The following is a 72,089-nucleotide window of genomic DNA, read 5'->3' as shown; positions in this document are numbered from 1 at the left end:
GAATCCTGGCTCCGGTGCTTGATCCTCCAATAATGATGAAACATGCAAAATAGATGAAATAACATAAGTATTTTGTCCCAATATGAAATATATCAATGAATAACAGCAAATTATGATATAAAATAGTGATGCAAATTGGACGTATCAACTCCCCCCAAGCTTAGACTTCGCTTGTCCCCAAGCGAAACTGAGCTCGATAGACAGGACCACATGTTTATGGAGTGAAGAGTCGATAAATAAAATACGGACAAGAAGCATCATATTCATTGACACAAGACATTATAGTAAACAACCTCTTATAACTCAACTTGAAGCAAGTATAAGGTAATCACAAGTAAAGGTGCATAAGAAATCATAATTGGTGATAGCAAACTTCGTTCTTGGTCAGAGAACAATTAACAGATTATATTTATCTCATTGAGCAGCGCTCTCATGTTAAAGTTTATAAGGCACAACTTGCATACTCAATCATAATGGTCTCTTCATAATCATTGATAACTTGCAAAGCTACATTCATTCAGATAAAACTTGTACTAAACAAGGAAGAATAAAAGACATGATGAAGCAAATCACAATATAATGGTTTGATCACAACTACTCAAATGCTTGCTTGAGATGGAGGGAAATAGGTTTACTGACTCAACATAAAGTAAAAGACAGGCCCTTCGCAGAGGGAAGCAGGGATTAAATCATGTGCTAGAGCTTTTTCAGTTTTTGCAATCATATAAAGAGAGTAAAAGTAACATTTTGAGAGGTGTTTGTTGTTGTCAACGACTGGTAGCGGGTACTCTAACCCCCTTGCCAGACAACCTCCAAAGAGTGGCTCCCATATTATTTTCATTTTGTGTGGCACTCCTTCCAACCTTTCTTTCACAAACCATGGCTAACCGAATCCTCGGGTGCCGGCCAACAATCTCATACCATGAAGGAGTGCCTTTTTATTTTAGCTTTATTATGATGATGACACTCCCCCCAACCTTTGCTTACACAAGCCATGGCTAACCGAATCCTTCGGGTGCCGTCCATCAATCACATACCATGGAGGAGTGTCTATTTAGTTTGATTAATTTGGGACTGGGAATCCCATTGCCAGCTCTTTTTGCAAAATTATTGGATAAGCTGATGAAGCCACTAGTCCATTGGTGGAAGTTGCCCAACAAGATTGAAAGATAAAACACCACATACTTCCTCATGAGCTATGAAACATTGACACAAATAAGAGATACTAAGTTTTGAATTGTTTAAAGGTAGCACATGAAGTATTTACTTGGAATGGCAGAAAATACCATATAGTAGGTAGGTATGGTGGACACAAATGGCATAAGTTTGGCTAAGGTTTGGATGCACGAGAAGTATTCCTTCTCAGTACAGGTCTTTGGCTAGCAAGGTTAATTAGCAAGCATAAGAGTCGAGGGAAACAAACAAATATACATATGATAGAAACAATCATGCATCTTCCTTGTAAGCACAAACAATCTTAACTTCAGAATAATAAGCTATGAGCTAACAAGAAAGACAATGAAACATCTACATGCATTTCTCTTTTCTACTTAAACCTCAAAGTGTTGTTGCTATTGACCAATGCTAAGTTTGCCAAAACCAAATAGATTTATTCAATGCTCCCAAAGTGATACCAATACTAACAACAAAGTAAATCATATGATAGAGATTGCAAACTAGAATAAGATGTGCAATATGTAAATGATAAGACTTCTCATTAATATTCCATAACGATAACTCACACCAAGGGATACATAGATAACCAACTAAAGAGAGATACTTCCAACTGCAACCCATCTTATATGATAACTTCCCTACTCATGATATGACACTACTTGACAATAAAAGTAAAAGGTAGTGATAATGTGATACCGCGGCACTCCCCCAAGCTTGGAACAAACCAAGGGGATGCCAATACCGATGATGAATTACTCCTGCGGCGATGGTGGTGATGAACTCCCGTCATCAAACTTCCAAGGAAGAGGCTCTCCATCAAGAAACGACATCTTGGTCTCGGGAATCCACGAAAGCGGCAGCACGGCTTATGTATTTAAACCTGTTTTCATACTCACGATTCGATTCTGAACGTCATAGAGTTGTGCTTGGAGCTTGTTGGTGGTGTCGTGAAGTGAGAGGATGTCGCTCCAAAGCTTTCCAGTTTCCTTCTCATGTTCAGCAATGAGTTCAGACACAATCCTGTGGAAGATATCCACCTCTCGCTCAGCCATCTTCTTGTATTTGAAAACCTCTTGTTCTAGCTTCTCCATCCTTTCTTCCAAGCTTCCTTCTCCTTTAGGACCCTGGACATCCTTGACCTGCAGTTCTCCTTCAACAAGCAGCAACTCCTTGGGGTGCATCCTCAGCTCCTCCATGTACAAGTTGCCAACATCCTTGCTGGAGCTGTCCTTCGGAGTTTCCGACGAAGACATGATGGCTCTAGATCTGAAACAAAACCTGGCAGAAACAGCTCGAAACAAAACACGTCGAGAAAGCGATATACGGACCTCCAGGGGTCCGGGGGATTATATAGCAAAATTTTTCGCGACAAACGGAAAGTACCAGATCGAACCAGAGTCGGAAAGGGGCGACGAGGCGGCCAGACCATAGGTCGGCGCGGGCCCAGGTCAGGCCGCGCCGCCCTATGGTGGCACCCCCTCGTGCGTCCTTTCCACTCCGTTTCGAACTCGTAATGTTTCATATTTTCCAAAAACAGCAAACATATTGTTCGAAAAGTAAAGTGCGTACTTTTCATTACGATCTTGTTACCTATTCAAAGTCGAGTTACGCGATTTGTCAATTTGCCCTTTGATGAAAGCCTCCGGTGTTTCCACTTGAATAATATCAACATCGACATTATAGGAATCACCTGAGATATAATGCTTGAGTCTTTGTCCATTCACCACTTGCGTAGCATTGCCTTGGAGAGAGCTAATTTTGATTGCTCCTGAACGATACACCTCCTCGACAACATATGGTCCTTCCCATTTCGAGAGTAATTTCCCTGCAAAGAATCTGAGACGAGACCGATACAATAGGACTTTATCCCCAATATTAAATTCTCTTTTGATAATCCTTCTATCATGCCATTTTTTAACTTTCTCTTTAAAGAGTTTAGCATTTTCATAAGCTTCACTTCTCCATTCATCTAGAGAACTTAATTGCAGCAACCTCTTATCACCGGCAAGTTTAGGATCTTTATTTAATTCTCTAACAGCCCAATAAGCTTTGTGCTCTAGTTCTAAAGGTAAATGACAAGCTTTCCCATAAACCATTTTATAAGGTGACATTCCCATGGGATTTTTATAAGCAGTTCTATAAGCCCATAGTGCATCCTTCAATTTACTAGCCCAATTCTTTCTAGTTTTATTAACAGTCTTTCCCAAAATAGATTTAATCTCTCTATTTGATAATTCTACTTGACCACTAGTTTGAGGATGATAAGCGGAAGCAATTCTATGATTAATACCATACTTAGCAAGAGTTTTTCTAAAACCTCCATGAATAAAATGAGAACCTCCATCAGTCATAATATATCTAGGTACTCCAAATCTAGGAAAAATAATATCTAAAAGCATTCTTAAAGGGGTCTCACCATCAGCACTTTTTGTAGGTATAGCTTCCACCCATTTAGTAACATAATCAACAGCAACAAGTATGTGAGTGTTACCTTCCGAAGACGGAAAAGGTCCCATGAAGTCAAATCCCCAACAATCAAATGGTTCAATAACGAGAGTATAATTCATAGGCATTTCATTACGTCTGGAGATATTACCAACCCTTTGGCATTCATCACAAGATAAAATAAACTTTCTCGCATCTTTGAAGAGAGTTGGCCAATAAAAACCTGATTGTAGAACCTTTTGTGCAGTTCTTTCTCCGGCGTGATGTCCTCCATAAGCACTACCATGACATTTACTCAATATCTCCTGTTGTTCATATTCGGGAACACATCTTCGCATAATACCATCCACTCCTTCTTTATATAAGTGTGGGTCATCCCAGAAATAATGCCTCAAATCATAAAAGAATTTCCTCCTTTGCTGAGCTGAAAAGGTTGGAGGCAAGTACTTGGAAACAATAAAGTTAGCATAATCAGCATACCAAGGACTGTCTCGCGAGCTCACCTTTATTACAGCCAATTGTTCATTTGGAAAACTATCATTAACAGGAACAGGATCATAAGCAATATTTTCCAATCTAGACAAATTATCAGCAACAGGATTATCAGCACCTTTCCTATCTACAATATGTAAATCAAATTCTTGCAAAAGAAGTACCCATCTAATAAGCCTCGGCTTAGCATCTTTCTTTGTCATTAGGTATCTAATTGCAGCATGATCAGTATGAATAGTAACCTTTGAATCAACAATATAAGATCTAAATTTATCACAAGCAAAGACTACAGCTAATAATTCTTTTTCAGTTGTAGCATAATTTCTTTGAGCAGCATCAAGAGTTTTACTAGCATAATGAATAACATTCAGCTTTTTATCTACTCGCTGTCCAAGAACAGCGCCTACAGCAAAATCACTAGCATCACACATAATCTCAAAGGGTAAGTTCCAATCAAGAGGTTCAACTATAGGAGCAGTTGTTAAGGCTTTCTTAAGAGTTTCAAAAGCTTCCTTACAATCATCATCAAAAACAAATGGTACATCTTTTTGAAGAAGATTAGTAAGAGGTTTTGAAATCTTGGAGAAATCTTTAATAAACCTCCTATAAAACCCAGCATGACCAAGAACACTACGAATACCTTTAACATCCCTAGGATAGGGCATCTTCTCAATTGCTTCAACTTTAGCTCTATCAACTTCAATACCTCTCTCGGAAATTTTATGTCCCAATACAATTCCTTCATTAACCATAAAGTGGCATTTCTCCCAATTAAGAACAAGGTTAGTTTCTTCACATCTCTGCAAAACTTTATCAAGGTTTCGCAAGCAACTATCAAAAGAATTCCCATAGACGGAAAAATCATCCATGAATACCTCTACAATACTCTCGCAAAAACCATGAAAAATAGCAGACATGCATCTTTGAAAAGTAGCAGGAGCATTACATAAACCAAAAGGCATACGTCTATAAGCATAAGTTCCATAGGGACAAGTGAAAGTGGTTTTCTCTTGATCTTTAGCTTTAACAGCAATTTGTGAAAATCCAGAATAACCATCAAGAAAGCAAAAATGAGTATTTTTAGACAATCTTTCTAGCATTTGATCAATAAATGGTAAAGGGTAATGATCTTTCTTAGTAACTTTATTAACTTTTCGAAAATCAATGCACATTCTATACGCTACAACTACTCTTTGAGGGATGAGCTCATCATTATCATTAGGCACAACAGTCATTCCTCCTTTCTTGGGAACGCAATGCACAGGACTAACCCATCTACTATCAGCAATAGGATATATAATACCAGCTTCAAGAAGTCTTAATACCTCATTCCTTACCACTTCCTTCATCTTCGGAATTAGACGACGCTGATGTTCAACAACAGGCTTTGCATCATCTTCCATATTAATAGCATGTTGGCAAATAGAAGGAGAAATCCCTTTCAAATCATCAAGAGTGTAGCCAATAGCGCCTCGGTGTTTCTTCAATATTTCCAATAGCCTTTCTTCTTCAAACTCTGAAAGCTTAGAACTAATAATAACAGGATATATTTTCTTATCATCAATATGAGCATATTTAAGATTATCAGGCAAAGGCTTTAAATCAAAAACAGGATCTTCCTTTGGTGGTGGTGTTGTACCCAAATCTTCCACCGGTAAATCATGCTTGAGAATGGGTTGGCGAAGAAAAATTTCCTCGAGCTCATCTCTTTCTTTCCTAAAAACTTCACTCTCGCTATCCTCCAAATGTTGCTGCAAAGGATTGTTAGGAACAAGAACAATAGATGCACACTGCTCCATTTTAAAATCATTACTAGGCAAATCAGCTTTATAAGGAGTTTTAGTAAATTTAGAGAAGTTAAACTCATAAGATTCACCAGCAAATTTAGTCAAAATTTTCTCTTTCTTGCAATCTATAATAGCTCCACAAGTATTTAGAAAAGGTCTACCAAAGATAATAGGACAATAATCGCTAGCAGCAGAACCAAGTACCAAAAAGTCAGCAGGATATTTAATCTTACCGCATAAAACTTCCACATCTAGAACAATACCAATTGGAGAAATAGTTTCTCTATTAGCCAGCTGAATAACCACATCAATATCTTCAAGTGCACAAGAATCAATTTCATGCATAATCTCCGTGTAAAGCTCATATGGAATAGCACTAACACTTGCACCAATATCACATAATCCATAATAGCAATGATCACCAATTCTAACAGATAGCATAGGAACACTAGCTTGTTTGGGTTTATTAGGATGTGAAACAATATTAGAAGCATCTTCACAGAAATAATATGACCTTCCTCCAAATTTTCAGTCACAAGATCTTTAATTATTGCAACAGCAGGTTCAACTTTTATTTGTTCTTCAGGTTCTACAGGTTTCTTTTCACTTTTATGAACCGCACTATTTATAACAGAGTACTCCTTCATTTTAGCAGGGAAAGGAGTTTTTTCAATATAAGCTTCGGGAATAATATGATCAGCAGTTTCAACTACAACGCATTTATTAATAGATGAATCAATTTTATCTTTATAAGGTTCATGATACTTATCAAAATTCTTCTTTGGCAATTCATAATGAGAGGCAAAAGCTTTATAAAGATTTACAGCAACTTGAGAATCAAGACCATATGTAGCACTCATATTACGAAATTTATCAGTATCCATAAAAGCTTCAATGCATTTATAATCATAAATTATACCTGATTCTCTATCCTTGTCGTTCTCCCAACCTTCAGTATTTTCTTGGATCCGATCAAGAAGATCCCTTTTAAACTCTTCTTTGTTGCGTGTAAATGATCCAGAACAAGAAGTATCCAGCAAGGTCTTGTCTTGAAAAGAAAGTCTTGCATAGAAATTATCAATAATAACATTACCAGGAAGCTCATGAATGGGGCATTTGAGCATTAAAGACTTCAATCTCCCCCAAGCTTGGGCAATACTCTCTCCATCATGAGGCCAAAAATTATATATGCGATTCCGATCCTTGTGAATTTCACTTGGAGGATAGAACTTAGAATAAAACCGGGGCACAATATCATTCCATTCAAGAGAATCCCCATTATCCAGTAATTTATACCAATGCGCCGCTTTACCAGATAGCGATAAAGAGAATAGTTTCTTCCTCACTTCATCCATAGCAATACCTGCACATTTGAATAAACCGCATAATTCATGCAAAAACAGTAAATGATCACCGGGATGGACAGTTCCATCCCCTTCATAGCGGTTATCCATAACATGTTCAATAATTTTCATAGGTATTTTATATGGTATCACTTCCTCACCTGGCGCCTCATCCACTACCATTGCAGTAGTAGTAGAGATCCCCAATACAAACTGAAGAGAACATCTCTCCATAATGACTTATAGCAGCGGTGAGAAATAAAATCAGCACAACGATAAAGGTTTTCCTTACCAATTCCACTTACCAATAGCGCTTCACTCCCCGGCAAAGAACGGCGCCGTAAAAATAGTCTTGATGACCCACAAGTATAGCGGGTGTATCGTAGTATTTTCGATAAGTAAGAATGTCGATCCCAACGAGGAGCAGAAGGTGTTGACAAGCAGTTTCGATGAAGGATTCACTGTAAATGCTCACAGACAAGTATTCAGGGGGTTTAGATGTAACAGTTGAATAAAGTACGAGTAAGTAAAGTGCGAGAGTAACAATTGCAGCGAGTGGCCCAATCCTTTTTAGCACAAAGGACAAGCCGGTTTGTTTACTTATAATGACCAAACGTTCTCGAGGACACACGGGATTTTAGTCTAGTGCTTTCGCTGTGTACGGCTAAATAATCTTCATTGTTATGATAAGTGTTGTGTGGGTGAACCTATGCTAATGCACCGCCCTTCCTAGGACTAATACATACTTGTGATTATACCCCTTGCAAGCATCCGCAACTACAAGAAAGTAATTAAGAATAAATCTAACCACAGCCTTAAACTCTGAGATCCTGCTATCCCTCCTGCATCGATATACCAACGGGGGTTTAGGTTTCTGTCACTCCGGCAACCCCGCAATTAGCAAACGAATACAAGATGCATTCCCCTAGGCCCATAAATGGTGAAGTGTCATGTAGTCGATGTTCACATGACACCACTAGAAGAATAACACCACAACTTAAATATCACACCATTGAATATTACTCAACCATAGTTCACTACTAACATTTAGACTTCACCCATGTCCTCAAGAACTAAACGAACTACTCACAAGACATCATATGGAACATGATCAGAGGTGATATGATGATGAATAACAATCTGAACATAAACTTGGTTCAATGGTTTCACTCAATAGCATCAACAACAAGTAGAGATCGATACCGGGAGAGTTTCCCCTATCAAACAATCAAGATCAAACCCAAATTGCTACGGCGGTGATGGTGTCCAGCGGTGGAGACGGCGGTGATGATGGTGGAGATGATGGTGGAGATGATGATGATGGTGATGGCGATGATGTCCAGCTCGATGACGGTGACGATGGCGTCGATTTCCCCCTCCCGGAGGGAATTTCCCCGGCGGATTCCTGCCCGCCGGAGAGCTCTTTTCTCTCTGGTGTTCTCCGCCCCGCAGAGGCGGCTGTAACTCTTTGCGAGGTACCCTCTGTGGCTTAGGTTTTCGGGACGAAGGATTTCGCGAAGAAAAGGAGGCGAAAGGGGTCGTGGGCCCCCCAAACCACATGGCGGCACGGCCAGGGCATGGGCCGCGCCGCCCTAGGGTGTGGGCCCACCCTGGGTCCTCCTGGCTCCTCCTTCTGGCTTCCTTCGTCATCTTGAAAAATAGGATTTTTGGTATAATTTCCTTCCACAGTTGATCTTCCGAAATATTGCGTTCTGACGGTGCTTTTTCCAGCAGAATCCTGGCTCCGGTGCTTGATCCTCCAATAATGATGAAACATGCAAAATAGATGAAATAACATAAGTATTGTGTCCCAATATGAAATATATCAATGAATAACAGCAAATTATGATATAAAATAGTGATGCAAATTGGACGTATCATTCACCAATATTTTGATTAAGGCTAGGTTTTAAGATGAATGGTAATGAGGATGAATTGGACCATGATTTTATGTGAAGAATTATTTCTAAGTTATTGTAAGGGTTATCCTATTTCAAGGTTAGCTCTATTATCATATTTTAATAGCACTTTGAAATAAAGATACTACTCTCATCATTGTTTGGTCTAGTTATAAGGATAAGTGGTTGATCACCACTTATGGGTTTTAATCAAATGGTTTAGCACTAGGTTATTCTTAAGTTCCATATTTAAGCATAAGCTTTAACTAGTGAGCAATTCTAGGGTTCTCATCATATTCACATAATGGCAATTGGTTTGCATCTCAATTATGCCTAGGCTCATATTATGATCACCATAGTGATACATAAACTATGGTTGAGATATACCCTAGTTTGTAGATTTGGAATGTTATCATATTGCATTTGCTAGGGTTTAATCTCCCCTAACCAAGGTAATATGACTACTTGCTTGATTGTTCATGTGCTCCTTTAATTACTAAGGACTTGAGAATTAGTTTTGTCTTCTCCCAATTAACTTCTATTGATATCCTCAATTTATCATTAAAGTAACTAAAGTTGTTATAGTTCTTTTTATAGTTAACTTTGGTCATATGGATGGATGGTTTCTCACCATATTAAGTATGGAGTTTTACTCTAAGGTTTTCTTAGGTTCTTTAATTTATGAAATATAGATATGGTAGGATTCTACTGATGATCACTAAGTGGTTCACAAATTAAGGTTGGGATATAAGCCTAGGTTTGCTTACTAGTTACCTCCCTATGATTTCATGTGGGGAATAATATCTAGTAATCATATAAATGTTAGCATTTGGATTATTGTCCTATTTCTCCAAAGCATGGTCATGGATTAGGCATAATCCACTTGTTCTTAATATCTCTACCTCAATTTCTTAGGGTTTATGATCATCACTCAATTTATAATGATCAAGGTTTGGCTTCCTAAGTTATCTCTCAAGAATTAGGTTTCTCACTCCCAAGATTAAGTATTGTCTTGATCACCTAGAGTGTAGTACTTCTATTTTATTTTCCTGGATGGTGCTACTATGGTTGTCTCAATAGATTAAATCCCAGGAGAATTCCTGAGGTAATTACTTAGAGTTCTCTCAAGGATTGATGGTTTAACCACTTGAATATATAATAGGTCTCTCCCTTGAATCCAAGTGTTTCCTCAACTAACTTGAGGGTAACACCATAGCTTGAGTTCTCTCATACAGGAATAGTTATTCTAGGGTTTATGGTATACTCCTAATATTTATTTAGGTAGCTGAGCTATAGATTCAATTGTCTAACTTTGTTGGAGTAATCTCTTCCTTACTTTATCAATTCATGGATATAGTCTTGTTCCATTTGATATTAGGTTATCTCACCCCTCCAAGGTGAAATGGTTTAAATACATGGATGTATATCCAAGGTTTAGTTCAAGGTTTATCATTGATCCTCAAATAGTAACATAGAACTCTCACTTCTCTGGGTTTGATGTATAATAAATTGAAAATAGAGGAGAATATATATTTCTTAGTTGGAACTCCTTGTCTTGCTTTCAAGATTAAAGTAGAATGAATACCATGAGGTTCATGGTAGGATCATAGATTAGTTTGAGACATGGAGAAGATAAGTGAAGAATAGTTTCTCCAATTATTGTTGCTTGATTTCCAATTGAATGAATGTTCATATGTTATGGCAAGGAATATCATGTTGTGATCTTTAATAAGATCAAGTAATTGATCATTGAGTAAAGTGTTGTTGTGTTGATTATTAGTTCCATTTGATCTAACCCCTTAGATCAAATCATCTCTTCCCAAAACAAGGTTTTAGCAAAGTCACATTGAGGTTTATAGCGCTTGACTTGATGAGCTACTTCAATTCCACCAAGGTCAAGTGAAACTTCGATATCGTGGATTGTTTTACTTTAAAGCGCGAAAATTCCCCAGATTTTCTATGCATGAATGCAATGCACACATCTGTTTCCTCTATTTTTGTAACCCCATTACCTGGGATATTACAGTGGAGTCCCACCGGGACTCCACCTTCCTTGGTGGTTTCTTCCGGACTTTTCTAGAACCTTCTAGAACTTTCCATAGAACCTTCCGCATCATTTTAATTCACATAAAATGACATCCTATATATGAATCTTATTCTCCGGACCATTCCGGAACTCCTCGTGATGTCCGGGATCTCATCCGGGACTCCGAACAAATATTCGAACTCCATTCCATATTCAAGTTCTACCATTTCAACATCCAACTTTAAGTGTGTCACCCTACGGTTCGTGAACTATGCGGACATGGTTGAGTACTCACTCCGACCAATAACCAATAGCGGGATCTGGAGATCCATAATGGCTCCCACATATTCAACGATGACTTTAGTGATCGAATGAACCATTGACATACAATACCAATTCCCTTTGTCACGCGATATTTTACTTGTCCGAGGTTTGATCTTCGGTATCACTCTATACCTTGTTCAACCTCGTCTCCTAACAAGTACTCTTTACTCGTACCGTGGTATGTGGTCTCTTATGAACTCATTCATATGCTTGCAGGACATTAGACGACATTCCACCGAGAGGGCCCAGAGTATATCTATCCGTCATCGGGATGGACAAATCCCACTGTTGATCCATATGCCTCAACTCATACTTTCCGGATAATTAATCCCACCTTTATAACCACCCATTTACGCAGTGGCGTTTGGTGTAATCAAAGTACCTTTCCGGTATAAGTGATTTACATGATCTCATGGTCATAAGGACTAGGTAACTATGTATCGAAAGCTTATAGCAAATAACTTAATGACGAGATCTTATGCTACGCTTAATTGGGTGTGTCCATTACATCATTCATACAATGATATAACCTTGTTATTAATAACATCCAATGTTCATGATTATGAAACTAATCATCCATTAATCAACAAGCTAGTTAAGAGGCATACTAGGGACTTCTTTGTTGTCTACATATCACACATGTACTAATGTTTCGGTTAATACAATTATAGCATGATATATAAACATTTATCATAAACATAAAGATATAAATAATAACTAATTTATTATTGCCTCTAGGGCATATCTCCTTCAGTCTCCCACTTGCACTAGAGTCAATAATCTAGATTACATTGTAATATACCTAACACCCATGGCATTCTGGTGTTGGTCATGCTCTGCCCTAGGGAGAGCTTTAGTCAACGGATCTGCTACATTCAGATCAGTGTGTACTTTGCAAATCTTTACTTCTCCATCTTCGATGTACTCGCGAATCGAGTGGTAACGCAGCTTGATATGCTTCAGCCTCTTGTGTGACCTTGGCTCTTGTGCATTGGCGATGGCACCCATGTTATCACAGTAAATGATTAATGGGTCCAATGCACTAGGAACCACACCGAGCTCTACAATGAACCTCTTCATCCATACCGCTTCTGATGAAGCCTCTGAAGCCGCTATGTACTCTGATTCTGTTGAAGACTTCGCCACCGTGCACTGCTTCGAGCTTGCCCAGCTTACTGCAGCACCATTCAATATAAACACGTACCCAGACTGTGACTTAGGGTCATCAGGATCAGTGTTCCAACTTGCATCGGTGTAACCACTTACAACGAGCTCTTGGTCACCTCCATAACAAAGAAACATATCCTTAGTTCTTTTCAAGTACTTCAGGATATTCTTGACCGCTGTCCAGTGTTCCACTCCTGGATCACTTTGATATCTGCTAGTCAAACTAACAGCATGTGCTATATCTGGTCTAGTACATAGCATGGCATACATGATAGATCCTACTGCCGAGGCATAGGGGATATTACTCATCCTTTCTCTTTCTTCTCCCGTAGCCGGTCCTTGAGTCTTACTCAAGACCTTGCCTGGTAACATAGGTAAGAACCCTTTCTTACTTTCGTCCATTCTAAACTTCTTTAGAATCTTGTCCAGATATGTACTCTGTGATAGCCCTATTAGGCGTCTTGATCTATCTCTATAAATCTTGATGCCTAATATATACGATGCTTCACCAAGGTCTTTCATTGAAAAACTATTATTCAAATAACCTTTTACCTTTGCTTAATAGTTCTATATCATTCCCGATCAATAATATGTCATCTACATATAATATCAGGAATGCTACAGAGCTCCCACTCACTTTCTTGTAAATACAGGCCTCTCCATGACACTGTATAAACCCGAAGTCTTTGATCACCTTATCAAAGCGTCGGTTCCAACTTCTCGATGCTTGCTTCAGTCCATAGATTGAACGCTGAAGTTTGCATACTTTGTCAGCATTTTTAGGATTGACAAAACCTTTGGGTTGTACCATATACAACTCTTCCTCAATGTCTCCATTAAGGAACGCCGTTTTGACATCCATCTGCCAAATCTCATAATCGAAAAATGCAGCTATTGCTAACAAAATCCTCACAGATTTTAGCTTCGCTACAGGTGAGAAAGTCTCATCGTAGTCAACTCCTTGAATTTGTCGGAAACCCTTTGCGACAAGTCGAGCTTTATAGACAGTAATATTACCATCGCATCCTGCTTTTTTCTCTTGAAGATCCATTTATTCTCGACAGCCTTTCGGCTATCAGGTAAGTCTACCAAAGTCCATACTTTGTTATCATACATGGATCCCATTTCGGATTTCATGGCTTCTTGCCATTTGTTGGAATCTGGGCTCATCATCGCTTCTTCATACGTCGCAGGGTCCTCATCATTGTTATCCACAATCATGACATTTAGACAAGGATCATACCAATCAGGAGTGGTACGTTCCCTTGTCGATCTGCGAGGTTTAGTAGTTTCCTCGTTCGAAGTTTCATGATCATTATCATTAGCTTCCTCTGTTGCCGGTGTAGGCGGTACAGGTACAACTTCCGGTACTGCGCTACTCTGATCAACGAGTATAGATTCATTAATCTCATCGAGTTCTACTTTTCTTCCAGTCACTTCTTTAGTGAGAAATTCTTTCTCAAGAAAGGTTCCGTTCTTAGCAACAAAGATTTTGCCTTCGGATTTGTGATAGAAAGTATACCCTATAGTTTCCTTAGGGTATCCTATGAAGATGCATTTCTCCGCTTTGGGTTCTAGCTTGTCCGGTTGTAACTTCTTTACATAGGCTTCGCAACCCCAAACTTTCAGGAACGATAGCTTAGGTTTCTTATTAAACCATAATTCATACGGTGTCATTTCTATGGATTTTGATGGTGCTCTATTTAAAGTGAATGCAGCTGTCTCTAATGCATAACTCCAAAATGATAACGGCAAATCAGTAAGAGACATCATAGAACGAACCATATCTAAGAGAGTTCGATTACGACGTTCGGACACACCGTTACGTTGAGGTGTTCCCGACGGTGTCAATTGTGAAAGTATTCCGCATTTCTTTAAATGCATGCCAAACTCATAACTCAGATATTCACCTCCACGATCAGATCGTAGAAATTTAATCTTCTTGTTACGTTGATTTTCTACTTCACTTTGGAATTCCTTAAACTTCTCGAAAGTTTCGGATTTATGTTTCATGAAATAGATATACCCATATCTACTCAGATCATCTGTGAAGGTTAGAACATAACGATAACCACCGCGCGATGCTACGCTCATTGGTCCACACACATCGGTATGTATGATTTCCAATAAGTCAGTAGCTCGTTCCATCATACCAGAAAATGGAGTCTTTGTCATTTTTTCCATTAGACATGCTTCGCATCTATCAAGTGACTCAAAGTCAAGTGATTCAAGTAATCCATCAGTATGGAGTTTCTTCATGCGTTTCACTCCAATATGACTAAGACGACAGTGCCACATATAAGTAGAATTATCATTCAATTTAATTCGCTTAGCATCAATGTTATGTATATGCGTATCACTACTATCGAGATCTAACAGAAATAAGCCATTCTTTTGTGGTGCTCGACCATAAAAGATATTATTCATAAAAATAGAACAACCATTATTCTCAGACTTGAATGAATAACCGTCTTGCATTAAACAAGATCCAGATATAATGTTCATGCTCAACGCGGGTACAAAATAACAATTATTTAGGCTTAAAACTAATCCCGAAGGTAGATGTAGAGGAAGTGTGCCGACAGCGATCACATCGACTTTGGATCCATTTCCAACGCGCATCGTCACTTCATCTTTCAGTAGTCTTCGTTTATTCTTTAGTTCCTGTTTCGAGTTACAAATATGAGCAACCGAACCAGTATCAAATACCCAGGTACTAGAACGAGAACCAGTGAGATAAACATCTATAACATGTATATCAGATATACCTTCTTTCTTCTTCTTGACAAGGCCGCTCTTCAGATCAGCCAGATACTTGGAGCACTTACGCTTCCAGTGTCCCTTCTCCTTGCAGTAATAGCACTCAGCATCAGGCTTAGGGCCGTTCTTAGGTTTCATAGGAGGCGTGGCAGCTTTCTTGCCACCCTTCTTGAATTTTCCCTTAGACTTGCCCTGTTTCTTGAAACTGGTGGTCTTGTTAACCATCAACACTTGGTGCTCTTTCTTGATCTCAATCTCAGCAGCTTTTAGCATGCCAAAGAGTTCAGGTAACTCCTTGTTCATGTTCTGCATATTGTAGTTCATCACAAAGTTCTTGTAACTTGGTGGAAGTGATTGAAGGACACGATTAATCCCCAGTCTGTTAGGAATCACTATTCCCAAGTCACTGAGTTTCTTCGCATGCCCGGTCATGGCGAGCATGTGCTCACTAACGGAGCTGCCTTCTTCCATCATACAGCTGAAGAAATGTTTCGATGCTTCATAGCATTCCACGGCCGCATGAGTCTCGAATATAGCTTTCAGCTCATTCATCAACTCATGAGGATCGTGGTGCTCAAAACGTTTTTGAAGATCGGATTTCAGACTGCACAGGATGGCACACTGAACTTGAGAGTACCGAGTTTTCCGAGTCTCGTAAACAGCTTTTACTTCATCGGTTTCAGTTTCTGCAGGAGGGTCACCTAGCGGTGCATCAAGCACATATTGCAGATTTCCGCCAGAGAGGAAGATCCTGACATGACGGAACCAGTCGGTGAAGTTGCTACCGTTGCTCTTAAGTTTTTCTTTCTCTAGGAACTGGTTAAAATTGATTGGGGACGCCATCTCTACAACATATATTTGCAAAATTTTAGACTAAGTTTATGACAAATTGAGTTCAAATTTTAATTCAACATAATTAAAAATCTAGATGAACTCCCACTCAAAACAATATCCCTCGCATTGTCTTAGTGATTACACGAACCAAATCCACCGCACCTATGTCCGATCATCACGAGACAAGGTGTGATTTCAATGGCGAACACTCAAAGTGTTCATCATATCAACCATATGATTCATGCTCTACCTTTCGGTATCACGTGTTCCGAGACCATGTCTGTACATGCTAGGCTCGTCAAGGCCACCTTAGTATCCGCATGTGCAAAACTGTCTTGCACCCGTTGTATGCACTTGTTGATTCTATCACACCCGATCATCACGAGATGCTTCGTAACGACAAGTCTTGGCAACGGTGCTACTAAGGATGAACACTTCATTATCTTGAGATTTTAGTGAGGGATCATCTTATAATGCTACCGTCGCGATCTAAGCAAAATAAGATGCATAAAAGGATTAACATCACATGCAGTTCATATGTGATATGATATGGCCCTTTTGTCTTTGCGCCTTTGATCTTCATCTCCAAAGCACGGACATGATCTCCATCATCTTCGGGCATGATCTCCATCATCGTCGGCGTAGCGTCAAGGTCAATGGCGCCGTCTTCATGATTGTCCTCCATGTAGCAACTATTACAACTACTTTGAAATACTACTCAACATGAAATTTAAAGACAACCATAAGGCTCTGCCGGTTGCCACAATACAATAATGATCATCTCATACATATTCATCATCACATTATGGCCATATCACATCACCAAACCCTGCAAAAACAAGTTAGACGTCTCTAATTTGGTTTGCATATTTTACGTGGTTTAGGGTTTTCGAGAGAGATCTAATCTACCTACGAACATGAACCACAATGTTGATACTAATGTTTTCAATAGAAGAGTAAATTGAATCTTCACTATAGTAGGAGAGACAGACACCCGCAAAGCCTCTTATGCAATACAAGTTGCATGTCGAACGAGGAACAAGTCTCATGAACGCGGTCATGTAAAGTTAGTCCGAGCCGCTTCATCCCACTATGCCACGAAGATGCAAAGTACTCAAACTAAAGATAACAAGAGCATCAACGCCCACAAACCATTGTGTTCTACTCGTGCAACCATCTATGCATAGACACGGCTCTGATACCACTGTAGGATAACGTTGCATAGAAAACAAAAAATTTCCTACCGCGAACACGCAATCCAAGCCAAGATGCAATCTAGAAGACGGTAGCAACGAGGGGGTATCGAGTCTCACCCTTGAAGAGATTCCAAAGCCTACAAGATGAGGCTCTTGTTGCTGCGGTAGACGTTCACTTGCCGCTTGCAAAAGCGCGTAGAAGATCTTGATCACGATCGCTTCCGGCGCCACGGACGGGCAGCACCTCCGTACTCGGTCACACGTTCGGTTGTTGATGAAGACGACGTCCACCTCCCGTTCCAGCGGGCAGCAGAAGTAGTAGCTCCTCTTGAATCCGACAGCACGACGGCGTGGTGTCGGTGGCGGTGGAGAACTCCGGCGGAGCTTCGCTAAAGCTACGCGGGAGATATGGAGGAGAGGGGGGCGGCTAGGGTTTGGGAGGGGGTGGCCGGCCACTTCAATGGGGCCGCCAACTTGTGGTCTTGGGGTGGCCGGCCCCATCCCTTGGCCCCTCATTATATAGGTGGAACCCCAAGTGTTGGTCTCCAAGTCTTCGAATAAGACCCGAAACCAAAACCTTCCATATGAAAAGGAAACCTTCCTAGGGTGGGAATCCCACTTGGGGTGGGATTCCCCCCTTCCATATGGGGGGGTGGCCGGCCCCCTAAGGGGGAGTCCACTTGGGACTCCTCCCCCACTAGGGTTGGTCGGCCATGGAGGTGGAGTCCCACCGGGACTCCACCTTCCTTGGTGGTTTCTTCCGGACTTTTCTAGAACCTTCTAGAACCTTCCATAGAACCTTCCGCATCATTTTAATTCACATAAAATGTCATCCTATATATGAATCTTATTCTCCGTACCATTCCGGAACTCCTCGTGATGTCCGGGATCTCATCCGGGACTCCGAACAAATATTCGAACTCCATTCCATATTCAAGTTCTACCATTTCAACATCCAACTTTAAGTGTGTCACCCTACGGTTCGTGAACTATGCGGACATGGTTGAGTACTCACTCCGACCAATAACCAATAGCGGGATCTGGAGATCCATAATGGCTCCCACATATTCAACGATGACTTTAGTGATCGAATGAACCATTCACATACAATACCAATTCCCTTTGTCACGCGATATTTTACTTGTCCGAGGTTTGATCTTCGGTATCACTCTATACCTTGTTCAACCTCGTCTCCTGACAAGTACTCTTTACTCGTACCGTGGTATGTGGTCTCTTATGAACTCATTCATATGCTTGCAAGACATTAGACGACATTCCACCGAGAGGGCCCAGAGTATATCTATCCGTCATCGGGATGGACAAATCCCACTGTTGATCCATATGCCTCAACTCATACTTTCCGGATACTTAATCCCACCTTTATAACCACCCATTTACGCAGTGGCGTTTGGTGTAATCAAAGTACCTTTCCGGTATAAGTGATTTACATGATCTCATGGTCATAAGGACTAGGTAACTATGTATCGAAAGATTATAGCAAATAACTTAATGACGAGATCTTATGCTACGCTTAATTGGGTGTGTCCATTACATCATTCATACAATGATATAACCTTGTTATTAATAACATCCAATGTTCATGATTATGAAACTAATCATCCATTAATCAACAAGCTAGTTAAGAGGCATACTAGGGACTTCTTTGTTGTCTACATATCACACATGTACTAATGTTTCGGTTAATACAATTATAGCATGATATATAAACATTTATCATAAACATAAAGATATAAATAATAACTACTTTATTATTGCCTCTAGGGCACATCTCCTTCAAGGGGAACACTTGCTACTTATGTCGTGAGAAGGGGCACTTTGCTTCTTCTTGCTTAGGTGGTACCTTATCTAACCCTATAATTGTTGATGATGATTATTCTCTAGGGAAGGATAAGGATGGCAATGTGTTTGCTAAGTTTGTTGGAACTCAAAGTGGTATCAAGAAAAAGACCATTTGGGTTGCCAAGCCTATTGTGACTAACCTCTTAGGACCCAACTTGGTTGGGGACCAACAAGCTCAAACTTGATCAATAGGTGCATATGGAGGTCATTGGAGACTTGGCTACTTCATGAAGAATTAAGGGATCTTCATATATTATATTTTGACCAAGCCAAGTCATATGGATTATCATCTATATCTTATATCCAATGTTCCTCTTTGCGGTAACTTATACTTCAACTCATCATATTTATTGTAAGTTACTTGCCCCTTTGCATGTTTGGTTTTGTACCAAATATTTGTGTGTACGTGTTGTGTCTTACTTACCTATCTTGTGTATTCAAGTATGTTTGTTTGACTCATCATATACTTGTGTATTGTTTTGGAGCCTAATGCATCTTGATGATATCTTATTTGGCTCTCTTTGAGTTATTAATGGAACATCCCATTTTGGGGGAGTGATATGCTTTGTGCATCTCTCCTTCTATAAAATGTGGGTATATGGGTACCACCACTTAGTATTGATATTGCAAGATTATCTAGTCACTATGTGGCGTGTCATACTCATGAGAAATTCAAATTCTAATGTCCATTAATCATCTCTAGTCGAATTTTAGTTGCCTCTTGTTTAGAAGAAATGTTTTATCACATTATGGGGGAGTAATATGTTTTGTACATATCACAAGCCTAGAAAATGTGAACATATGAGGTTATGCCACTTAGAGTTGATGCTCTTAATTATCTTGTTCCTAGGTGGCATGTTTGCTCAAACAAGCTCCATTCCTAATAAAAATCTTTTATTACTCATCTTGTGGGTTCTTGTTTGAATAAGAAATTCTTGGTGCGGTTTTTCCTCAAATATATATCTCTATATCTTATTTGGGACACCGTTTGCTTCAAGTTATTCTAATCATTGCCGTGCGTGATTGTTTGACTAGTTGAAGTTATCAAGAATCTTCATCCGTGCATAGTGCTTAATTCTATATACTTATCCTATGCCTTTTATTGTGAAGTTGATCCTTACTATCATTGTCAATACACCACCGGAAATTATTTCCAATATACTCATTGTCTTTGACAATTTATAACCTTGTATGTGGTTGAATCTATGGATCACCTTCACCTTGGATTGCTTCTTATTGCCTTATTTTATTTCCAACAAATCCTTGTTGCTCCCATATGTCTTCCTTGTCCCTTTGAAAAACCTTTTGATAAATCCTCTTGATTCATATCAAGTGTTTGTGTTGGAAGACATACCTTTTCCTTACGGTACATTGTGCCATTGTGAAAAGTGTAGAGGGTTTGGTTTATTTGTTCGAACCTTGCTCTTTTGGGAGTTTTGCTATCTCATTCCTTCTTACATATTTTATTAGCTTGAATGAGATAAATCTTTGAGCATGTTTGCTTTATTTCATCCTCTATGCTCAATGGTTACTTCTTAGTTCATTTTTTGAACTTTGTTGAACAAATCTTTTTGTGATTTACTTCTTATATATAATTTGGACAACAAATTTGTTTTGTGACACCTTTATGCCTTATTCAATTCTTTTGGTGTTTTGTCCAAAGTATATCTTTCTTGTATCTTTAAAAGTTTTGGTGCATGCTTATATGTAATTTGTTTATACTTGTAGCATGCTTGCTTTCTTTTGATCCATTATGTAGGATATACTCCATCAAATCTTAAATGGCTAAGATGTGCATGAAATTCAAATTTCATCTAAATATGCACATATTTATATGGAGTGCGTCCTATATATTATGGTTAGTCTAACCATGTTGGACCCAATGAGTTTGGGGACCAAGATGTACTTGAATGATGTTTTAGGAACATTGGAGATGCAATGGAGGCTTGTCTCATCTATAAGGAAGGTGTTGCCACCATATGAGAATTGGAGTCAAGCTAGGATGATCGATGAACTCTTATCTACTACAACAGGCCATTGCTATCTCGGTAACAAGTATCTTATTCATGCATTCTCATATAGCATCCAACCTCTTGCAGGTTGTATCTTGGCATGAAATATTTATTTCGAAAATATTGCGGTTCTTGAAAAATCCTTTTTAAAAAGTAAAAGTTTTTATTGTACATTTGAGTAATTTGAGAAGATGCATATGCTGGGAATATATATAAATCATGTTTATGATTCACCTACCCAAATATGCCCTCTAGCAATTTATTGCACATGATCAAATTTTTTTTTATTGCATATCAATTCCTCAAAGAATTCTTATGTGCAATTTTGATTAAGAATTGCGAAATAAATCCTTATTTGTGATACTTGTTGCCTTTCTCAAAACATTTCAACTAGCTTTACTTCCCTTATCGTTAGTTGTGATGTTTTTGATATTTTCTTGGTTGAAGCTCATTCATATACCATAAGTGAAAAATTGGAGCCATAGGCTATATATGCTTCTTAAGAAAACATCCTTTGGTATATTTTATGACTTCATCTTGGATATCTTGTCTTATTTATTTTATTAATCTCTTGTGTGTGCATGTTTCTTTATGGATCATCTTGTCCACTTTAGAAACTCATATACATGAGAGCGTTAATCCATCACCTTGATATCCTTGTTCTTTGCCAACCATCTTCTTATCCTTTTGATTTTAGTGTTGTTGGTAAAGAAGATTTATGAGTGCTTGGTTTATTTGTTTTCTTCATGCACTCATATCTCGTAATTGTTGGACTCAAGTTGTTCTTGATAAGCATATTCTCTTTATCTTAGTTGTGTTCTAAATGATATATAGGGAGTGAGGATTCCATGTTTATGCATATTGTATTCAAATGCAAACATTATGAATTATGCACGAACCTTGGGGAGCTTCCTTATTTTTAGAGCACTATACCTCTCTTATCATGATATCTTTGTTTGTCCAATTGGATCTTTGATTGCTTGCATTATTTGTTGAAGCTCACTTCACCATGTTATCTTTATGCAATCCTTGATCCTCAATATAGTTTGACTTCCTTCAAATATTCATCATTGGATATGTGCATTTGATTCCACTCAAATCATGAGAAGTGCACACCTTGGGGAGGAACTCACATTATATTGGCTTTCTAATTTTTCACCCATTTTGGCACTCGATGCCAATGGGGGTGAAGTTTAGAGGGTTTAAGGGAATGGTTTTATACTTAAGTTTGGTTTGTGCTTAAGTGTTTTGCCTCTCATGCATTCCATATTTATATGTCTTGCATGGTTGTATATATATAGTGGAAACTATCCCAAAGGTTAATCTTGACAATGTATGCAATGAATTCATGTTCATCACACGTGCATACATTGTGGGGGAGTTTTCTCTATATATATTGGTTCTACTCACATCCCTTGCATTTGTTGTAGTTGTGTGAGTAGAGCCGGTTTTGATATGGGCTAGTAGCTTTGTGTTACTTGACCATATCAAATACAACCTCTTGTATACAACTTATCCTCGGAAAAGTTGCGTACTTGTTTCTAATATTCATTATATAAACCCTCTTATTGTGATTGTCATCAATTACCAAAATGGGGGAGATTGTAAGGGTATATTGCCCCTATGTGTGGTTTTGGTAATTAATGACAACCCCTATGGACTAATGTTTTCATTGAGTTTATATGAAGGAATTTTCCACATGTACTTCCTGTATTCCATGTGTTGGATTCAAGTATGGATGCCATGAAGATAAAGATACACCTTGTGTATTGGCATCAAGATCATCGATTTAAAGATACATATGTGATATGATCAAGAAGAAGAAATGAAGATGGAGTTCTTATGTGGAACTCAATATTAGCCATGCTCTATCTTAAGTGAGTATGTGAAGATACAAGGTTGAGTTGGGCAAGTTCAAGATGAGCATCTCAAGTGAATCACATGCTTGAAGCTTGCCGTCCATTTGGTGATAATGGACTTGTGAAGATGTGCATCAATGAAGCTTTTCCATCATAGTGTATGGGGGAGCATTTGTGAGTCTTCACAAAGCAACAATGATCAAGTGAGGCATTCCGGCTTGAGTGGAGCGTGAAGAGCTATCATCAAGATCAAGCGGGATGCGCAAGGCAAAGGTATGGCCTTGCTAGGTTTTCTTTTTACCGGTCTCAAGGTGGTTGTTGGGAGACCGGATTATAGGATAGATAGCCGCACTATCAAGAGGGGCTTTCGGTTGGGTAACTTGATCACATCGTCTTAGGGAGCTCAATCCTTTGCATACTTTGCATATTATTATTGCTTCTTGGTATTTCTCGGTGTGAGGTTCTTGAGCTTGTTGCTAGCTTTACAACAAGCCCAAGTTCATCGAAAACGGAGTTAGCATGCATCTTCTATTGCGTTTTCGAGGATGGGTGATTTTACCTTTTATATTCATGATAAAATCCCCTCCTACAGATTCTTGTGTTTTCACTTTCTATTAGATAGCATTTGTTGTTATCTTCCAAACAAAATTGGTTTCATTCGAATCGGAGTTCGGGAGCATTTGTTATTAAAGAAAAGGTAAAAGAAGAAAAAGAAAAGGGCAGGGGCCAGCCGGCCGACCGGCCCACCCGGTCCACAACCGGGCGCCAACCGGACCGGCGTCCAGTGGAGTTTGGGCCCATGACCGGCCGCATGCCCGGTCCGCGTCCGGCCTGCCCGGCGCGCCCTCCGGCCCGACCGACTGCCTCGCCGGGCCGCCTTATGCCCCGCGCAGCCCACAGCGTGGCCTGCCACCTCGCGCGGCCTGGCTAACTGCCGCCCAGTGTGGCGCGCCGCCCCGCCCGGCTGCTGGTCCGGATCCCAGGCCGGCCTCCTCAGTGCCTGGCCCGGTCAGCCGGCTGGGCATTTTTTTCTGGCCTTTTTTCTTGTCTTTTTCTCTGTATTTCCCCCCAACGGGTATACTTGCTCCCTAGCTATAAATAGCCCTTTCTTCCACCTTGAGCAAGTAGTTCTTCCCATTCTCTCTCCTCCATTGTTGCATTTTGAAGAACTTGCTCTCCCCTTTGATTCCTCCCATAACTCTTGCTATTTCTTGAGGGATCTAAGAGAGGAGATCTAGATCTACACTTCCACCAATCCTTTTCTTCTCTAAGTGAGGGGAACTCTTGGGATCTAGATCTTGGAGTCTTTTGTTGACTTTCCCCATTGTTCTTCCTCTCCAATCTCATCTTAGCATTTGTTGTTTGGGTGGGATTTGAGAGTGAAAGATTTGAACACCTCTAGTGTTCTTGCTTTGCATCATTGCATAGTGTTGAGCTCTCCACCACGATTAGTTCGAGTGAGAGACCGTGAGCTTGTTACTCTTGGAGGGAGACCTCCTAGTTGGCTTGGCGGTTGGTGCTCCGGTGATCTATTCAAGAAGATTGTGAAGAGGCCCGGGCTTCTCCTTCGTGGAGCTTGTGAAGTGGTTGTGGAGCTTGCCATCTCCGGAGCGGAGGAAAAGCTAACCATAAGGAAAGGGCCATTATCCTTCGTGGGTGTGGTTTGGAGAATAGGGTGAGCCTTCGTGGCGCGGGGAATCATTCGTGGGACCTCCACTCCTCCAAACGTGACGTACCTTCTTGCAAAGGAAGGGAACACGGGAATACATCCTCGTCTCCGCGTGCCTCGGTTATTTCTATACCCGAGCTCTCTTTCCTTGTGATAGCCATCGTGCTTGAAGTACATATATCTTGCTATCACTTGTGCTACATATATCTTGTGCCTATCTTGCTTAGCATATTTAGGGTGTAAGGGTATTCTACCCTTATCCATTATTTTGGTATCTATGACACCGTGCTAGAGTATTTGGACTAATACATGCCTACAAGATGACTTTCAGGTATTAGCCAAAGAGGTATGATGGTGTAGCAATGGAACAAAAGGCAACGGGAGACCCCCCCAATTCGACGAAAAATCAGCTAGTTTTTCTGAGCCTGGCCGGTCCACGAATCCGGTCGGACCGGCCCTGGCACCGGGCAGCCCGGTCACCAACCGGACTCCGTAACCGGTGCCATCCGGGCAAGTTCCAGTAAAGAAGAGAAGCTCCCCGGCGTGCGTCCGGTCACCAGCCCGGTTTCGAACCGGCTGCTCCGGTCCACGGCCCGGTCTGACCGGGCGCCTGACCGAGCGGCCCGGTCAGCAACCGGATTCTGCGCCTGTGACATCCGGGCGACATCCAGTAAGCCCAGAAGCCTGCCCGGTCAAGTCCCGGTCCCAGCTCCGGTTGGAAACCGGCCGGCCCGGTCTGTGGCCCGGTCTGACCGGGCTGTGGACCGGCCTGTCCGGCGCCAAATCCGGTTGACCGGGTTTCTCGAAGAATCTGCTGATGTGGCAAGTGACCAACGGCCGTATTTCGAAGAACACTATAAATAGGTCTTCTCCTACCTCTGAACAGTTAGGCACTACACTACAAGCTGTTCTTGAGCTCTCTCTCTCCTACTCCATTGCTAGAAACACCAAAAGCCTCAGATCTCCCTCCTCCTCCACCCAAACTCAAATCCCTCCGGGGAATCATTAGAGGAGGACCCGATCTACCGTTCTACCAAGCCAAATCTCATTCCCCCTTGTATTCATTGAGAAGCTTGCTTCCTAGGGTTCCTTGGAAACCCTAGGTAGGCAAGAGGAGTCCGGAAGCATCCGGGCTGTGGATTTGCTCCGGGCAAGATTGTGAAGGTTTGGAGGCTACCTCAAAGTCTACCACAAGTGAGTGAGCTATTCCTTCGTGGGATAGGCTCCGGAGAATAGGGTGAGCCTTCGTGGCGCGGGGAATCCTTCGTGGGACCTCCACTCCTCCAAACGTGACGTACCTTGTTGCAAAGCAAGGGAACACGGGAATACATCCTCGTCTCCGCGTGCTATCGGTTATCTCTAACCAAACTCCTTACTTGTGATTTAACTGCCTGTGAGAGCCTTCGTGCTCGAGTTAGAAGTATCCTCATATAGGTTGCTTCACCTAGTTTGCATTAGGCTCATCTTTATATTCCGCAAAGCCTAATATTGCAAAGAAAGAATTAAAATTTGTAGAAACCTATTCACCCCCCCCCCTCTAGGTTTACCATCTCTATACTTTCAATTGGTATCAGAGCCTGGACTCTTATTAAGGGCTTCACCGCCTTAAGAGTGAGATGGATAAACTCTTCGAGGGTCTAGATGAAGACTCTAACCTTTCGGTTAAAGAGATGAAATCTAGATTCTTGGCATATGAGGCCGAGAAGAAGAAAAAGGAGGATGAGCTACAAAACCAAATGGCAGAAATGACTGCCATGCTTAAGAACCTAACTGCGGGTGGAACTTCTAGTGGGGCTTCGGCCTCTAAGGAATCCTACCATGATGTTAACCATGACTATCCTAGAAACACTTCACCCATGCCTCATATAAACCATAGTGGGACCGTTCCCCATTACGATGGAACTCACTTTCCACATTGGAAATCTGCTATGGAATCTCATATTCGCAGCTGCAGTGTGGAGCTATGGGAGCTCATTGTTCATGGACATCGGGAGCCACAAGATCCTACTCGGTTGACCTCCACCGAGTTCTACAACCGTCAACTCAATGCATCCGCACGTGACAAGATTAGAAGTGGCATCAACCGCAAGCTTCTTGATCAAGTCGATGACATTGTCTCCGCTAAAGAGTTGTGGGATCGGATCGTAGTACTCCAAGAGGGAACCGATTTGATCCAATCAGCTCTCTATGAGACCGCAAAGCAAGAGGCCTACCAATTCATGATTCGAGATGGAGAATCCATATTTGATGCCTATGCTAGGCTTGGTGCTCTGAAAGTAAGGGTCAAGGGACTTGGTGTTGAGAAGTATAATGACGGATTTGAGATGAACGAGGCCTTCATAAAATCCAAGGTCATTGCTATGATTGCCGTCAAACAAGAAGACACCAACCTTGGACTCAACTTGCAAATCATGACCAAGAGTGCCGATCTCAACTCCGATGATCTAGTCTCCTATGTGGCCGCCAATGAAAGCATGGCCAAAGCCGGAAAGAGGCTCAAGGCAATGAACCGTGTTGATGAAGCCTCACACAACCATGAAGCGTCACACAACCTTGCTCTCAAAGCTAGAGCCGACCATGAAAGCAAAGAAGACTATGAGATTGGAGAAGATGAAGAGATGACTTCAACTAGTGACATTGCTACCGACTTTGCTTTCTTTGCCAAGAAGTACAAGGCAAAGTTCCCAATGCTCCTCAATGACAAGAAGAAGAAGAGAACTTGCTACAATTGTGATGAAGATAACCACTTTGCAAATGAGTGCCCTTATGAGAAAAGGATAGACAAGCCAAAGTTCATCAAAGGGGTCAAGCCAAGATTGAAGCCGAACCCAATCAACGATCGGTACAAGAAGAACAAGGGAAGAGCTTTTGTTGGGGCCGAGTACTTGTCGGATGAAGAAGAGGAAGATGAGGAGAAGGAGGCCGGAGTGGCCGGTTTAGCCTACTCTAAGCCCGGGTCACTCTTCACATATGACTACTCCAAAGATTACTCCATGGAGAATGATGCTGGCTCTTCCTTCATGGCAAGAACAACTCAAGATGATGACTCCGATGACTCTCCCTCCTCTCCAATCATTGGCTCTTGTCTTATGGCAAGGGAAACCAAGGTAATGGAACCTCCACCTTCCCTATCTAGTGTTCTTGATGATGAAAACGAAGATCAAGAAGAATTAACTATGCTTAAGGAACTCTATGATGTTAGATGCACCCTTCGTGGTGAAGCTCTTGTCAAGTTTGATTTCTTGATGGACTCACTCAAAGAAAAGGATGAGTCCATTGAGGAATTAGAATATCAATTGAATGAGAAGGAACGGAGATTCAATCTCCTAAGACAAGAGCTAAAAACCGAAAGGTGCATATCTCAAGGCCTTAAGCAACAAATTGAAACTTATGAACTTGATAAAGTTAAGGACCTAGAAACTATTGATAGGGCTCAATTATTGACCCAAGAGCTCAATGCTTCAAAGGAGGAACTTGAAGTTGCTCATGCTTCTCTCACTAGGGATCTTGACCACCTTGAAAGAGCTAACAAGCTTGTCAAGGATGAGCTTAAGAAACTTGGAGAGAATCATGATCTACTTCAAGAATCCTACAAAAAGGCTCTTGGATCAATGAAGGATCCCATTGATGTTGAAAAGCTTGCTTGTTCTTCCATTTCCTTTACTAGTGAGCATGCTAAACTTGTTGAGGAACATGTTCGTTTACAAGAGGAACTTTCTTTGCATGTTGAGACCAATGCATATCTTGAGTCCTTGGTGACCAAATATGGTCTTGACTATCATCCTAATGAATCTTCTTGTGAGCAAGCATCTATTCTTGAGGAAAATGTTAGGCTAACAAAGGAACTTGCAAAGTTCACCACCGCCAAGAACAAGATGGGATTGGATGACCTCTTGAGTAAGCAAAGGTCAAACAATCAAAAGTATGGACTTGGATATACTCCCAAGTCCCACAAGAAGAACAACTACAAGAAGGAGAAACCCGCTCAAGATAAGAACAAGAAGGTCACTAACAATGGCAAAGCCTCAAAGGGCAAAGCCACTAGTGGTGCCCTTGCAGGGCCAAACGATCACTATGCATTATTTGTTGATTATTATGGTGATGTCTATGCTAACTATGTTGGCCCTCCTAATGGCTATGCTTATAGAGAGTACTCAATTTGGGTACCAAAAGATATTGTTGCCATTGCAAAGGAACCCATTAATCGATGGGTTCCTAAATCCTCTACTTGATCTTGTAGGGGTATTCCTCCGGTGGTCCAAAATGGGTGTTTGATAGTGGATGCACCAATCATATGACCGGAGGAAAAGGTGTGCTTGATCAATTCATTGAAGATATCCACAAGAAGTCAAGCATTACCTTTGGTGACAACTCAAAGGGAAAGGTACTTGGGTATGGCAAGGTAGCAATCTCTAAGGACTTGTGCCTTGAGACGGTTATGCTTGTTGAACACCTTGGCTATAACTTACTTTCTATATATCATCTTGCCGATGCCGGGTACAATTCATATTTCACTAAATATTATGTGCAAGTCTTTAGGAGTGACAATCTCAAATTGGTCCTTGTTGGATTTGTGGAGAACAACCTTTATGTGGTTGACCTCTCGAAAGAGAGCCCCTCCTTCTCCACATGTCTAATGGCGGCCAAGCATGACGAAGGATGGTTGTGGCATCGCCGCCTTGGTCATGTTAACATGAGGAATCTTAAACAACTCCTAAAGGGTGAGCATATTGTGGGACTAACCGGTGTTTCTTTTGAGAAAGATCGTGTTTGTAGTGCATGTGTAGCCGGAAAGCAACTCAAGAAGAAGCATCCCATCAAGAGTATTGTTACCACATCTAGGCCTTTGGAGCTCCTTCATTTGGACCTCTTTGGGCCATCACACTATGATACTCTTGGTGGAAGCAAGTATGGACTTGTCATTGTTGATGATTACTCAAGATACTCTTGGGTCTTTCTCCTTAAGTCTAAGGACGAGACCCATAGAGAGTTCATCACCTTCGCCAAGAAAGCTCAACGTATGTATGAATCCGAGATCAAGGCAATTAGGACCGACAATGGCACCGAGTTCAAGAACTACACTATGCAAGAGTTTGTGGATGATGAGGGCATCAAGCATGAGTTTTCGGCGCCATACACCCCTCAACAAAACGGTGTTGTTGAAAGGAAGAACCGGACTATCATTGAGATGGCAAGAACCATGTTGAGTGAATTCAACTCACCCCACAACTTTTGGGGAGAAGCCATCTCTACGGCCGTCCACTACTCCAACCGGCTCTTCCTCCGTCCCCTCCACAACAAAACCCCATACGAGCTCCTTACCGGTAACAAGCCTAATGTCATGTATATTCGTGTCTTTGGATGCAAATGCCTTGTTAAGAACAACAAAGGAAAGCTCGGTAAATTTGAAACTAGAACCATAGAGGGTATATTTGTTGGATATGCGGAGAACTCTCACGCCTATAGATACTACAACCGGTCCTCCGGGACTATTGAAGTATCTTGTGACGTGGTGTTCTTGGAGGATAATGGCTCCCAAGTGGAGCAAGTTGTTCCATGTGTTGCAGGTAATGATGTTGATCCATCTAGTGCCATCAAGCATATGGGCATTGGACACATCCGGCCCATGGAGGTTCATAATGATGATCAAGATGATGGAGTAGATGTCTCAAGCACGCCACAAGTAGAGTCTAGCTCAACTCAAGCCGAACCATCAAGTGCAACTCAAGAACCACCCTCCACTCAAGATGAGTCTCAATCCGAAGAACAAGAAGAAGACCCTCATTCCATGGAGCAAGATCATGATGACGATCAAGAAACGTCCTCAACTCATGATCAAGCTCAAGTGGTCCCTCATGATCAAGTACTAGCAAGAGATGAATTCATTGATCATGAAGGAACCGTTCGGAAGATCAAGGCCGCTACAAGGGCAAGTGACATGAAAGTGGATCAAGTCCTTGGTAGCATTTCAAGAGGAGTGGTAACTCGTAGACACCATGCATTACTTATCACTTATTGTCAACATCATGCTTTTGTGTCTAGTTTTGAACCACTTAAGGTACATGAAGCCTTGGTCGATCCGGATTGGGTAATTGCCATGCAAGAAGAATTGGAGTGTTTCACTCGTAATGAAGTATGGTCTCTAGTTGAGAGACCCAAGGATCATCGCATCAATGTCATTGGGACCAAATGGGTATTCAAGAACAAGCAAGATGAGAATGGCATTGTTATGCGAAACAAAGCAAGGTTAGTGGCGCAAGGGTTTGCCCAAATAGAAGGTATGGATTTTGAGGATACCTTTGCGCCGGTAGCCCGTCTTGAAGCTATTCGTCTTTTGCTTGCATTTGCATCTTTCCACAATTTCAAATTATATCAAATGGATGTGAAAAGTGCATTTTTGAATGGTCCCCTAAAAGAAACCGCATATGTGGCTCAACCCCGGGTTTCGAAGACCCATGCCGACCCAACCACGTGTATTTACTCCATAAGGCACTCTACGGTCTCAAGCAAGCTCCACGTGCTTGGTATGAGTTCCTTAGGGATTTCTTACTACATGATGGGTTTTGCATGGGTACGGTCGATTCCACCCTTTTCACCAAGCAGGTTAAAGGGGGTGGCCTCTTTATATGTCAAATATATGTTGATGATATTATTTTTGGTGGAACTAACCCCAATCATAACAAAGCTTTTGAGCTATTGATGACTAGGAAATTTGAGATGTCCATGATGGGAGAGTTGAAGTTCTTTCTAGGCTTCCAAGTGAGGCAACTTGCAAAAGGCACCTTCATCTCTCAAGAAAAGTATGTGAAGGACATGCTCAAGAAATTCAACATGACCAATGCAAGTCCAATGAAGACACCCATGCCCGTAAAGGGGCAACTTGGTTCATGTGACGGTGAGAAGGATGTGGACATAAAGGTATACCGCTCCATGATAGGATCCTTGCTCTACCTTTGTGCCTCTAGACCGGATATCATGCTAAGTGTAGGGATGTGTGCTCGTTTTCAATCCGCTCCCAAGGAGAGCCATTTAGTGGCGGTCAAACGGATACTAAGATACCTTGTTCTCACTCCTACTCTCGGGCTATGGTATCCAAAGGGGTCAACCTTTGAACTCATTGGCTATTCGGATTCCGATTGGGCCGGTGATAAGGTTGACCGGAAGTCTACCTCCGGGGCTTGCCAATTTATTGGCCGGTCATTGGTGAGTTGGTCATCCAAGAAACAAAACTCCACCGCCCTATCCACCGCCGAAGCCGAATACATATCCGCGACATCTTGTTGCACTCAATTGTTATGGATGAAGCAAACCTTGAAAGACTATGGTGTGTCTCTTGGTACGGTGCCTCTTCTTTGTGACAATGAAAGTGCAATAAAGATCGCCAACAACCCGGTTCAACATTGTCGCACCAAACATATTGACATTCGCCATCACTTCCTACGTGATCATGTTGCCAATAAGGATATTGATCTCACTCATGTGGGAACAACCTACCAATTGGCGGATATTTTCACTAAGCCTTTGGATGAAGCCCGCTTTGTTAACTTGAGAGGAGAACTTGGTATTCTTGATCCTAAAAACTTGGATTGATTAACTTCTTGCACTATATTCTTGCATTTATCTTGCTATCTAGCTTAGAGGCATAGCACATATGGGGATAGTCATCTTACCATGTCTTGGTACGATGCATACCTATGTGTGCAACATAAATAGACCCAATGTCATTATATGGACCCAAGCATGTCTCTTCGAGGTCTCATGACATTTGCGCTTTCACATAGGGGGAGTAATCCCCCGCCCCTCATTGAGCCTTCATTACAACTTGATTTGACTATATAAGGCCAAATGATCTTATTGCAAAAACTATTTCAAAATGCTCTTATGATTCTTGATATACTTCGAATCATGCCCATTGTAGCTATTTGTATCTTGTTTGCATTTTCACTCCAATGGGTATGCCTAGAGAACTTTGTGTTTTCCAACCCCATGTCTATGCTCATCTCATCATCATCTATCTATCTATATGTACATGTCATCATATGAGCACTCACACACATTTACACAAAGAATAGGGGCAAAACGAGGCAAAATGACACATTTTTGGGAAAATTGACTCTGGCCGGTCACTGGCCCGGTCGGACCGGCCTGTGCGCCGGGTCGTCCGATCAGCAGCCGGCCGACCGGGCTCCGAACCGGCCGTGCGGGCTGTTATGTTTTGGAGAGGATACCCCTTGGGGATCTTCTTCCTCATTATCCCCCACCTCTCAAACCTCCATGGCCGCCGCCTCCACCATCTCCACCACGCCCTAGGCACTTCCCACCACTAGATTCTCCCCAAACTTCACACAACCATAGATCGGGATCTCTCAAGCACCTTCACCAAAGGATTTGGTCCCTCTCAAGCTCGTTTGGGAGATCGTGGGGATTTGGTCCTCAAGCTTTCTTCACGAGTTCTTCTTGCTCACTTGGACCAAGAGGACAATGTCTTCGGGTAAATCTTTCTCCCTATCCCTCTCCCTCTTGCTTTCCCTCTCCCATTGCCCATTGTTGAGGAAAGTTGAGAAAAGTTAGGGTTAGGGTTAGGGTTAGTAAGTCCTCATGCCACCTAGAGTGTCACACCCCTCCTATGCACATTGTTCACTCTCCTGGTATAATCTATGTTCAAGTTTGTGAGTTTTGCATGATTTTATGTCGAATTTTTGGGCAAACATCACAACTCAGCATGACCCGGTCTACAGCCCGGTCGACCGGCCTCTCGACCGGCTGGTCCGGCGCACCGCCCGGTCAACCGGATGGCCAACCGGCTCGCCCGGTCTGTCGGCCGGTCGGACCGGCCCCTGCGCCGGCTCGCCTAGCTTTTTCGCATGATCTCGTCGAGACACTTGAATATAGGCTATGCTTTTGGCTTCCTCACATATGCTGATGACATGTACACTTACCTCTTTGCTATCCTCTCCCTATTATGCTGATTCACAGGTGATGAATGGACTGATGCGGACCCTGGCCATGTTGCCAAGAGAGGGAGGCGCTCCGGGGTTCCACCACGGCGCTCCACTGGTCGTGCTCCTCAGACTACGGGTGGCAGCTCAACTGGAGGCCGAATCAAGAAATCTGCCAATAAGAGGAAAGATAAAGAGGCAGCACAGGATGGTGATGAGGTACTGCCAGATTTCCATGTTGGTAATGTGCATATTGGGGCATGGAGAAGACTCAGAGAGTCCAACCCCTATCGCTTTGAGGAACCCACTTACACAGGGGGAGATCAATTTTTCTGGACCAACACACAGCAAGTCATGTGGGATGACTTCTATGACTCCCGCGAGCACATGAAGAAAGGCACCATTGTTATGCCCAAGGCCATCAAGGATGTCATTGGAATGTATGAAGCCACCAAGTTTCGCTTTGTGGTTGCGACCTTGAGGCGGATGGGGTTGTATGATCTTATGTGCTTGACACCTTCTGATGGGTGCTATTGTCCAACCTTGGTGAGACAGTTTCACTGCACAGTCTTTTTCCATGATGATGCTGCTCGGACTATGACTTGGATGACTGGCAAACAGAAATACACTTGCAACTATCTTGATTTCTGTGAAGCCTTGGGGTTTGGTGGAGGGCGTACTTCTGGCTTCAAGATATATTCTCAGCAGAAGTTCCACCGTGGGGACATTGCTGGTTGCTATCCCCCGGAACCCACACCTGGACCTCCCACCATCTCCGGGATGTACTACTCCTACCGCTTACTTGCCCAGCTCTTCCGTGAGACTCGCATCCGCGAGGCGGGCGATCCAAGTGAATGCCGTGCATATCATCCGAACTTGATGTACTCTGTCTCCACGAGCACCGGCAACTTATTGATGGCTGTGATCTCATCTCATTTGCGAGTTACTGCGTGTTCGCGAGAGGTTGACTCCTAATCTTGCCCCGATGCGTTCGGCTGCTCATCAACAAGGTTGTGCCCGCACCTCTCAATACTTTAGGTGAGCGGGTCAGGATGGAAGCGTTCAAAGTACCTGCCCAAGGTGATGTCCCGGATGTTCCTGAAATGATGCCTTCTGAGCGCCGGTCCAAGGCACGCCATGACCATGCTAGCTCCAGCTCCTCTCGTCGCCCACAGCGTGGTGTCGCACGGTTCTTCTCTCGCTTATGGCAGATGTGCAAAAATACAAATGATGTTGCACATCAAAGTCTCTCTTTGAACCAAGAGACAAGGAGGCGCCAAAATGAGTTCATGGCTGCTAGGAATGTGCCTATCCCTCCTCCTGGCCCTGAGTTGGAGCCTGTCCATGCACCAGACTGGGAGATGCCTCTTCTCACTGATGAGATGTTCCAGAACTTTGATCCTTCTCTGTACTTTGGTGGTCCTACTCCTAGATTTGCTCGTGCACCTCCTGCTGATGATGATGATGAAGAGGATGAAGGAAATGAGGATGATGATGAAGAGGATGACGATGAAGAGGATGACGATGGGGATGGTGATGGCAACTCTCCATCCGCGGGGACCCACTTCTATTGATGGGACGCTAGCATCTCTCCTCTTTTCTTCGCCTTTTTGGTGTTCCGATGCCAAAGGGGGAGAAGAGAGTAGAGTAGAGTCTAGAACTACGGGGTTCTTTCGTTGTCACAAGCCATGGGAGTTGCTTTATTTGGATTTTATATGGCTTGTGCGTATTTGCTTTGATTTCTCAAGAACCATTTGCTACTTTGAATAATTCATGTATGGATATGTATGGACGACTATTATGTGTGCTACTCTATGTTAGGATAATCATGCTTTATGGATAATCATGCTTTATGCTTATATATGTTGATATACTTGTCCATACCATGCTTGTTTCCTAAAGATATTGGGGGAGCTTCTCATATTCCACAAATGGTGCACTTTGCATTCAAACGCAAATTCTCCAAGTGCACACATTATGGGGGAGCTGTCGTAATATCTTATATGGAATCAAGGTTTAGAGCTTATCATAATATCTATGTGTTACTCTAGCTCGGTTTGTCATCGTATACCAAAAAGGGGGAGATTGTAAGGGTATTCTACCCTTATCCATTATTTTGGTATCTATGACACCGTGCTAGAGTATTTGGACTAATACATGCCTACAAGATGACTTTCAGGTATTAGCCAAAGAGGTATGATGGTGTAGCAATGGAACAAAAGGCAACGGGAGACCCCCCCAATTCGACGAAAAATCAGCTAGTTTTTCTGAGCCTGGCCGGTCACAGATCCGGTCGGACCGGCCCTAGCACCGGGCAGCCCGGTCACCAACCGGACCCAGAACCGGTGCCATCCGGGCAAGTTCCAGTAAAGAAGAGAAGCTCCCCGGCGTGCGTCCGGTCACCAGCCCGGTTTCGAACCGGCTGCTCCGGTCCACGGCCCGGTCTGACCGGGCGCCTGACCGAGCGGCCCGGTCAGCAACCGGATTCTGCGCCTGTGACATCCAGGCGACATCCAGTAAGCCCAGAAGCCTGCCCGGTCAAGTCCCGGTCCCAGCTCCGGTTGGAAACCGGCCGGCCCGATGTGGGTCTTGCCTCGACTGGGCTGTGGACCGGCCTGTCCGGCGCCAAATCCGGTTGACCGGGTTTCTCGAAGAATCTGCTGATGTGGCAAGTGACCAACGGCCGTATTTCGAAGAACACTATAAATCGGTCTTCTCCTACCTCTGAACAGTTAGGCACTACACTACAAGCTGTTCTTGAGCTCTCTCTCTCCTACTCCATTGCTAGAAACACCAAAAGCCTCAGATCTCCCTCCTCCTCCACCCAAACTCAAATCCCTCCGGGGAATCATTAGAGGAGGACCCGATCTACCGTTCTACCAAGCCAAATCTCATTCCCCCTTGTATTCATTGAGAAGCTTGCTTCCTAGGGTTCCTTGGAAACCCTAGGTAGGCAAGAGGAGTCCGGAAGCATCCGGGCTGTGGATTTGCTCCGGGCAAGATTGTGAAGGTTTGGAGGCTACCTCAAAGTCTACCACAAGTGAGTGAGCTATTCCTTCGTGGGATAGGCTCCGGAGAATAGGGTGAGCCTTCGTGGCGCGGGGAATCCTTCGTGGGACCTCCACTCCTCCAAACGTGACGTACCTTGTTGCAAAGCAAGGGAACACGGGAATACATCCTCGTCTCCGCGTGCTATCGGTTATCTCTAACCAAACTCCTTACTTGTGATTTAACTGCCTGTGAGAGCCTTCGTGCTCGAGTTAGAAGTATCCTCATATAGGTTGCTTCACCTAGTTTGCATTAGGCTCATCTTTATATTCCGCAAAGCCTAATATTGCAAAGAAAGAATTAAAATTTGTAGAAACCTATTCACCCCCCCCCCTCTAGGTTTACCATCTCTATACTTTCATAGGGTTTGTGCTTGTAAACTAAACGATAGTTTAATTCCGCATTATTACAAGACAAATCCGTAAGAGTTTTTAATTGCCTATTCACCCCCCCTCTAGGCGACATCTCGATCTTTCACGCTGGAAGCTGGTATTCCAAGGGAAGATCAAGGTGCTGCAACTTGCGGAGTTCATTAGTGGTGGCGATCTTGCTATCTCCGTGCTGTGGTGCTGCTTGCACTGTAGCTTCTTCAACCTCCTGGCTAGAGTGTCACTTTGGAGGCCCTTTTCTGGCGATTCTCGGCGGCGCTCCACGCCTGCGCGCCACCAAGTGGTTTGTCCCCGGTGGTGTGAAGGTGGCCGACGCTGGAATCCCTCTTCCGGTGGAGAGGACCATGGATTAGATTGCATTTTCTATTTTTATTCTAGGGTCCTTTGTGCAAATATTCAAGTCTATGCTGTATTTTCTTTTTCTTGTAAGGTCCTTGATGTAAAATGGTACCCACCGATGATGATTTAATGCAGCAATCGGGATCCTTCGAGACCCCCCCCCCCCCCCTTAAAAAAAAACAATAAAAATGCAAGTTATCTACCAGTGTACACCTACGCTCCATTTGTGATCGCTTTTACAACGTGTGGAGTATCGTGACCTCTTCACAAAGGTATCTACACGGTTGAAGGATACTATTGTTTTCCCAATATAGACGGCAGCGTGACCTGCAGACAGGCCCTTCTTAGCCCTAGGCTCTTTTTGTTTCATTCTTTAGTGCTCGTCTAAAACTTCGGTTTTTATGCTTGTAACTGGTGGATTGGTATGGCCGTAATGTTTAAACTTTCTAAGTAATAAAACCCTCATTATCGAAAAAATGTACTGACCACTAAGTTACAAAAAGTTGGGAGGAGGAAGTTTTCTTTAGGATGTTCATCCTCGGAACTTATCATTTTTCCTAATCTAGGTACTCTTGATTTTGATTATGAACTGATATAGTCCCTCCCTCCGACCATGCCATGTTTATTTTTTCCTATGGAAGAGACCGTTGTACTAACTTGTCGTCAATAGGGGTGCATCTGAAACACCACACTGTAATCGGCTTTCAATAAGTTTATGTCTTCTGGACCTTGTAATCGGCTCAAACTAATGATGATATACTCTACTATGAAACACATCTAGGTGCCGTAACAGATGATCAACTGAAAACAGAACAGGCATAACAGAGCACACCTCGGAAGTTTTGACAACCGTAGCCAATATTGATATTTATATATAAGACGATTTGGCAACAATAATAACGAATACTAACATACTATTACATGATGTAAGACGAGACGATATTAACAATACGATTGTGTCTTCACTTCCAATTCAAAACATGACTATGTTACACATAATCTCAACAGCTACTACTCTGACCGGTCCTTGAATCCAGATAACTCCTCAGCATCATACTTGGACCGAAACAATCTGAAAAGCACAACAGTTCTGAAAACGGTTAGTACCTAAAATTACAGAAACAGTTTAGCAGTTCAGTAAGCCAGGAAATAAGGAATCATTTCTTAAACATTCCACCCCCTTCAGGAAGGAACAAGCCTGCAAATACAAAAAATGCAGCTTCAATTAAAACACAACAAGTAACACCAAGTAATTAAATGTGTGATCTAATTCAAATACCACCCCAGTTGAAAGCTTCACATGCACTGATGCATGTGGATGTCGGTACATGGACATGCACATCCTGCCTGCCAATGTGTTTGTGTATCAGATTCTTGCTTTTGCAGAGATCAAAAGAACAGAACATACAACTTACAGAAAGGTTTTATGAAGGCATGTGATATCATGGGAAAATTTGTTGTTCCTATCTAAGTAAACATCACACCAACAGGTTAATAATCGCTGTAAGGCCAACTGCCATAGCCTGGATGTAGATGTAAAATTATTCAGGAACAGCACAAATTTAAGAGAACTCAAAATCAGTGGTAAACTAAAAGAGATAGCACATAGGAGGAATTGAGCATCCAAAACTAGTAAACATGAAATAGGTGATCCAACATTACAAACTTGTTCCATATTTATAGCAGAACTTTCACTGTGTACATATTGCATTAATTAAGTAAAAGGAAAACTCACGTTGATCAGATGAACATGGCTAGCTCTGGACGGCTAAAGATATGGTCTCCATCACCACCCACTCCAGGATAAGCAGCAACAAGTGCATCTTGTGCACCGATATATAGCGAGTTGTAGATCTTCCAATATACTTCGCGCACTTTCCTTGCTGGATGGAAAAGGCCTTGGAGGCAATAATTCAGAACCACAGCTGCACCTAGAGCAACTCTCATTCCCTCAATGGCCTCCATGACAGCATTTATGACATGAGGAGATGTCTCGAATATATTGGGCCAGACATAGTTAAGCAAATGGACAAGAGCATCCTCACATCCCAAGCCAGCAACTCCTAGAGCCATATGCTTAACAGTAGATGCAGCAGTCTGCCTGTGAACTAGATCCCTGTCCATCAAGGCATCTTCAAGCAAGGGAGTGACAGCATATATGTAATCTTTGCCCATCTCACCAATATACTCAAAGAGGAACGATAGAGATTTCAAAACACCATTCTGGACATTGAGCTCTGGAACCCGGTACTCGTTCATGAGGGCAGGCAAAACTGTGAAAGGCGAGCAAGTTTCAGCAACAATAGCAATTGCTACAGTAGTGCAAACACGGTTCTGTCGCTCCTGCACTTTCAAGTTATTCAACAGAGTGGCCAGCACGTCCTGTGGCCCAATTGCCTTCGCAATATAACCAAATGTGTTCACAGTAGCTCTTCTGATGCCCTTCTTATGAGCCTTCAACATCTCTAGCAGCTCAAAACAAATCCTCATCCACTCCCTAGCTGGCACAAATTCTGCTCCACGATCAGCAATCCTGCCAACTAGATCAATGCAGTTCTCTTGGACCTTCTCGTGCCTATTCTTCAAGATGGGGGTCAGCCGAGGAAGAAGATCCTTGATAGGGGGTGTCATCTTGGTCATACCAATAACATTCACGATAGCCTTCAAAGCTCCGAGAATTGAACCCAGCACCTCAGGATACTCCTCTCCCAAGTACTCATACAGCACAACACCCAGGTGACCCATAAGCTGCTCCTCCTGACACTGCTTCATCACAATAGCAATCCTTGAGATCAAATCAGCAGCTTGCTGCCTAACTTTGGCACTCTTGTTGTTCAGCCGCCACTTGATGGTACCACATATCTGAGGAAGGTAATGCTTAACTCTCTGGCCGAGTGCATTCACAACAGCTCCAAAACCATTAAGCATGACATTTGCATCATCACTTGTTTGCTCTTGGAAAGCATACAGGATGCCATCAATGAGCAGCTCCTCTAGACGAGGATCAATATCCGAGGCACCCAAATTAGCCACCACCTTCTCAATTGTTTCCATCACCATTCTCCTGTAAGGCTCACTTTCATCTTTCAGACCCTCCACAATATGACCAACGATACCAGAAACTCCCACCTTGTTTGCCATCTCAACGGTTGTTTCCACAAGTTGCTTATAGTTCCTACGGTCTAGAGACATCCTCCTAACCCACAAGTGTTGGAAAAATTTCGGAAGGATGTCAGTCCGGATATAATCAGCCTCTACACCCTCTGTACCGACACACTGTTTAACAACCTTCAGGACAATCGTCTTCATCTCTTCATCTGGTGACTGGAATTCCCTAATTAGGACTGCCATCACCCCCTTTGTGTAGAAACTGGCATACACAGCATCCATAAGAGGGATGATGAAACCAATAGCCTTCAAGAAGGCAGCAAGGACCTTTCCCTGGTGAGATTTGATACCCTTCCAGAGAGGCTTCAACACAGTATCGAAACTTTCTATACCATAGGGTGCAGCAGCTTCACCAAGGGCAGCAAGCGAGAGGGCAGTGATTGTCCGTACTTTCTGGTTCTCATCAGTTAGACCATGCTCAGTTATCTCAACTAGGTTCTTAAGGTGAGGCAAAACAGCACAGCCCATGAGAATAGCAATCTGCTGAACAATCTTAATACCGGTGTGCCGAGCTTGCCATGACTTCTTACTCTGACAGACAGCCTTCAAAAATGGAAGCAGGGCAGGGATACCCAAAGCAGAAGCAACCACGCTGAATGCCCTAGCAGTTGTATTCCTCACATACTCGTCAACGTTATCAATATCTGGTCTCATGGCAGCAATCATCGTAGCAAGGCCTGCAGCTTTGCTAAGGTTTGAGATAATCTCCCTGCCCTCAACACGAGCATAGTAATCCGTATCAATCAGAAGTGGTTCGATAACGACCAGAATCTTGTGCACAAACGGACGGACCAGCTCATCCAGTTTATACAGCACCCTATCAATGACCTTCACCAGGAGATGCCGCTCCTGGTCCTCGAGCGTAGGCTGCATGAGCAATGGCAGGATCTTGTTGAACAGAGGACCAGCGCCAAATTCCCGTGCTTTGTCCGTCAGCTGCCGAAGTGCCGCCTTCCGCTGCGGGGGCGTGCCATTCTTAACCTTGAACAAGAGTTTCATGATCTTCCTCTCCTTCTGCTCCTCCGGCGTGAGCTGCTCCTCGCCGTCCTCATTCAGGAGCGGCGCAAAGTACTGGTAATCTTCCGGCTTCATGTCTGGCAACCCACCACTCATTTCCCTGGGCACATCGTACTGCTGCCCACGATTCTCCTCCGGAATGTTGTAAAACGGTGTGGTCAGAGGTGTTGGCGTAGCAAGCAGCTTCCTTGCCGGGGTGCGTATGGGCTGGTATGAGGCTGGAGGCTCAAGAATCTTGTACCCCTCCTGCGGTAACATGGCATCAAGCTCCTCATCAGTCAGAGGCCTGTTCCGCTCCTCAATGTCCCGCTCCAACCGCATGAGCTGCCACTGGTCCGGAGTCATCGCGCCGCGAGCAATCTGTCCAGGTGTTGGCGTTGCAATGTTATCTGCCCCGACCGGCGTACCACCAGGTGTTGCACTCCCCATACTCGCCGGCGTCTCGTCCCACCGCGACCTCTGCTTCTTGGGAGTCGGCGTGACAAGCCCACCAGGCAGCTTAGGAGTAGCATCCCACGCCCCAGAAGGAGTAATGCCACCGGCTGCAGGAGTTGCATCTGCATCAGCCATCCTCCCTGGAGCTGGTGTCTCATCCCATCTGTTCCTCCTCACGGAGGGCGTGGCATCTCCAACACGGCCAGGGGTGGCGTCCCAGCGTCCAATCCCAGGAGTTGCATCAGGTGCGTCCCAGTCCGAGGCGGTCTTGGCCTTCTTGGCCCCAGCAGCAGCAGCAGCATCACCGTCCTGCGACTGACCCCACCTGTTGCGCCGCTTCGTCGAGGCAGCCGGCGGCGGCGGCTGCTCAGGTGCAGCAGCCTTCTCCTCCTCCTCCGCCCTCTTCTTCTTGGCGATCGCGCGCAGCACGTGCTCCCTCTCCTGCTGCACCTTGCTCTCGCGCATGGCGTCGCCGTAGGTCCGGACGGAGGGGTCCGGGGTGGCCTCCCCTGCCGCGAAGGGGTCGTGGCGCTGGGGCGAGATGATGCGGTCGAGGCGGCGGCGGCGGTAGTCGTCCTCGCGGTCGACGATGCGCTGGGACCTCTTGGCGGGCGCCCCGTCGTCGTCGTCCGACCGGGGGATGCCGGCGGCGGCGGCGAGGGCGTGGCCCGTGTAGGACGCGAGGCGGCGCGCGGCGGGGTTGGCGGAGGCGGAGGCGGGCTCGGCGCTGTCGTCCTCGGAGGCCGGGATGGAGGTGTCGTAGCCGGCAAATCGGTCGGCGCCGCCGTAGAGGTCCTTGTCGAAGTTGACGGCGGAGACGGCCATGGGCGCGCCCGCCGCCAGGGCCTCCTCCAGCTTCCGCCGCTCGTCGTGCGCGCGCGCGAGCTCCGCGTCGATCCCGTCCATGGCGGTTGCGCGCGCGAGTTCGGGCTTCTCTCGAGAAAGATTTGTTTTCGAGAAAGATTTGGGAAAAAAGGGTTTAATTTTCGAACAGAGCAAGCCACGTCTCCGGTATATATGAGGGATAAATATATACCGACTTCGAACAGAGCTCTAGGAATAATCCAGGCCGTTGGCTTTGGCCATGGAACGATCTGAGCCGTTGGATCAGGAAAAATCAAGAACCGCCTTATTTTTCACCGACGTTATGAACCGACTTTAAGTCAAACCGACTTCAAATCAAGTTCCGAATTCGGAAAGAAGTCGAACTGAAAGAAATTTTATTTATTTGATGGATTCGTGAGTGTTTTATTCTCCGTCTACTCGTGCTCGTGGTGGCTTATTTGCAAATAAGGCCTTGAGATTGCAACCTCTCCAAATCAACTACCCCATCCAATCCCTAACCCCAATCCGCCGCCCCTCTTCCCCGATCTCCCCGGCCGCCGCCGCCGCCGCTCGCCGGCCCAAACCCTCGCCAACCTTCTCAACCCCCTCCTCTCCGCGGCGGCGCGATGGGGAAGAGCGACTTCCTGACGCCGAAGGCGATCGCGAACCGGATCAAGGCCAAGGGGCTGCAGAAGCTGCGGTGGTACTGCCAGATGTGCCAGAAGCAGTGCCGCGACGAGAACGGCTTCAAGTGCCACTGCATGTCGGAGTCGCACCAGCGCCAGATGGCCATCTTCGGCCAGGCGCCCGACCGCATCGTCGACGGATTCTCCGACGAGTTCCTCGACGAGTTCCTCACGCTGCTCCGCCGCGCGCACCGCAGCTCGCGCGTCGCCGCAACCGTCATCTACAACGAGTTCATCGCCGACCGCAACCACGTGCACATGAACTCCACGCGCTGGCAGACGCTCACCGAGTTCGTCAAGTTCCTCGGAAAGGCGGGCCACGCCAAGGTCGAGGACACGCCCAAGGGATGGTTCATCACCTACATCGACAGGGACTCGGAGCAGGCCATCAAGGCCAGGCTCAAGCGCAAGAGGGTCAAGTCCGACCTCGCTGACGATGAGCGCCAGGAGCTCATGATTGCACGGCAGATCGAGCGGGCCCAGCGGGCACAGGCTGATTTTGGCGATGATGCCTCTCCTAATGCTGCAGAAGATGACGACCTCGGCAGCGAAGAAGATGATTATTCAGGTTCAGATGATGATGATCAAGAAGAGGAGACCACCGCCAACAAGCCAAAAGAGAAGATTGCTATTGCGCTCCAGCGGGCTGCACCTGCGCCTAAGGTTAACCCCTTTGATGATAAGCCCAAGATGAAATTCGGCTTCGAGGAAGAGGAGGAGACCGCAAACAAGAAAGGGAAAGCAACGGATGCGAGGAGGTCCGCAATCGAGGATCTGATGAAGGAGGAGGAGAAGGCCAAGGAGCGCAGCAACCGCAAGGACTACTGGCTCTGCCCGGGTATCGTCGTCAAGGTGATGAGCAAGACGCTGGCTGACAAGGGGTACTACAAGCAGAAGGGGTTGGTCAAGAGGGTGATTGACAAGTACGTCGGGGAGATTGAGATGCTGGACAGCAAGCATGTTCTCAGGGTCGACCAGGATGAGCTTGAGACTGTGATCCCGCAGATCGGTGGGCTCGTGCGCATCGTTAATGGGGCTTACCGGGGCTCAAACGCGAGGTTGCTCTCTGTGGACACTGAGAGATTCAGTGCCAAACTGCAGGTTGAGAAGGGCCTCTATGATGGGAAAGTTCTCAGGGCCATCGAGTATGAGGACATTTGCAAGATTGCTCAGTGAGATATCATGGAATTTCATTTCTGTTCTGCTGTAGAATGGAGTTATGTACCCAATGTACTATCTCTGTCTTTTGACGCCTATGCTTGTGCTAGAATATCTTCTATGAAGAAGTTTGGAATGTTAGTGTTTCTAGTCCAGTCTTGCTGCAGAAAGCACACTGCCAAATATCTCCTAATGTTTGTTTCTGTTACTTGGTTATTACTAGAATAATAATATGACAGCCTTTTGACACTTGTTCAACTAGTTCATATTTGTTTCCACTTGCTCTTGTTGCCATTTTATTCTTTTGCTAATTTGCTGCAATATTTGCCAATCCATCAAGATAGTAAAAGATCTATTTGAAGGACAAAGGACAAGGAAGCCAAATACAACTTGAGACTAGGAAATATAGTCTCTAGGAAAGATTCTTGTGCTTAATGTATTGCTAGTCTAAAAGTTGTATTCTGGACTGGACAATGTTATGGCACCGCTCCTTGCTTGGGATAGTTAATGGTTGTGCATTTGGGTCTGACTTCTAACTTCAAGAAAGCTGTAAGAAAACCAAGCACTTGTGTAAATGGGTATTTTCCACCAATAGTTTGTGTCCTTTGTTTTGCCAGTCCTCCATTGATGATACAGTAAGCCTACATTTGGAAATATCCATACATTTATTTACATTGTCGAAACACAGGAATAAAAGTCAAAACATGCTAATCGCACAGGAGAGCTATATGCATGATTTGTTGGTGTTTCTAGTTCAGTCTTGCTGCAGAAAGCACCAGATATCTCGTAATGTTTGTTTCTTGGTTACTAGAATAATAATGACAACTTTTTGGCGCTTCCTCATCTAGTTCATATTTGTTTCCACTCGCTCTTGTTACCAATATAGTACTACCCACACTGTTAGTTCCCTGACAGTGCATATGCAGTTATACTTGTGCTAGAATATCATCTGTTGAAGAAATTTGAGATGATGCTGCTTCTACTTTCTAGTTAACTCTTGCTGCTGAAAACACACTGTAAATACCATCTGATGTTTTGCTTGTTGTTTGGTGGCCAGAATAATACTGTATGGCAATTTTGTAAACACTTGTTCAACTTCGTTGTATTTGTATACCAAAGATTGAGTTAAAGGCCAAATAACTTGGGATTACGAAGTATATACGTAGCGAAGTTTGTTATGCTTGTCGTATGGTTTTGCTAGTCTTAGGGCATGTACAATGCAAGATGCTTAGAGAGGTGCTTAGGAAAATAAACATGTTTTTGTTGAAGCACTGGTGCTTATTTGTACTAGTAAGATGCCTAACTAGGCACCTCTCCTGTACAAATAAGCATTGGTGCTTAAGAAAATGCTTAGTTTATTTTTGCAAGCACCCCTCTTAAGCTTGTACATGGCCTAAGAAAGGCATATTCTGGACTGGAAATACAAAGTGTGGCTTCTTGCTAGGACAGTTAACAATTGTGTATCTTGTCTGTTTTCCTCCTGACTTCAACTTTCAGAAAGCTACAAAAAGTATTTAAAAAAAACAGGGTGAAATTTTCATAGTTGCATGTTGTCAAAATTCAGGAATAAAAATCAAAACATGCTAATCACGCTGGAGAACTCTATGCATTATTTTCCGGGCAGCCAAATCTAAATTTTCAGTGTTGCGAAAATCTCTGAGCAACACTTCTTTTTTGTTTCCAATGGAAGTGAGACACTTTTGCCTTGTCCATCTGCCCAGCCTAAAAAGAGGTCATCCTGGGTATATCTTTTCCTCATATTCATTTATCGCATTTGAAATATTTCTTGTGTGGGGAAAATAGCATATGGAAGGACACCACAGAAGCTTCTATTACATAGATTATTATTTCCATTTGATGGCTATGTGTCCTTTTCATCTGATAGCTAGGTTGAACTTTGGAACAAACATTCTGAACAGCACTGGAACTGTTTGCTGTATTCTCAAGAATATAACTATTTAGTGATTACGCCATATAACTACCCGTGAGATATTTCCGTTTGTCTGTTTTTTAGTGTCACAACTCATAGTTCATGCTTCATCATTTATCTTGTTAAGGCGTCAGTACAGTGCTGAAACTCTATTCTGACACACAGATATTATATTTGTTGGAAGGAACTACAGAGTACAGATACAGCTGTCTAACTTGAACTATTGTATTTTAAGCCACAGAAAGAAAAATGTTTGCATGGATGAAGCTAAATCAAAATTGTCCTCTTTATGAAGTTCTGATGGACAGTATGTTGTCCCTATCAAGGTAATCATTGTGAGTGTGTGCTTGTTATGAACCATAAAGTTTCCTGATTGGTTGATTGCATAGATTTGGTAGGTCTGACTGCAGAAAGTGACCACGTATTGTTTCTTCATTTTCTTATTTATACATTTTGGTTCTGTCAGACAAGGTACACAATGCAAGGCCCCTTTTGTACCTTCATATCAGCATATTAGTGATATTACTTCAGTAACAGCTAAATACATAGTTACTGTAGTGAAAAGTGATTATTTCAAGTGATTGTTATCATCTACTATAAACATTTATCCTATGTGTTTTCTGCCATGTTTTGGTTTCTTCCTGGCGAAAGCATTTGTCATACTGTTACCACTTCTATAGCTAGAAGAATTTGATTTACTGATGTTCATCTTTCAGGCTATTAGTAATTTATCTTGAGTATGGAAATGATTTCCAAACATGTGCCAGTACTAGCATCCACGCCAACTTCCCAAGCAAGGAACTGTGTGCCGGATCTGGGTGATTTGTGTCAGGTAGCTGTGAGCCTGTGACCAATGGCATGTGCAGCCATTTGCAGTCTGATCTCAGGTATTTTATACTGCATATCCCCTTGATCTGCTAAGATGCCATGTTTTCAGTTGCCATGTGCACGACACGTTATCTTAGAAAGATGGGAGCAACAGTTACTTCAGTTATGCATCTGATGCAACAATTTCTGCACGGCGGGAGTAGATTGCTTATTTTTATTTGTGTCCTCGATTCTGACAGCATTTTTCTCCTTGTTCAAGATATGTGGAGTAGATAACCAAATGCTGCTTAAGTTCAGATGCAGGTAGCAAGCTATTGCAGTTAGTGGTCCTGTGCGGTACCCTGTACCTGAAAGAAGCTCTAACGAGTGTTATACATGCCAGAAGAGAGCCATCTAGTCATGTATAACATTGCTAGTTAAAGGTATGTGATGTATGTAATCAGAGGTTTTAGAGCCATCTGCCTTTCTTTCTTGGTCACTTATCGTTTGATTGTATGGCAGTAATTAGCTGTACAGATATGTGCTAACATGTAGCTTTGCAGAGAACTCCTGTTGGTTTACTGCTAGGAACATGACTTGCCATTCTTCATGCCTTCTTTTGGAAGCAGAAATAGTTCAAATTAGCAACGATGTACATTGTTCTGTTTTGTTCCCAAAAATTTAAACTCAGAAAGCCTCGGAGTTTTCTTTCTCAGGTGATGTGGATGCTTTGGAACTGTGCTTTCGGGAGCTTACTAATCATTGGAATTGCAAAGTATTGTGAAGTTTGAGCACTGATATTGACGCAATATCCCCCAAATCAGTTCATGATATGAGAAAGAAAACAGAGAAGTACACAATTCAAACCTGTTAATATATTGTTATCTAAGCGTCTTTTTTGTTTCGGAGTCAAACACTAAAACTTGCAACAGTAGATGGGCAGTTTGTGCTGCTACCTAAAGCTAGGACTAGAGGTGTCCTTTTCCCGTACATGAACTGTTTTCTTAGCTTGCAGCAATGATGAGATTGAAGCAAATCATGCTGGTAGTTGCTCAGATAAGCGGAGTAGAGCTGGTGCTGATTGCTCATCATTAGCAGAGAGGAGAATCTTCCATCAGTTGGATCACACTTGCATTCTTCCAGAGGTCAGGTTCTGACATGATATTGAAAGAACAACCTCTTCAGAAATATAGAATAAAATCCAGTGGCCATGTCCTAATTAAACGTCTGGAATCTTTCATCAGTTTCACACTTAACTCTCTCTCTATTTTACTTAGACCAGGTGCAGTTGACCATATGCATTGAGCACACCCTAGTAGTACCTACTAGTTTTCCTTTCTTCAGCAAATAATCATGTGTCCTGACTTCTGCATGGCCATTTGTTTTTAACGATTTCCAATTCATGATTTTTAGGGCAGCCTGATGATAAGTTTACCTTCTCGCATGCGTGCACATGTCAAACCAGTGAAGTAGAAGGAAATACAAGATTCTGGTTTCACTGCAAAAGGGAGTAGAGTCCTTCAGAGTGTGCACTTTATTTTTTCTAACTGTCAAGTTGCAGGTACTGCGCAACTAGTGATGCCCATTGTTTCGCTTTACATTAGTTTATCATCCTAAGAGCAGAATATAAAAAATGGAGCTCCCAAACTTAAAGTTAGCCTCGTATCAAACCATTGATTAGAACATTAGAGCTAACCCGTTGAACACGCTAATACACAACTGAACCCTCATCCAACCTCCTATATATTTTCAATGCCTCATAAGTCTTTGCACCAAGCCAGGGAGCAGGAGCAGCACCAGCCTAAGACAAGAGAGACCAACACTGGCAATGGGTGAACACAGCAGGGCAAGTAGCAACAAGATCAGAGACATTGTGAGGCTGCAGCAGCTCCTCAAGAAGTGGAAGCGGCTCGCGCTTGCACCGAAAGCCGGCAAGCACGGTGGCAGCTGTGCTGCTGCTGGCGTCCCGAAGGGCTTCTTCGCTGTGTGCGTCGGGGAGGAGATGAAGAGGTTCGTGATCCCCACGGAGTACCTTGGGCACTGGGCGTTCGAGGAGCTACTCAGAGAGGCAGAGGAGGAGTTTGGGTTCCAGCACGAGGGTGCCCTGAGGATCCCCTGCGATGTTGAGGTGTTTGAGGGCATCCTGAGGCTGGTGGGAAGGAAGGAGGATGCTGCGTGCTACTGTTCTTCAGAGCGTGAGCTCTTGTGCATATGATGTTCTCTACTTTTTCTCGTTGTCCATATGTTCCATTCTTGGTTCTTAACTCTTCTAAGGAGAAGAGGAGGAAGAGTTCGTCACCTATGAGCTTCGCGGTTTGTATAAGAGGATGAAATGAAGGAGTCGCATTCTTTTTGAGTAAAAATTGAAAGACTCATATCAGATATCTTAGGTAAAATCCTGTATTAATAGCAATTCACTTATTTTTGCCTTCGTTTTCTGTGTAAGCAGTAGTTTTAGTTTATCTTCATTGCTCAAGTCCATGTCTCGCTTGATCTAAAGTTTTTGTTCATGACATGTACTCTAGTATTATTAGGGAAGTTCATGCGTGCAAGTCAATATCCAATGGGCTCTGTCTTGACTGTACGAATAACCATTTCAATAAATCTGCAAGAATTCCAGGGAGGTCCACATGGGCTCCCTTGATATCTGGATCATTTTAAAACTACTTCATCTTTTGTCAATTGTTTCTGACACATGTGTACTTCCTTGATCTACAAAATATCATGTATTGTCATACACTGTACTTTTAAAGATATAAATGGGTATTCCAGGAAAGAAATGCAATAAGAAACAACACATGCTGAGATTATCTAGCATACATTAATTCATTGCAGGACTCTTCCATGTCCGATGCCTTCTACCATCCTCTTCTTCATCGTCACCACTCTGGCGATGGGGCACGGTCTTCCACCCATGTGCTTCACCGGTGGCAACGATGGCACTCGCGTACAATACGCTTTCTGAATTCTCGAAAATGAAAATAAACTAAAACGGCTGGAAGTCCTCTCTCGAGAAATTGTGGGTTTATAATTGTGCCACCTGATTCAGTTGTGCAAGTTGTATCTTACAAGACAGGCTGAAAGAACATGCTAGGTCTACTGAGCAAATTAGACAATATTATGAACAGATAACCATAATAGATGGGAGCGTCATCTCTCCAGCTTGCGGTGCCCAGCCTGAATGCTAGGTCGGAGTTCCATTTGGACAGACCAGGTTCATATATGAGTGAGAAGACAGAAGAAGAGGTGTTTTTTTTAATGCAAAAGAGAAGACTTGAGTCCAATTGTGATTCTCAAGGCTTTGTTCAATGAAAAAGAGAAGACTTGAGTCCAAATGAGAAAAATAACTTGGTACCATCATTGTCAGGGTAAGTTTTGCCCAAGGCCACATGTCAGTGACACGTTTCGATTCCGATAACCTTTGTGATGGCCGATGATATACCCAGCAAACTCACTTTATAATTCTAATCTGAATTAATTGATATATGGGTAAGTATATATCAATATGTTATGTGTCTCACATGTTCCTTTTTTTTTGAGAGGATGTGTCTCAGATGTTCTGACCAACCAGAGCTTAAGAGGTTGCAGGGATGTATATATGTATGTAATGATCTTTTCATGTGTCAGTTTCAGGATCCTTGCAAGAAATCCAGGGATGCCTATGCTTTAACTTATAAGGATTCTCTGTTAAATTCCTCCTTCCCACATAGACTCTCTTGATCTTTGGATGCTTTAAATTGGCACCCCTCATGCTCACTTTCTTCTTCACACATGTAATCCCTTGATATAAACAATATTAAGAGTTCAAGAGAAATAAAATGTTGTGCATTTTAGTATTTTACACATGGCGGATGAAAAACACATGGTTCTCGTCAAACAAGTGTTTTCTTCAGAAAACACATTCTCCATGTGCAAAATGCACAACATTTGACGAGGATGAGCACCGATTTGAATCTGCAGCGCATAGAGTCGATTCCAGCATGTTCAAAGGTGCGAGATCGCATGTCATCCTGACAATGGCACATCTGGAGACTTCGAAATGACCGTGTGTTCAAGGGGGCATCACCAAATCGCCGCGACCTGGTGCACTCAAATCTGGTCGAAGCCAAGCTCTGGATGCTGGCAGGTGCAAAGGCTCTTAGGCAGCTGCATGCTGCCACAACATGCCCTGCCACCTGATGTTCTGGCCTGACGAGCTGGCAAGTGCCAGTTCTTGTAAAATTCTTCTCTGTTTTTTTTGCCCTCTGTTTTAGTGTTCTTTTTGGTTTTTCTTGTAATAATACAATGACACCCACTTTGGTGTGTGTCAATATTTTAGATCATTTTCCACCAGCACCGTCGCTGCACTTCCATGTCTGGTACCCTTTCTCGTGTCAGAGGCCGTGGGTCTGGCACAACTGCACATGATATTTAGAGGAGGGGTTCATTGGAGGGGCATGCAACTGCGGTGAGTCTGCTTCGCCGGTGCGAAGGACGTTGGTAGTGTACAATGCTCTTTGCCGGAAGATCAGAAAAATAAGATAAGGTAGAAGGCTGAGAAATCATCTCTAGGAATTGGAGTGTAAGGGATATCTCTTGCCACCTGTTTAATTATGACACCTGTTTCAGTGTTGCCAGATACAGCCTACAAGTACTTTCGGTAACAAACTGTTATTCTGGTTGCTGAGCAAATTTGGAGAGCATTCTGAAGAGATAACAAAAAATAGATAGGAGTGCAGTATCTCTTTTTCAATTGCTTCCTGACACATGTACTTCCTTGATCTACAGAGTATCATGCATTGTCGTACACTGTACTTTCTAAGACCTAAATGAGAGTTCCAGAAAAAAAAAGTACAGTACACATGGCAACAACACTAATTAAAGGAAAAAAACACATGCTACGATTTTCAATATATATTAGCTCCTTTGTACTATTCAGTATTTCTGCTCCAGTGATCGAACCGCCGTTACTCTTCTGAACCCGGTTTCCTCTTTCATACCACATATTCGTCGCTGCCGCTTCGGGGACGGACACAGTCATCCGGCCCATGTGCTTCACAGGTGGCAATAATGAAGGCACTCACACACAATGCGCTTTAAGAATTATCGAAAAAGAAAATAAAACAAATTGGATAGAAGTCCTCTCTCTATCACTCATTCACTCTCTCTCTAGGATTGTATGGTTTAATTTTGCCAGTTCCATCTAATTAGAAAATAGGCATGCTAGGTCCATGTTATTTTCTTTTCTGAGATAATTTGGAGAAGATCACATAAGAAAATAGATGAGAGTCCAGCTTCTCCAACTTGCAGTGCCTAGCCTGAATGCTAGCTGGAAGTTCCATTTGGATAGAGGCTGTTCCTATATGAGTGAACAGACAGAGGAAGAGGAAATTTTGCTAAATGTAAAGGAAAAGCCTTGATTCCAATTGTCATCATCCAAGATTTATTCAAGAATTACCATTGAGAAAAATTAACTCTGTACCATCACACGCTGGTAACTTAGCCTGACACCACATGTCAATGACAAATCGATGACACTTCTTGATTCCAGTGATCTTTGCGCAATGGCACCGAGCAGACTCACCATATAATGCTAAGCTCACAATATATCAATATATATCTCAGATGCTCTGATCAACCAGAGGAATAAGAGGATGCAGCGCAAGGATGCAATGACCCTTTCCTGTTTCAGTTTCAGAGTCCTTGCAAAACTTCCAAGGGTACCCATGCTTTCAGTTACTACGGAATCTCCTGTTAAATTGCTCCTTCACACATAGACTCCATTAATCTTTGGATTCTTTAAAGTATTATCTCTCGTGCTTAGCTGCTTCTAGACACGTGGAATGGCATGACATACAGAATATTAAGAGTTCAAGAGAAAGAAATATCTCATACATTTTATGCATGGCAAATGAACTAGTAAAGTTGTTGCTGCCAAAACCCACCGGCGGGCAGCGACGGGCAACACCGTAGAGCCGAGAACAACCTAGGGCTGCGGCTGGCCGAGGTCCCTCCGAGCGACGGCCCGCAAAGCCTTCTGGTCACACGTCCGATGCTGATGCAAGGGCGTGCCACCTGACCTATACCTGGTCAGGAAGGTGATGGAGATGCCTCGCTTAGTTTCCTGCATGGCATACACGTAAACATTAAATACGAGCCTCGATCGGCTCTCAGGTTATCCTGTGAATCGGCTCAAGGAGCCGATCCACCCATGATTCGTACGAGGTGCACGAATATATGGTGGTCCTGCTTGATCAAGATAAAGCTAATGAGATCTACGACGATTTAGGGTTTTCACCGCATAATCGGATCATCCTACTCACGATTGGGCCTCGCGGCCACGCACGGTGATCGTAAGCCGATCCTAGATAGGGCCTAAAAACCAACACGAGGTTGATCCCCGGAACATCCTGTCTAGGACTAGCAAACGACACCCTACGTGCCGCTGGATCCTCCAACCCTTTGTAAGGCCTAACTATTGCAGATATTAAACTAATCCTTGTAGAACAAGGAGCAACCGTAACGGATCGGATCTACTAAATAATGATCAAGCGGGGTGCCGCCCCCACACCTAAGATAGGTGTGAGGGCGGCTAGACATGCAAGGGTTGCACTACGATAGCATGTTACGCGAAGAACTATGCTAACCCTAACACATCTATGATAACTACGTTGCTCGCCATCAACAAGGCTTCAGAACGAGCAACGCATGAACAACGTGGAGCTTGTGCTGCCTAGATCGCAAGATGCGATCTAGGCAGCATGTTGCTTACCGGTAGAAACCCTCGAGACGAAGGAGTTGGCGATGCGCCGAGATTGATTTGTTGGTTGAACGTTGGTTGTTGTTTATTCCATAAACCCTAGATACATATTTATAGTCCAGGGGACTTTCTAACTTAGACGTGCACCTAACCGTGCACGGGTAAAATTCTAACTAACCGACACGTATCCTAATATGTTACAGATACAAAGGCAAACTAGCCCAAACTCAGCATAACAGGCCGATTCACGTAATTCTTCCATGTATATTCTTCAAGTCCATCTTGATCGCGGCCCACCTCTGGCTCGGTCAAATTCTGGTGATAACACATGCCCCCCTGGTTTTGGAATTGGTAATTCCAAAATCACTCTGCTTTTCCTTCGTCGGGTCATGTCGTGGCAGAACCGTTGCAGTATCCATCATCATGATGCCTTGCCTTCTCAACTTCTCCGCGTGACCTGGCAGTTTTTTTTTTTAGGCACCACTTCCTCGGAAACTGCTGTGGCATTAAATTTCCACTATATCCCCTTTTATTTAACCGCTCCGCACAGTTTATTTTCGCATCTTCTTCGCATTAGCACTCCAAAAGCCCTCCGACACCACCATGTCTTCTTCCTCCTCTGCTCCATCGGATCTTTCCAGCCAGTCCTCCCCTTCCCGTGAGCTGACGCCGGAGCCGACCCAGGAGGAAGTCCACGCGGCGAACACCCGCCGCGCCATCGAAGCTGGGGAGGAGTCCAGCCATGACTTCTCCGTCTGGTCTGAGGACGATAAGTCCTTGACCGACGGGGAAAGCGACCTCCGCTTCCTCGCCGACGGGGAAACGGAGGAGGAGAGCAATGACGATCGCTTCTCCTGCGACTTCACCTCTTCCGAGGAGGAGGAGGAGGAGCAGGAAGAGGAGGAGGATGACACCTCCTCCGACGAGCCGCCGGCCAAGCGGTTCTGCCCCTGGCCGGGCAACCTCAGCGACTTCGACAGCGACGATGACGCTGATGAAGAGGACGAGGACAATGAGGGCCCGGTCGGCGGCCATTGGAGCGACGACGAGCCCGCCGGAAGCAGCGCCGACAGCGGCGACGACGGCGACGACGAGGGCAGTGACGGCCCGTAGATAGGACCTCTAGTATAGGGCCGATGGCGATAGATGGGGCAATGTATCCCCTAGTACTTCCTCTTGAGAGCAATCAGCTCTTTATGTAAGAAATCTCGCCTATCAATGAAGAACTTTTCCCAATTTGATTTTGCCGATTTCCTTTGAGCTTAATTTAGCCGATTTCCTCTCATACCGACCTTGCCGATTTGTCCCCTTTGCCAACGCGTAATGAGCCGATAGCAACACATCGGTCCTTTTAAAATTCACCCTTCCATTCTTCAACTGATGATCTTGAAATCTGGTGGATAATGTAGAATCTTCAGGGAAGCCTTTGAATTCTTCCAACCAAACCTAATGGTCTTCTTTAACACTCATCATTTGTGAAGAAGGTTGCGACGAAAGACCAGCCGATGGTACCCCAATCGGCTCTTAAACAGAGCATCCACCAGGCCTGCTGCCCCCCGAGCCTTACTCGAGGCGAGAATGTCAGAGAGGACGCACCCAAGCCGATCACCTTTCCTCCTTAGAAAGCTGATATACCCCTTCTGTCAACACAGCTGAACTAGTACCAAAGGTTGAGAATCCTCGACAAGAAGGTTCAGGAACCCGGATCGGCTCGAAGCAGCTGAAGAAGTTCTCATTGTTTTACCCCCGCGAAGAAGCAGAGGGCCCCACAGCTGAACTGGATTTGGTGGAGATCCGGTAAACCTCGTGTAATTGCACTAGAGTCGATGGCTGCGCATCGGCTTTGTTTCTTAGTTCTAAAGTCGATGCCCTTGCATCGGCTGTAAATTTTTTTTTACTGGCCGATTTTCTCCTATCGGCCCGAATATTTCACTGCACACATGTTCTCCTGCACCTGTTCCCATGTTCATCGTGTTTAGGTGCCCCCCGAGCCGAATCTGTCAGGGAATGGCAGATATCGGCTCTGTAATTCGCACGTCGGCTCCGATAGGATCAAGGACGAACACAAGTAGAACATGTGGTGAGGATAATTTTGGCCGATTACTGGGATCGGCCACCATAATGATTGAAGCGCTGACTGAAGGTCCTGTAATGTCCCTTCATAGATTTTTGGGGCCGATCACAAGGATCAGCCTCATCACGTTTGCTCATCGCTTTGCTTCAGCTACATGGTCAGGCCAGTGGATAAAACCAGCTTAACCCTTCCCTTCGTCACGTCGATGCGCTCGCAGTCGTCCAAATTGATACCTGAGAGGGGTTCTTGGCCCGCTGCTTCCCATGCGTTCATGCCAGCCGCCGAAATTTCGGCTGAGTCATCGGCCTGGACGACCTCTACCTCATCTCCATCCCACTGTATTATGCATTGGTGCATCGTGGAGGGAATGCAGCAGTTGGCGTGGATCCAATCCCTTCCTAGCAGAACAGCATAAGTGCTCGTGCTATCGACGATGAAGAACGTTGTAGGGATAGTTTTCCTTCCTACGGTCAGATCCACGTTCAGAACACCTTGTGCGTCAGATGCTTGGCCGTTGAAATCGCTCAATGTCACGTTGGTCTTGATTAGATCTGAGCTAGAGCGTCCCAGCCGACGTAGCATAGAGTACGGCATGATGTTGACTGCCGCTCCGGTGTCCACCAGCATCTTATTTACAGGCCTCCCATCGATGTAACCTCGCAAGTACAGGGCCTTCAGATGTCTGTAGCTTCTTTCTCGTGGCTTCTCAAAGATAACCGGCCGTGGGCCGCAGTCAAGTTGTGCCACAGGTGCCTCGTCTAATCCTGGAGCACTGAACTCCGAAGGGAGGATGAACACCATGTTTGTGCCAGCCGATGTTTCATCATCGGCTTTCCTTTGCTTGGGGCGCCACTCCATTTTCCGTGGACGACCCTCTTCGTCCAGGGTTCGCTGAATTTTCGCAGCCAGATCAGGTCGTGCCTTCCTTAGCGTATGCAAGTATAACCTTTCGGCTTCCTCCAGGCCGCGCAATCGCTGAACCCTGCGCTTTTGGGAACGGCTGAGTCCATCAGGGCACCACCTTGGACGGTGGTACCTGTCTTCTTCTTCTTGTCCCTCGTCTTCTGAATCCTCGAGATCTTCCCATCGAGGGGACTCAGCACGTTTGCTTTGTGGCGGGAGAGGCCCTAAGCGCTTGAACACGGACACGTTGGCTGCCACCTTCTTCTTCTGGTTGCATTCTGGGCAATTGCCGATTGTGGGCAATCGGCTCATTCCTGAATCCCAGCAGTGTCTGAAGAAAGGGCAGTCCCAGTGCCTGTCGTTGTCGTCTTGCTCCCTTGATTTTCCTGTGGCACGGCGCTCGTGCTCCTCCTCATCGCGATCATGCCGACGATATCTTCTGGCTTCTCTAGCCAGACGATCTCTTTCATCATCATCGCTGGATCGTCGGCGTTGGTCATACTGACTCACATACTTGTTGAGGAGGTGATCAGAGAGGGGTCGCTGATATCTCATGTTCTTCACTTCTCCCTCTGTGACGTAGCGCTTGCCATCATGACGGAGCCGATCGCATGGAGCGGCCTCCTCTGTGTCCTTGCTACGAGAGCAGCTGCCCTCGTCTCCATCTTTGCCAGAGTGGTGCCCAGGTCCTACCATGTTGATGCTGAATGAGGATCCTGGCTGGCAACCTTCAGGGTAAGTGCATTCCACCATGTTCACGGCGGGGAAGGGCTGGGTGTCGACCTTCATGGCGTACTGGTTGAAAATCAGACGCCCTTTTTCTATCGCCGCTTGGATGTGCTGACGCCATACCCTGCAGTCGTTGGTGGCATGGGAGAGCGAGTTATGCCATTTGCAGTATGGCTTTCCGTTCAGCTCTTGTACCGTGGGGAATTTGAGACCTTTAGGAATCGTCAACTGCTTCTCCTTGAGCAGGAGGTCGAAGATTTGCTCAGTCTTGGTCACGTCAAAATCAAACCCCCGGGGCGGGCCTGGTGGCTTTACCCATTTGCAGGACACGGGGGTTCCTCCCCGAGTCCATTCAGCCACTGCTACCTCTTGATCTCCCGCAGAAACTTCGTCTTCCTCTACATCGACCAGGACTACTGCATGCTTGAACTTGTCCCTGCACAGTCCGGTGGCGCTGTTCATATGCCGACAGTTTCTGAACCATGTGCGCCAGTGAGGGATAGTCTGCTTGGGAGGCCATGTCCTTGAGCGGTGTTGCGAGGCCCGCTGCTGCCAACTCGACTGCTTCCTTTTCAGTTATACGAACCGAATAACATCGGTTCCTAAGATTCCTGAAGCGCTGGATGTACTCTGTCACAGTTTCTCCACGCTTCTGACGTAATTGTGCTAGATCGGCAATGCCGGACTCGGAAGCCTCTGAATGGTACTGCATATGGAACTGTTCTTCCAACTGCTTCCAAGTCCGGATGGAGTCTGGTGGCAACGAGGTGTACCACCCGAAAGCTGATCCCGTGAGGGACTGTGAGAAGAGCCTCACGCGTAGCTGATCCGACACTGAGGCCGGTCCTAGTTGTGCCAAATATCGGCCTACGTGCTCGATGGAGCTGGAACCATCTGATCCACTGAATTTGGAGAAATCAGGGAGCCGATATTTAGGTGGTAGCGGGATCATCTCGTAGTCGTCGGGGTACGGCTTGGAATAGCCGATTGCCCTCCTTTTCGGCACCATGCCGAACTGATCTCTCAGTATGGTACTGATCTGATCCGCCGTGTCTTGGCTGCAGGAGTTGAACTCTGAAGATTCGCCGAGGTGGCGTACTTAGCCAGCCATGTTTGCTTTTCCAGCTACGAGCCAACTGCAGGAGCTGAGCTGCGGAGGTTCGTCGGGGTGGCGTACTTAGTTAGCCACGTACGCTTCTCAAGATCTGTTGCCGACGTCCCTCCCGCTTTCCCGAAGTCCCCGATGTTGTGGCCTGGTTTGTGAGCGCCCGATTACCGCAATCGGCACATACGTGCACGTGTACCCGTGAGGGATCTCCTTAGGCGCCTCGAGGCAAGAACCGGTAGTCACTAGGGTCACCACCGATCTTGTAGACGACGAATGCCGGTGAAGCCGGCACTTTCCGGTGCTGCCAACGCAAATGGCAGCGGTGGACGGACTGGAGTGGCAACTCTCCTTGATGCGTCCCGAGAGCTGGTCCCGACGGCGAGTGCGGTGCCTCATGATCTCCTGGATCACGCGAAGAGCGACACGCTCCAACGTGTTGACCAGGTTCTCAGAGTGGCGGTGTAGCGAGTGAGCCACCAAGTAGTTGATCTCCTGCCGCAGGGACCTGGTGCGTTCTTCCGACGGAGCAGAGAGGTCTATCCCATCTAGTGCACCATTAGGCGAGAACCCCTTCCACCTGATGCCATGTGAACGGGTTCTGTGGAAAGAGCCGATGAGGTCAGCTTCGAGGATGACTTTGATCTCGTCATACTTCTTCTTGAGCTCGTCGGTCAGATCCTCGTACGTGACTGGCGTGCCGTCCGCCATCTCAGATGTAGATGGCGATGTGGTTGATGTAGAAGCTGGTCCCACCGGGCGTGCCAGAATGTGTTGCTGCCAAAACCCACCGGCGGGCAGCGACGGGCAACACCGTAGAGCCGGGAACAACCTAGGGCTGCGGCTGGCCGAGGTCCCTCCGAGCGACAGCCCGCAAAGCCTTCTGGTCACACGTCCGATGCTGATGCAAGGGCGTGCCACCTGACCTATACCTGGTCAGGAAGGTGATGGAGATGCCTCGCTTAGTTTCCTGCATGGCATACACGTAAACATTAAATACGAGCCTCGATCGGCTCTCAGGTTATCCTGTGAATCGGCTCAAGGAGCCGATCCACCCATGATTCGTACGAGGTGCACGAATATATGGTGGTCCTGCTTGATCAAGATAAAGCTAATGAGATCTACGACGATTTAGGGTTTTCACCGCATAATCGGATCATCCTACTCACGATTGGGCCTCGCGGCCAAGCACGGTGATCGTAAGCCGATCCTAGATAGGGCCTAAAAACCAACACGAGGTTGATTGATACGTCCAAAACGTATCTACTTTCCCGAACACTTTTGCTATTGTTTTGCCTCTAATTTGTGTATTTTGGATGCAACTAACACGGACTAACGCTGTTTTCAGCAGAACTGCTCTGGTGTCTCGTTTTTGTGCAGAAATCCAACTTTCGGGAAAAACCTCGGAATTTATGCAGAAGGCCCTATTTTCCCAGGAAACTAGCGGAGCCAGAAGGGCAATTGAAGTGGAGGCCCGAGGGCCCCACACCATGGGGCGGCGCGGCCCAGGGGGGGCCCGCGCCACCCTGTGGTGTGGCCCCCTCGGCCGGCCTCCGACGCCCTCTTTCGGACTACTTATTCGCCTCGACCTAAAAACGCCAGGAGAGAAGTGGAAGTCGCCAGAAACCCTCCAGAACGCCGCCACATCGCGAAACTCCGTCGCGGGAGCCAGAAGTCTCCGTTCTGGCACTCCGCCGGGACGGGGAATTGGAGGAGATCATCGCCGCCATCACCGCCAACGCCTCTACATCAACCAGCCATGTTTCCCCCATCCATGTGTGAGTAATTCCCCCGCTGTAGGCCGAAGGGGATGGTAGGGATTGGATGAGATTGGTCATGTAATAGCATAAGATTGTTAGGGCATAGTGCCTAGTGTCCGTAATTGGTACTTTGATGATATTGTTGCAACTTGTTATGCTTAATGCTTGTCACTAGGGCCCGAGTGCCATGATCTCAGATCTGAACATGTTATTGTTTCATGAAGATAATCATTGTTTATGGTCTTATCTATAAGTTGTATACACATGTCGCTGTCCGGAACCGATGGCCCCGAAGTGACAGAAATCGGGACAACCGGAGGGAATGGTAGCGATGTGAGGATCACATGTGTTCACGGAGTGTTAATGCTTTGCTCGGTACTCTATTAAAAGGAGTACCTTAATATCCGATAGTTTCCCTTGAGGCCCGGCTGCCACCGGCTGGTAGGACAAAAGATGTTGTGCAAGTTTCTCATTGCGAGCACGCACGACTATATATGGAACACATGCCTATTGATTGCTTTGTACTTGGACACCGTTTTATTATTATCTCGCAAATGCCCTGCTATGATTGTTACATGAGTTTCTCTCATCCATGCAACGCCCGTCATCCGTCCCCGTGCCTACGTATTTTAATCCTCTTTGTTTACTAAAATCACTACTGCTGTCTCTGTTACTCTGCTGCTGTTATTTCACTATCTTGCTATAAAACTGTTACTATCGATAAACTCTTGCGAGCAAGTCTGTTTCCAGTGTGCAGCTGAATTGACAACTCCGCTGTTAAGGCTTCCAAGTGTTCTTTGTCTCCCCTTGAGTCGAATCAAAAAACTGGGTTTTACTTCACTCGAAGACCGTTGCGATCCCCTATACTTGTGGGTCATCAAGACTATTTTCTGGCGCCGTTGCCGGGGAGCATAGCTTTATTTGGAAGTTCACTTGGATTAATATTGTTCGCTGCAAATTCTCCATCATGGGTAAACCTCGCGATACTAAGATCGCCATATTACCATCCACTACAAGAAAAGGTACAATTCTGAGTACCTCCGCTACACTTGATTCACCATCTGTGATTGATAAACTTTTGTCTCCGCCACATGCTTCGCATGCGGGTACTTCGCTGAATCTGAACACTCTCATAATATTGATAATGTTTCTGCTGTGCTTGATGATAGTGGTTCATTGGGATCCTTTCTAGATGCTACAATTGCTAGGTCTAGACAAATTGAAAATACCGAAACTCCTAATGCTACTACACCTGTTAGTTCACCCGAACTTGGTTATTTTAGTGATGATCCTGAGGAAGATTATGTGGAGCTTGATGATGATTTTATTGAAAAATGCAATGCTACTACTGATGCAAGAAAAATTAAAAAGTTGCTTGCAGAACATACGTTAGATATAAACTGTCTCCTGATCCTAAATTTGCCACATCTCCTATAAACATTAGGGATAAAGATTATGATTTTTCTCTTGATCTATCTCATATAGCTATTGTTGAGAAAACACCTTTACGTGGTACTGAAAAAGAAAGTGCCGTTGAACACATGACCGAGTTATCTACTTTGAGTAGCTTGTTTTCTCGATGACGTTAAGAAGCGTACTTACTTTGTTGCTAAAATATTTCCATTCTCATTGAAGGATGACGCTAAAACTTGGTATAATAATTTGCCACCTAGTTCTATTAAAAGTCCAAAAGAATTGCTTGCTGTTTTCTTTCGGAAATATTTTCCTGCTAGTGCTCAACATGCTGCTTTGCGAGAGAGTTTATAGTTTTGATCGGGAGATGAAGAGAAATTGCCCGAGGCTTGGGCGAGATTTTGCTCTCTTATTAGAGCTTTGCACGACCATGATTTAGAAAAGCATGAATTACTTGATATATTTTATAGTGGACTAACCATTGATTCTAGGGCATACCTGGATAGTTGTGCTGGTTGTGTTTTCAGGAAAAGAACTCCAGACGACGCTGAAGAATTATTGGCTAAAATAGGCCGGAATTATGATGATTGGAATACGCCTGAACCAACTCCAACGCCAATAGTGAAGAAGAGGGGTTTAATTAAATTGAATGATGAAGATATGAGGGAAGCCAAGAAGTCTCTCAAGGAGAAAGGTATTAAATCTGAAGATGTGAAGAATCTACCTCCTATAGAAGATATATGTGAGATAATTCCCCTTTCGTCCATGATTGAGGTAAACTCCCTTCAACGCTTTACTAGGGAAGATATTCCGTATTCGAAACCTCCTGCACAATGCTTAGATGAGTTTGATAATTATATTGTTAAGCAAGAAAATTTTAATATGAGAGTAGAGAATCATTTAATGGAAAATTCTCAAGCTATTAGTGAATTGCATGGTATTGTGGAGAGAACCTCCAATGATGTTAAGATGCTTGTTAAACATTTTCAAATGATTCAAACTCAAATTGATCAACTCACTAAAGTGCAAAATGACTTGTTAGGGAATAATTCTAAAGAGAAACATGCTTATGAAGTAACAACTAGAGGTGGTGTCTCTACCCAGGATCCTCTATATCCTGAAGGGCATCCCAAAAGAGTTGAACAAGATTCTCAACGCATTGAACCTAGTGCTCATTCTAGGAAGAAAAAGAAGAAGAAACATAAAAATGTTGTAGAATCCTCTGAACCTGTTAATGATCCTAATAGTATTTCTATTTCTGATGCTGAAACCGAAAGTGGTAATGAACATGATAATGATAATGATAATGATAAGAATGATACTCCTGATAAAGAAGAGGTTGAAGAAGAACCTGAGAAGCATGCTAAAAATAAAAAGTATACTAAAGAAGACTTTATTGCTGAGAAACATGGTAATGAAAGAGAACCTTGGGTGCAAAAGCAAATGCCTTTTCCTGCTAAGAAACTAAAATCAAAGGAAGAAGAACACTATAATAAATTTTGCGAATGGATGAAACCTTTATTCTTGCAAATCCCTTTGACTGATGCCATTAAATTGCCTCCTTATTCAAAGTATATGAAAGATATTGTTACTAACAAAAGGAAAATCCCCAATGAGGAAATTTCCACTATGCTTGCTAATTACTCTTTCAATGGCAAAATTCCAAAGAAGTTGGGCGACCCAGGTATACCTACTATTCCTTGTTCTATTAAGAATAATTATGTTAAAACTGCTCTATGTGACTTGGGAGCCGGTGTTAGTGTTATGCCTTTTTCTCTTTATAAGAGACTTTACTTAGATAAGTTGATACCTACTGATATATCTTTGCAAATGGCTGATAAATCTACTGCTATTCCTGTTGGTATATGTGAGAATGTTCCTGTTCAAGTTACTACTAACTCGCTTGATATTAAGCTGATTTTGTTGTGTTGGAAATGCCTGAAGATGATAATATGTCTATTATTCTTGGGAGACCTTTTCTTAACACCGCAGGGGCTGTTATTGATTGCAATAAAGGAAAGGTTACTTTCAATGTTGATGATAGGGAGCATACCGTTTATTTTCCCAAGAGGATTGAAAAAGCGTGTGGAGTTAATACTATTTCTAATGTGAGAACTATCAAAGTGGGAACTATTGATTGTCCTATATATGAGCCTAAGGAAGAATATCACACTCTCGTGATTGGATCCATATCAATACAATTCAAGGTAACATGATTGATTTGAGGTTTATTTCTTCTTATGCTATGAAAAAGTTATTTGGTGACAAGACTTGATCAACCTTGTTAACGGATACTTTTTATATGCATGGAGAGGGTAAACAACATCTCTTTCTTCCTCCACTTGCTCTAGTTGCTGTAGCACTTTTAATTTGCAAAGTTCTTGAGTTATTCGAAGATTTCAAAATTTTTCCTGGCCAGTAATAATAAACTAAATACCCAGAAATGTGCGTTTTTCAAAGTTTTCAAAAATTCGCGAAAATTATACCGTTGGTCTTATTTTTCGACGAGGCACCTGGGAGTACCAGAGGATGACCTGTGGGGCACCAGAGGGCGCCACACCACTGGCCGGCGCGGCCAAGGAGGTGGCCGCGCCACCATGTGGTGTGGGACCCCCTCTGCCCCACTTTGTCATCTCTTTCGCCCCCAACAGTCTCTCTCCCGAAAAACTCGTACCAAGGTCCTCTCACTCGCGTTTTTGCTCCAGAACTCCAGATTTTTCGATCTCTTTACTCAGCCCAGATTTCTGTCTGAAATTTGGCACATTTGCTCTTCGGTATGTGACTCCTCCACCCATCCAAGTAGAATTTCATTTGGTTGAGTATATCTTGAATACTTTGCTGCTGTAGGTAACATGTTTAGTGAGCTTGCATGCTTGTTCTAAGTGGTAGAAACTAGTTTTGATGCATGATTAGTACTCTAGCAAGTTCTTATGGTAGTTTCCCTCAATTATATGTCACCAAATCAAAAAAATTTATGTCATTTGTTGAAAATTTCAGAGAAGCTATGAAGAAGTTTAGCTTTGGAGAGTTGTTCAAGAAGGGGACAACCAGCACCGGGAGGCCTTCTAGGGCCGCCACCCGGATTAGGCAATCATACAATGAAGACATCCTCGCGCCTAGCTTCGCGCCCGAAGAGGACCACGGTCCCCCTAATGCTTCTACTTTTCCATGTTATGATTTTCTAAGGAATGCAGGGATACTGGAGGATTTCTTGACCCTTGTCAACAGGGCAGGGTTAACCACCTATATGAGCGATGAAAGGGAGCAATACCACATGCTCACCAAGATCTTTGTCGAGAGTTTCCAGTTCGACAACAAACAATATGAGCCAACGGTTGCATTCAGAATCTATGGTAAGACTGTGACTATGCCGTTGAAGGATTTTTGTTGTGCTTTGGACATTGCCCCTGTAGGTACAGCAAGTAGGATTGATGACAACCCCCGGGACTTGCTGGAGCTCTACCGAGGGATCACCGAGGATGATTGTCGCACCATCCAGCGGGGCAAGATAAGGAACATCCAACTTCCCGCCATTAAGTATTTCGCATACTACATTGCTACTAGCATTCTTGGTAGGGAGAACACTAGTAATATCTCTAGTTACCATCTTGCTTTCTTGCATATTGCACTTACTGGTCAAACCTCCTATCACCTCGGTGCTCTTATTGCTCGCCGCCTGACTACCAGGGGGCCTATTTTTGGAGGAACTATCGCACTGCGTGTTTTAACATATCTTAATCTTCCTATTGATCCTAATGATGTGCCATTGGCCCCTAGGAGACTTGATATTACTGCTATGAAGAGTCATCATTTTGTTACTACTGACTCTACTTTAGATAGTATGGTGTATAGAATGTTGTTTTCTGACGGGGAGGAGAAGGAAATCCCTCTTCCCCAACCTAGTTTGTTGAGTATTGACAGGCAGTCATGGTCGTGCACTAAGGAGGAGGTGGATGAACATTTGAAGATAAGAGACTTCCACCAGCAACATGACTCTGAGGACGTCGGGACCTCCTACGACCACACCGTCACATATCCGGGTGCTTCTTCTAGCACATACCCGGAATACGACCCATCTTCATATTACGGAGACACTACTTCATGGGATCGATGGGATTGAACTCCACTTAGGCCAAAAGCCTAAGCTTGGGGGGAGGTATACCGGCATCACTCATTCTTTGCATATTATGATTGCTGGATACTTGCACATACTTGCTTTGTTCGTTTGAGTGGTTTTCTAATGAGAGGAAGATGATATTTGGGGAAATGCTGCCTGAAAACAGATTCTGGAACGTTACTGTAAAAATCGTCAAAAATAGCCAGTGCGTCATTTTGAGCTGCAAATTTTTGTGTAGGTTCCCCAGGTTGTTATCTAACTTTCATTAGTTGAACACTTTTCGATCTGAGCAACGTAAGATTTTTGTTAAAATCGATTTCTGTACTGCTGTCAGGTTTTGGCAGATTTCTGCCATCTCGCTTTTCTGTGTTTCTTTTAGTTTGCTATTTCTTGATTTCGCTTTGTTTCCTTCCCAAAACACAAAAAGACCAAAAATATTTCTGTTATTTCTCTTCACCATTTGTTTGCTTTAGTTTCTTGCATTTGTTTCACTTTATTTACTATTGCTAGTTTGCTATAAGAAAACCCAAAAAGATTTTGCTTTGTTTGTTTGTTTCCTCTTGTTCTTATTTGCAATTTGAAAACACCAAAAATATTTGCTGTTCTTCTCTGGTTTGTAAAGTTCTTTATGAGTTCAATGGTCTTCGGTGGCTGGAGCGTGGTTTTCATTTCATATTATCCAAGCTACACAAGTGAAAAGGCAATAATGACGATCTACGACAATCTGATTGTGGTGAGAGGCTGGTATGAACTCTATTTGTTTTCATTTTTGTACATATACTCATCCATGTGAGCATGCTTAGTTGGTTCATGTGAGGTATATGTTATTTGAGAAAGTCTAGTAGTTCATGATCTCTCATGTTTAGCTCCAATTTATTAATATGAGTAGCATGTCATGTATGTTTGTCTGCATTGTTTTATTCATAAGTAAGTATGGCATTGTGGTATCCTCCTCTGAATAATTCATTTATATCGACTTGGCACATGCTCACGCATGCATATGACTGAACAAAAAAGTCAATTAAGCCTCGATGATCTATATTGCTTCAGAGTTCTTGTATCACTTTTATGCCTCCGTTAATTTATTTTGCCGCAAGCATGATTATGACAGTTACTGCTCTCTTGATTTGTCGCTCCCTAGTCTTTGCTAGCCTTCACTTGTACTGAGCGGGAACGCTGCTCGTGCTTCCAAACACATGAAAACCAAGTTATTCCAGAGTGTCCACCATAAATACCTATGCATGGCATTTCAAACCATTCCAAGTAAATTCTCATGCGCTACCTTTAAAACCTTCAAAATGCATCTCGATTTGTGTTTATGTTTCATAGCTCATGAGGAAGTATGTGGTGTTTAGCTTTCAACCTTGTCATTTACTTTTGACGGACTCTCATATGGACTAGTGGCACATCCGCTTATCCAATAATTTTGCAAAAAGAGCTGGCAATGGGATTCCCAGTCCCGAATTAATTAACTTAAATAGACACTCCTCCATGGTATGAGATTGTTGGCAGGCACCCGAGGATTCGGTTAGCCATGGTTTGTGAAAGAAAGGTTGGAAGGAGTGCCAAATAAATATGCAATAATTCATGGGAGCCGCTCTTGAAAGTCCGGTTGGTGAGGTAGTTAGTGTACCCATTACCATTCGTTGACAACAACAAACACCTCTCAAAATAATTTTACTCCTGACTTTATAAAAATGAAAAGCTCTAGCGCATGTTAATCCCTGCTTCCCTCTGCGAAGGGTCAATCTTTTACTTTTATGTTGTGTCTCCATTATTTCTTTGAGCACTATCTTGAGAGCACAACTGTCATTCTTAGTATAATATGCTTGTCTCAAAATATGATTAATTGTGGTATAACTTTGATGCATTTATCTTTTGACAATCACTACTTCTAGTCTTTCTATGAACTCCAGAGGTGCCCGGGCATTTATGTTTTGCCAACCAAATACAGGCAAGCGAGATACCACTTTATCATGCTCTCTTATGAACATTACAATTCTTGTTTATATACATGATTCATGATGCTTATTATTAATTGTTGGTGCTTCTCCATGATTGACATAGCTGTTAGATGATCTTATTTGCATGTATCTCATTATGAACTGCTTAAGTATTAGCCATAGCATGAGAATATATACATCATATGAGCAAATGTGTTCGTGAAAGTTCTTTTATCGCTCAGTTGTTAACTGAATTGCTTGAGGACAAGCAATAAGCTAAGCTTGGGGGGAGTTGATACGTCCAAAACGTATCTACTTTCCCGAACACTTTTGCTATTGTTTTGCCTCTAATTTGTGTATTTTGGATGCAACTAACACGGACTAACGCTGTTTTCAGCAGAACTGCTCTGGTGTCTCGTTTTTGTGCAGAAATCCAACTTTCGGGAAAAACCTCGGAATTTATGCAGAAGGCCCTATTTTCCCAGGAAACTAGCGGAGCCAGAAGGGCAATTGAAGTGGAGGCCCGAGGGCCCCACACCATGGGGCGGCGCGGCCCAGGGGGGGCCCGCGCCACCCTGTGGTGTGGCCCCCTCGGCCGGCCTCCGACGCCCTCTTTCGGACTACTTATTCGCCTCGACCTAAAAACGCCAGGAGAGAAGTGGAAGTCGCCAGAAACCCTCCAGAACGCCGCCACATCGCGAAACTCCGTCGCGGGAGCCAGAAGTCTCCGTTCTGGCACTCCGCCGGGACGGGGAATTGGAGGAGATCATCGCCGCCATCACCGCCAACGCCTCTACATCAACCAGCCATGTTTCCCCCATCCATGTGTGAGTAATTCCCCCGCTGTAGGCCGAAGGGGATGGTAGGGATTGGATGAGATTGGTCATGTAATAGCATAAGATTGTTAGGGCATAGTGCCTAGTGTCCGTAATTGGTACTTTGATGATATTGTTGCAACTTGTTATGCTTAATGCTTGTCACTAGGGCCCGAGTGCCATGATCTCAGATCTGAACATGTTATTGTTTCATGAAGATAATCATTGTTTATGGTCTTATCTATAAGTTGTATACACATGTCGCTGTCCGGAACCGATGGCCCCGAAGTGACAGAAATCGGGACAACCGGAGGGAATGGTAGCGATGTGAGGATCACATGTGTTCACGGAGTGTTAATGCTTTGCTCCGGTACTCTATTAAAAGGAGTACCTTAATATCCAGTAGTTTCCCTTGAGGCCCGGCTGCCACCGGCTGGTAGGACAAAAGATGTTGTGCAAGTTTCTCATTGCGAGCACGCACGACTATATATGGAACACATGCCTATTGATTGCTTTGTACTTGGACACCGTTTTATTATTATCTGCAAATGCCCTGCTATGATTGTTACATGAGTTTCTCTCATCCATGCAACGCCCGTCATCCGTCCCCGTGCCTACAGTATTTTAATCCTGCTGTTTACTAAAATCACTACCGCTGTCTCGTTACTCGCTGTTATTTCACTACTCCATCGCTATAAAACTGTTACTACTGATAAACTCTTGCGAGCAAGTCTGTTTCCAGGTGCAGCTGAATTGACAACTCCGCTGTTAAGGCTTCCAAGTGTTCTTTGTCTCCCCTTGTGTCGAATCAATAAATTGGGTTTTACTTCCCTCGAAGACTGTTGCGATCCCCTATACTTGTGGGTCATCATTGATCCCCGGAACATCCTGTCTAGGACTAGCAAACGACACCCTACGTGCCGCTGGATCCTCCAACCCTTTGTAAGGCCTAACTATTGCAGATATTAAACTAATCCTTGTAGAACAAGGAGCAACCGTAACGGATCGGATCTACTAAATAATGATCAAGCGGGGTGCCGCCCCCACACCTAAGATAGGTGTGAGGGCGGCTAGACATGCAAGGGTTGCACTACGATAGCATGTTACGCGAAGAACTATGCTAACCCTAACACATCTATGATAACTACGTTGCTCGCCATCAACAAGGCTTCAGAACGAGCAACGCATGAACAACGTGGAGCTTGTGCTGCCTAGATCGCAAGATGCGATCTAGGCAGCATGTTGCTTACCGGTAGAAACCCTCGAGACGAAGGAGTTAGCGATGCGCCGAGATTGATTTGTTGGTTGAACGTTGGTTGTTGTTTATTCCATAAACCCTAGATACATATTTATAGTCCAGGGGACTTTCTAACTTAGACGTGCACCTAACCGTGCACGGGTAAAATTCTAACTAACCGACACGTATCCTAATATGTTACAGATACAAAGGCAAACTAGCCCAAACTCAGCATAACAGGCCGATTCACGTAATTCTTCCATGTATATTCTTCAAGTCCATCTTGATCGCGGCCCACCTCTGGCTCGGTCAAATTCTGGTGATAACAAAAGTTTATGAAAAAAAATACATGGTGAGATTATTCAACATGTTAGATCCTTTTTCTCTTGAAAATTTTCTCTCGAAGTTTTTGAAGCACCACCATCGCAGCCCTTACATCTCCAGTGCCCTTTCTCATATCAGAAGCAATGTGTTTGGCTCATGATTAGGGATGTACACGGATCATATCAGATATTGCAATTTCCATTTTTTTTCCGATAAGGAGTATATATTAATATCAAGAAGATACCAATTACACCCAGCCTCTGCAACAACGCAATACTCTAATAGCACACAGCCAAAAAAAGAAGAAGAATTACATAAAAGAAAAGTCCCGCTACAGTATTCTAGCCCTAATAACAACGGTACATCCACCACCAAGACAATACCTGAACTCCAGGCCTCCAAAAGCGACGCCTCCAAGAAGGTAACAGTGCACAAACACTATCGTTGCCCGATCAGAAGATCTTAGATTTTCACCCTAAAGATAGTCTCCGCTTCAAAAGAATGCCTCCAACAAGGTCATTGCCAGGCACAACCAGTTAAGACCAGACCTTAGACTTTCATCATGAAAGGTAAGACTCTGAACTTCACCTGTATTGCCGCCCCCTCTTGCATACTGCTGTTGTGAAACCCAGAATACCAAGCAAGCCCCTCAACAACACTAAAAAACTTGAACCTCCATAGCAAGTCCTCCAATCCGGCCCTCATGGTATTCTCTGTCTCTAACTTCACCATGGAGCATGTTTCCATATGGCAAGAAAGAACAGAGCTTCACGATGCTCCCTCCAGAACCAATCGGTCGGAATAAAAACATGGGTGCATCTGACCGAATACCACCGATCCAGCGAACTCCAGGCAAAAAAAGCGCTGTTACATCCACCTGCGGAGCTTTCCAGAACACACCACTCCGGCCAGATCAAGAGGGACTAACTTCAGGAAGGTCTCCATCTTCGCACAAGAAAGGCCCTAGGACCACCACTTTTATTCATGCCCAGGCCAGCAGCCCCCATGCTACTAACCGGCTGCGGAGAAAACGACCGAGCACGGGATCCGGCACGGTTGCGGGGTAACGCGCCGCACTTGGCCCCGGAAGTGCACGTCCCACGACAGCCACCGCCGGAGACCAAGGCCACGGGAACCGCCGCCGCTCGCCTGCTCAGATCTGGGCAGCCCAAGATCCGCCGCCCCACCGAGGCAGGGCCGCACCGCGCCCATCCGCGCCGGCCGGCCGACCTCCACCGCCGCCACCGAGGTCCGGGGCCGCCGTCCCGGTTTCCGAACGCCAGCGACCCGACCTCCGCTCCTCAGCCGAGTCGGACCGGGCACCAGCGCGAAGCTTCGGAC

The 72,089-nt window shown here is 44.1% G+C and overlaps 2 protein-coding genes and 1 pseudogene across 2 annotated transcripts; 2 read left to right on the top strand and 1 right to left on the bottom strand.

Moving 5' to 3' along the window:
* Positions 1–38,428: 38,428 nt before the first annotated feature.
* LOC127308371 (uncharacterized) lies at positions 38,429–43,138 on the bottom strand (annotated as a pseudogene).
* A 353-nt stretch (positions 43,139–43,491) lies between these two features.
* Positions 43,492–45,101, top strand: LOC127308372 (KIN17-like protein). The gene has a single exon (XM_051339178.2). It carries the CDS (start codon positions 43,635–43,637, stop codon positions 44,868–44,870), a length of 1,236 nt encoding a protein of 411 aa, XP_051195138.1. The 5' UTR covers positions 43,492–43,634; the 3' UTR covers positions 44,871–45,101.
* A 3,123-nt stretch (positions 45,102–48,224) lies between these two features.
* On the top strand, positions 48,225–50,070 carry LOC127308373 (auxin-induced protein 6B-like). The gene has a single exon (XM_051339179.2). The coding sequence runs from the start codon at positions 49,418–49,420 to the stop codon at positions 49,802–49,804; it is 387 nt and encodes a 128-aa protein (XP_051195139.1). The 5' UTR covers positions 48,225–49,417; the 3' UTR covers positions 49,805–50,070.
* The last annotated feature ends 22,019 nt before the right edge of the window (positions 50,071–72,089 follow it).

This window comes from Lolium perenne, chromosome 6, assembly GCF_019359855.2.
Source record: "Lolium perenne isolate Kyuss_39 chromosome 6, Kyuss_2.0, whole genome shotgun sequence".
Lineage (NCBI taxonomy): Eukaryota > Viridiplantae > Streptophyta > Magnoliopsida > Poales > Poaceae > Lolium > Lolium perenne.
Note: the sequence above shows the minus strand (reverse complement) of the source record. Positions and strands in the feature narration are given on the sequence as shown.

Bases quoted from the DNA above. Each gene is read 5' to 3' on its own strand.
- LOC127308372 (XM_051339178.2), top strand. From the start codon at position 43,635: ATGGGGAAGAGCGACTTCCTGACGCCGAAGGCGATCGCGAACCGGATC.
- LOC127308373 (XM_051339179.2), top strand. From the start codon at position 49,418: ATGGGTGAACACAGCAGGGCAAGTAGCAACAAGATCAGAGACATTGTG.